This window comes from Anolis carolinensis, chromosome 1 (assembly GCF_035594765.1).
Source record: "Anolis carolinensis isolate JA03-04 chromosome 1, rAnoCar3.1.pri, whole genome shotgun sequence".
In the NCBI taxonomy this organism is placed as follows: Eukaryota; Metazoa; Chordata; class Lepidosauria; order Squamata; family Dactyloidae; genus Anolis; species Anolis carolinensis.
This window is the reverse complement of record NC_085841.1, coordinates 18,866,666-18,919,862: the sequence shown is the minus strand read 5'-3', so window position 1 is coordinate 18,919,862 and position 53,197 is coordinate 18,866,666. Positions and strand designations below refer to the sequence as shown.

At 39.7% G+C, this 53,197-nt stretch overlaps 1 protein-coding gene and 1 long non-coding RNA gene across 2 annotated transcripts; one reads left to right on the top strand and one right to left on the bottom strand.

Moving 5' to 3' along the window:
• Positions 1-9,188: 9,188 nt before the first annotated feature.
• hnrnpll (heterogeneous nuclear ribonucleoprotein L like) lies at positions 9,189-28,833 on the top strand. The gene is made up of 13 exons (XM_062970543.1): positions 9,189-9,496; positions 13,924-14,042; positions 15,375-15,612; positions 16,833-16,920; positions 17,566-17,660; positions 17,745-17,817; positions 21,436-21,507; positions 22,560-22,777; positions 22,915-23,036; positions 23,369-23,570; positions 25,100-25,157; positions 25,258-25,356; positions 28,094-28,833. Exons 1-13 carry the CDS (start codon positions 9,317-9,319, stop codon positions 28,147-28,149), a joined length of 1,620 nt encoding a protein of 539 aa, XP_062826613.1. The 5' UTR covers positions 9,189-9,316; the 3' UTR covers positions 28,150-28,833.
• On the bottom strand, positions 28,831-37,529 carry LOC134296233 (uncharacterized). Its single transcript, XR_010002850.1, has 3 exons — positions 37,404-37,529; positions 34,790-34,854; positions 28,831-29,014 (listed from the first exon to the last, which is right to left on the bottom strand). It is a non-coding gene; the product is annotated as an uncharacterized LOC134296233 (long non-coding RNA).
• Between the last annotated feature and the right edge of the window lie 15,668 nt (positions 37,530-53,197).

The following is a 53,197-nucleotide window of genomic DNA, read 5'->3' as shown; positions in this document are numbered from 1 at the left end:
CTGCTTCATCATCCACTACGACGGCAACTTCCTCATTCCAACGGCAGCTAGATGATTTTTATGGTGTTGTAAATTAGCCTCCCCACATATAAGTGGTACCTAAATTTCCTACTTGATAGATGCAACTATCTTTTGGGTTGCTTAGGTCAGCAACGAGCAGGGGCTATATTTTATTTTTAATTGTCAGGTGCTCATCCCGACACAGGCTGGCCTCAAACTCATGAGCTCTTTGGTCAGAGTGATATATTGCCGCTGGCTGCTAACCAGCCTGTGCCACAGCCCGGCCTCATATATTCATGGCTCAATATAATGACATGATGGAGCCCTCGATAGTGCAGTGGGTTAAACCGCTGAGCTGCTGAACTTGCTGGCCGTAAGGTTGGCATCTCCAGCTTCTGCCAACGTAGCAGTTCGAAAACATGCAAAAGTGAGTAAATCAATAGGTACTGCTCCTGCAGGAAGGTAACGGCGCTCCATGCAGTCATGCCGGCCACATGATCTTGGAGGTGTCTACAGACAACGTCAGCTCTTTGGTTTAGAAATGGAGATTCTAAACCCCCCAGAGTTGGATATGACTAGACTTAACATCAGAGAAAACCTTTACTTTTATAATGACATGAAGACACACAACAACAAATAATGTTGTAATCACCATGATTCAAAGAGGCATAACAAGAAGTGTAATGTATTTAAGAAGACCCATCTCCTAGTGTGCAGTGAGGCTTTAGCAGATTGAAACAAATTATTTTGTCAGATATGAGATGTAAGAGTGAAAGGGCCTCATGGGCCATTGAGACCAACCTGGAGCTCAATGCAGTGACTCCAGATAAAGCATTCCCAGCAAGTAGCTTTCCAGACTCTTTTTGAAGACAATCAGATAAGAAGACCCCCATCAGCTCTCTAGTCATTTGGTTCCATTGACAAACTGCTTTTGTTGTCAAGAAGTTCCTTCTAACATTCAATCGAAATCTACTGTTCTCAACCTTACACCTGGTCCTGTCTTTTGGGGCAGCAGAGAGCAGGTCTCCCCCTCTTCTCTGTGACAGTCTTTGAGACATTTACAGAGTTTGGGCAAATTGTCAGTGACATTCCAGGAATTCAACATATTTGCTGATTGAAAGTGTAAGGCTAGCATTCAAGTACCTCTACATCCCTGAAGAATGAGTCTCCAACCACCAGCACCTTTATTTGCTTCTTGTTGTAGTTAGTGGTTACTTTGGCTCCTTCTTTGGCATGCGGTACCCCTTGTTGCTGGTTTCCTGTTTGAGCCTCTTCACTGCTGCTGTCCTCCTGAACCGTAGAGAGCAACTGCTTCGCTGGATCCCTTCTGCACAGTTTGCTCCTGACTGTAAGCCCCTCTGTACTGACCACCTAACTGCCAGCTTTGAATCCCACCCGGGGAGAGCGTGGATGAGCTCCCTCTATCAGCTCCAGCTCCATGTGGGGACATGAGAGAAGCCTCCCACAAGGATGGTAAAAACATCCGGGTGTCCCCTGGGCAACGTCCTTGCAGACAGCCAATTCTCACTCCAGAAGCAACTCAAGTTGCTCCTGACACACACACAAAAAAACTAACATTGATTGAAGCCAACTAAAAAAATGTGGTGCCCAAATGCTTCCTCTCAATGTGATGGTAGTCTCTCCAATTCATCCCTCAAGATCATTTTCCTCTAGTTGGTTTCCAGGTGGATAAATAAGCCCTGGGCCCAAAAAATATTAGAAAAGAAATGTAGAGGATAAGGTGCTAGCCATACACAACCTTTGTAATCTCACATCTCATTACTTCCACCCCCACCACATGTTTTACATGTGCTTGGATCAGCCTTATGAAAGGCATAGATATCTTGCCCATCATATATTGTTTCATCCTAAAATATCTATAACATAGGACTGCGTGGCAATACACTAATTTGCAAAGTGCATTAATACGTATTTATCTAATACAATGGTTTTCAACCTGTGAGTCCCCAGGTGTTTTGGCCTACAACTCTCAGAAATTCCTGCCAGTTTACCAGCTGTTAGGATTTATGGGAGTTGAAGGTCAAAACATCTGGGGACCCACAGGTTGAGAACCACTGACTTAATACATTTAAGTTAATGTGTTGAAATGGCTTGTTCAGCTCTCTGTTACAACTGTACAATTGCCACTTGAATCCATATTATTAGCCTGACTTTAAAAACTCACATCTAATGCTTCATGCAACTACCGTTGTTGTGATGTGCAGTAGACGTGTCACGAGGGGTGTGTATTCGAATTATCTTTCAAAATACAGTAACTGAATGGTTAAAACAGCATACTGTGTATGCTTCCTCATATCAAGTATCATTATTATAACCGATGTTAAAGTTGTTATAAATTTGAAACTTTATAATCCAAAGTAGTTTCTCTCTTCTAGTTTACATTTTAAAAATAATTTGAAACAGAAGTAGCATAGTACATGCCAAAATTCAATTAAAATTCAACGCCCCGGGTTCTTGTATGGCCAAAAAGACTGTTTCCCAAACCTTGTGGTCAGTTTCTCCATACCTCACAACCTCTGAGGATGCCTGCCATAGATGTGGGCAAAACGTCAGGAGAGAATACTTCTGGAACATGGCCATATAGCCCGGAAAACATACAACAACCTTGTGATACCGGCCATGAAAGCCAAGCCTTCAACAACTCAATTGAATCTATTGGATTTTACCTATATGTTGACATACCACTCAACCTTTGATTTAATGGGTCTGCTCTGGTTGGAACTTAAATTAATGGTCATCAAGTAATCTCTGATTTATAGTAATGCTATGAATGAGAGATTTTAAAGGCAATTTTATCATCCATAACCCAGCTCAATTCCTGAAAACTCAGGGCTGTGGCTTTCTTGATCTTTCAACCCATACTTTTTTTGTACTACCTTCTACTACCTGCCGAGTTTTTGCCATATCGCCAAAGCATGATAGGCCCAATTTAGTCATTTTAGCTCTCATGAAGAGCTTGAGCTTGATTTGCTCCAAGACCCATTTATTTGTCCTTTTGCTGGAACATGGTTTTCTTCTTATCAGCTTTTTCCACAGTGCAGCTTTCACAACCATACATCGAAGTAAAGAATACTATACATGAATTATTCATGACTGAGCCGAAGTAGAGGAAGTCTTTGACTATTTCAATGTCATGTAAACCATCTGTGAGCACTATTTTTACTTTCTTACTACTAAATTTTAATCACACTTCGGATCATTCTTCCTTTACTTTCCTCGATAATTATTCAAAGCAATTGCTATTTTCTGTTGATAGTAGGGTATTGCCTGCATATCTTAAACTGTAGATTTGAGGGATATGGCTTGCTAAGATCAAATATGGATGCGTACTGTTTTCTCCCTCTCCAGCCCACTAAAATTAACAATAATACCACATTCCGAAGCTTTCAAAGAGCAAAAAAAAATCAACTCGAACAAAATGAAAAATAAAATGGCATCTGAACCTCCTTTGAAAGAGATCTCTTACACGGGAACTTCTCACTCATATGAGAAAAGGAGCTAAAAAAAGATATTGCAGAGACCATTCAGCCTGTCAATTTATCCATACAGTAACTGTCAGAGAAACTAACAAGTGTGGAAACTGCAAGCAAGAAGCTATAGTCATAAGCTTAGAACTGTCAGTTTTCCTTCCTCCAGTTTTCATACCTTTTTCATCCAAGTCTAATTTCACTTTGCGTAGGATATAGTCTGCATATAAATTAAAGAGGCAGGGTGATAAAATACAGCCTTGTCTGACCTCCTTGCCAATGGGAACCCATTCTGGAGCATAAACTTGGATTCTAACTTTATTTCTGAGCTGTATCTGAAGTCCTACTTATATTATTTGGTCAGACTTTGCCTTATAACTGCTTTTGCTATCTCCTCCCTATTAATGCCACCCCATTTCTACTCAAGTATCTGACTCAAAATGCATTGAATATCCATATATAGATCTCCTCGTTACAATTTTTAAAAATTTAATAAGAGTAAATCCTAGGAAGCCCCACACAGAAAGGCCAAAGATATTTAAGGACAAAGTCTATCCAATATCAAATGTCTTTTTAAAAATGCAAATAACTTTCCCAGGTATAAAGAGACTCATTCAGCTATAAGGAACTATGCATGCAGCTCCCCACCATCTTCAATATTCTCTTGTGCAAAAGCCTGTAAAATGCTTTTGATTATTTTCTCCTATTCTGAGAAATGGGAAATGAAAACAGTGAGCTCAGTTGTACAGTCAACCCAGTCCTATTGAGGTTTGCTAAGAAGTAGACCTCACTTAATTTACCAGGATACACGCACAGAATTAAGCGGATATAAACTGTAGTTACAAACATCTTATTTGTAGATGCCTTCTTTATAATCATTTATTTATTTATTTACTTTTCTCGCCCTTGATGGGGGACTCAAAGCAGTTTACAAACATATTATGGCAAAATTAAATGCCTACACAACAATAATAAAATATAATTATTGATTGAATCATAAAAACATACATTGCAAATTGTGACGATTTGAAACCCACTGTAACTACCATGGCTCCATGCTATAGGATGCTTGGATTTGTAGTTTAGTGATATACTTAGAAGTCTCCTAGAAAGTTTCTAGATTACTCCCAAAAAGTAGTGAATTCAAGTACAGAATTCTTAGCACATCATAAAATTACTAATCTTAGGATTCTATAGTATGAAGCCATGGAAATTACAGTGGTGTTTTGTGGTTTCAGCTTCCGCAAGAACTGTGAGTTCGGAGCCCTGGCGTGTCTATCTTATCAGAAGGTTGAATGAGACACAGATGGGTTGAAGACAAAATTCTCACTGGCCAGAGAGATGTCAGTGGGGATAAAGAATCCAAAGAATTGACGTACCTCAATTGTGAATATTGTTTCAGAAAGTGTCCGGCTAGGATCCATTCCATGGTTGGTCATTGCTGTTTGGTCTCTGCCATGGTGGAAAACTTAAACTTTTATTGGATTATTTTTAAGTTTGTGTTTGGTTTTTGATCCGGCCCCAAGAGGGCTGTGATCAGGGAGGAATGTGATGGGGCAAACCATATTGGCCTAAATGGGTCTCAATATTGTCAGGTAGAAAAAGCTGTAATAGATAGGAATATACCTCCTGTGTAGAAAATACAGTTCTTATTAGACAGTGCAGTCTTTTAAAGGGTCAAGAGAGTAGAGATGTGATCCTAGAGGGACAGCTGAGTCATTTCCTGTCCTTAATATGATTCTGAGTCTCTTTGTATACTAAGAGAAGACCTGTAATTAGTTATAAGTAACCATCAAGAATAAACCTCCATAGGAGTTTGGATGAAAGTGAGAGCTCAAGAGTGTTTATTCATGCTGATGAGCTACTTTACAAGGCCAGAGGCTGCGATATAAGATCTCTGCTGTGACCAGGACTCTGCAGTGTTTTGGTGATTGGAATTAACTGCTTGCCTATGAGACACTCTGTCCCATTGTGCAGCTGGAGGAGGTTGTGATAGGATTGAATTCACGTGTCTACCTAGCAGGAGTGTAGTGTGTGTTTTACTCTTCTTATCTTCTACCCCTGCTAACAAATATTCCAGCTCATTAATACAATAGTGTCGGACCAAATAAACAAAAGATGCTTGGGAAGATGGCCATTTCAGTGGGAGCCCTGGAGAGAGTTTTGAGTTGGAAACACAGATAAGGAAGAGTTCCCAGGAATAAATTGCTCATATCACGTAAGAACAAGAAGAAGACCTTCAAGCTCTTGTGCAAGCCCACTGTGTGATTTCCGTGTCTTCCAGGGACATTGTGAGAGGATTATGGACATTGCAAGATCACATCCTGAAATTTAAGGTGCGGAGAGTCAACATCCTCAAGGAAATTAATGGAAAAATTACAATAAGTCAAATGGAGAGCATAGTGCAGCTAGAGATCTATGTAAGGGGAATCATAATTCATAATTGTGGGTCTGGGGCTTCGGTAACAGTAGTATTAAAATTCTACAACTACCTTTTAAGGCTTTGAATTTCAATAAAGGGCCATGTTTACTATACTTATTACACTTACTATATAAACAGTACAGTTGTTCCTTTACATACTTTTGCGGATTTGGCTGGTTATTCATAGATTTGATTAAAATGTTCTCTCTTAGGTCCTCCAGTGTGATTCTCTGGTCAGCTTCCAGCTCAGCCTGAACATAGAGTAACACTGGAAGATGTGTTGTCGAATGCTTTCAAGGCTGGGATCACAGGGTTGTTGTATGTTTTCCGGGCTGTGTTGTAAGACAATTACCTTCAAAGGGTCCTGGCTCAGGAGGGAAATCGGGCAGAAAAACTCAGCTCATAAGAGATGCAAAAAGCAAAGTTTATTTTCACCACTGCTTGAGAAGGCGACAGCCATACATACAGCCATACATACCCCAGAAGGATGTACTATGCAAATGGCATTTGCAAAAGCATGTTGCAGCAAACAAAGAATTCATACCTTTTGCTTGTCTAAAATTGACCAATGGCTGAGGGTCTTCCTCACCTTCCACATCCACTTGGCGTAAGTGATACCTATGTCCTCACTTGTTGATTTCAAGCTAACTTTTGGTCTTGGAACTTTTTGGAGAAAGGCACTAGCTCACAAGAAAGGGAGGGGCATATGCAGAGGCAAAGCTACATAGGCAAAAGTTTACTATTTTCTGGCTTATGGTCCCTTCAGTATGGCCATGTTCCAGAAGTATTCTCTCCTGACGTTTCGCCTGCATCTATGGCAGGCATCCTCAGAGGTTGTGAGGTATGGAGAAACTCAGCAAGGAAGGTTTATATATCTGTGGAAGTTCTGGGTGGGGGGGGAAGAACTCTTGCCTGTTGGAGGCCAGTGTGAACGTTGTAATTAATCACCTTTGTTAGCCTTAAATGGCCTCCCCAGCCTCTCATCCTAGCCTGGGGGAATCCTTTGTTCAGAGTCGCTAGCTGCCCCTGATTGATTCCTGTCTGGAATTCTTCTGTTTTCAGAGTGCTGCTCCTTATTTACAGTCCTGATTTTAGAGTTTTTAAATACTGGTAGCCAGATTTTGTTCATGTTCATGGTTTCCTCCTTTCTGTCGAAATTGTCCATATGATTGTGGATTTCAATGGCTTCTCTGTAGTCTGACATGGTGGTTGTTGGAGTGGTTGAGCATTTCTGTGTTCTCAAATAATATGCTGTGTCCAGGTTGGTTCATCAAGGGCTCTGCCAAATCAGCCATAGCAGAGCCATACAGCTCAGAAAACATACAACAACCCAACACTGGAAGATCTATAAACTCCTAGGTAAAGATATAGAAATTTGTTTACTCCGTTTTTTGCTTTCAAGGGAGTTCCATGCCCCTAATCCAGCAAATGAGGTGGGCTGAGGAGATTTTACACAGGATAACAACCAGGAAAAGCAGACTGTCTGTCTTCTTGGAGAGTTAATTAGCTGAGTTAAGAATGGAATAATGACGACGAAACTCTAATAACAACAAACACATGCATGTTAATTGCCATTAATTAATACACAATTACAATTACATCACAGTTAGTGATCTCCAGTAAATTAACATATGCTTTTGTAGGTTTGGTCATTGCGGTAGGTATTACTTAAGCAATTGTGTGGTAATGTGTGAGCACATCAGTTTCCTTTCCAACCGAAGGGCAATGAGGCAAAACCATATGCAAAATACCAAAACCACTGCTTAATGCAATCCAGAAAGAGATTCTTGTATAAAATGTCATTAGAAATTATATCACTTAAAATAACTAAATTGTCATTTTTATTAGATGATTCCAGTGTTGCTTAATAACTTTATTGAAGAGAGCTTTGGTTAAATTCCACCTAATTCTTAAGCTGTATTTTTCCCTAGGAAAATCCACGCTTGGCTGTAGACTCATATAATGCGTTTAATTTTATATTTTCTTAGATTTCAATTTCATATTTTATTTTATTATATATTATATTAATTTATATTTTACATTGGTTTGCTGTGAGTTTTCCAGGCTGTATGGCCATGTTCCAGAAGCATTCCCTCCTGACATTTCGCCCACACCTATGGCAGGCATCCTTAGAGGTTGTGAGGTCTGTTGGAAACTAGGCAAGTGGGGTTTATATATCCGTGGAATAATGTCCAGGGTGGGAGAATCAACTCTGCTCTGTTGGGAGGCAGGTGTGAATGTTGCAATTGGCCAGCTTGATTAGCATTGAATAGCTTTGCAGCTTCAAAGCCTGGCTGCTTCCAGCCTGGGGGAATCCTTTGTTGGGAGGTGTTGGCAGGAAGCAGCCAGGCTTTGGATCTGCAAGGCCATTCAGTGCTAATCAAGCAGGCCAATTGCAACATTTACACCTGCCTTAAACAGACAAGAGTTCTTTCTCCCACCCTGGATATTCCTGATATTCTATATCTACACACACACATATATATACATTTTTATTATACATTATTTGGAGCTCCCAGTGGCGCAGCGGATGAAACTGCTGAGCTGCTGAACTTGCTGACCAAAAGGTTGGCGGTTTGAATCCGGGAAGCGGAGTGAGCTCCCACTGTTAGCCCCAGCGTCTGCCAACCTAGCAGTTTGAAAACATGCAAATGTGAGTAGATCAATAGGTACCGCTTCCACAGGAAGGTAACGGTGCTCCATGCAGTCATGCCGGCCACATAACCTTGGAGGTGTCTACGGACAATACCGACTCTTTGGCTTCGAAATGAAGATGAGCACCAACCCCCTGAGTGGGACACGACTAGACTTAATTCCAGGAGAATTTTTTTACCTTATATATTATTTTATTATGTGTTTAATTTTATACTTTCTTACATTTCAATTATTTCCTGTTTTATGTGATTATATTATATTAATTTATATTTGACATTATTTCATGTCATTATTTTTGAGGGAATTTGTTTGCGCACGCTAGGCCTCCACGCTAGGCCTCAATCCAGTCAGAGGCGCGAGGGCAGTGCGTCGCCCCTAGCAACGGCGCGTCGCCCCTAGCAACGGCGCGCGCCTTCCCCACCCCTCCCTTTCTTTCCCAATTAAACCGTCCCTTTTAAAAAGAAAGGGGGGGAGGAGGAAACGGTCTGTTTGGCTCTGACAGGCGTCGCTTCCCTCTAATCGCGAGCGCCGCAAGCGTGTGAGAAACTCCTCTCCTAGCCAATAGAGGGAGTAGAGCCTCGGAAGCGGGCCAATCAGAGGGCGAAGTGTGCTCCGGCCCTCCCTCCCTCTCTCTGTGGGAAGGTGAGTGCGTGCACGCTGCGGTTTTGTCTGGTCTGAGGGAGAGAGAGGTAAGAAGCATCTTTTTCAGGCTCCGTGCTGAGCTCGCCTGCCTTCGCGCGCCATTATTGTCATGTCCTCACCGTCGTCGTCGGGGGAGCAGTACGAGGAGGGCGCCTACGAGAGCCAGGCCAAGCGGCTGAAGCCCAGCAGCGCTGCCGCCGAGGAGGGAGAGATCGAGTACGGCGGGGCCGAAGAGGGCGAAAGCCGCCGGGAGAAGGCCGCCCCTCGCGCCGGAGGTTCCAGTGGAGGGGTGAGCCGGGAAGGAGGAGGGCAGGGGCAACGGAGGGTCTCGCAGCCGGGTCTTGAGTACGTTGCAAGGGTGCATTTATTCTGTAGTCCAGGCATGGGCCCTCCAGGTGTTTTGGACTTCAACTCCCACCATTCCTAACAGCCTCAGGCCCTTTCCTTTTCCCCCTCAGCCGCTTAAGCGGCTGAGGGGGAAAAGGAAAGGGCCTGAGGCTGTTAGGAATGGTGGGAGTTGAAGTCCAAAACACCTGGAAGGCCCAAGTTTGCCCAGGCCTGGTGCAGATGCACCCTTTCAATAAATCTCATAGAGCAGTGATTCTCAACCAGCGGGTTCCCCAGGTGTTTTGGCCTAAAACTCCCAGAAATCCCAACCAGATTACCAGTTGTTAGGATTTCTGGGAGTTGGAAGCCAAAACTTCTGGGGACCCACAGGTTGAGAACCACTGTCATAGAGGCTCAACCAATTCAACCTAGTTTGTGGCAGCCACAAAAATGAAGTTTCTGGAATCGGAGTTGGAAGAGACCTACCTCGTGGGCCATCCAGTCCAACCCCCTGCCAAGAAGCAGGAAAATTGCATCCAAAGCACCCTCGACAGATAGCCATCCAGCCCCTGCTTAAAAGCCTCCACCACACTCCAGGGCAGAGAATTCCACTGCTGAACAGCTCCCATATTTAGGAAGGCCTTCCTCATGTTCAGGTGGAATCTCCTTTCCTGTAATTTGAAGCTATTGTTCCGTGTCCTAGTCTCGCGGGCAGCAGAAAACAAGCTTGCGCCCTCCTCCCTATGACTTTCCCTAGGTATACATGGCTATTATGTCCCCTCTCAGCTGTCTCTTCTGCAGGCTAAACATGCCCAACTTTTGAAGCCCCTCCTCATAGGGCTTATTCTCCAGAACCTTGATCATTTTAATCATCTTCCTCTGGACACGTTCCAGCTTGTCAACATTTCCTTTCAATCGTGGTGCCCAGAATTGGACACAGTATTCCAGGTGTGACTAAGGCAGAGAGAAGGGGTAGCATGACTTCCCTGGATCTAGACACTGTATTCCTATTTATAACCCAGAGCCCTTCCATACAGCCCTATATCCTAGAATATCAAGGCAGAAAATCCCACAATATTTGCTTTGAACTGGGTTATCTGAGTCCACACGGTCATATATTCCAATTCAAAGTAGACAATGTAGGATTTTATTGGTTTGAAGCTATTGTTCTGCGTTCTAGTCTCCAAGGCAGCACAAAACAAGCTTGCTCTCCTCCCTATGACTTCCCCTCACATACTTATACATGTCTCTTCTCAACCTTCTCTTCTGGAGGCTAAACATAATGGTAATAATAATACACTTTCATTATGTCCTGCCCCCTCTCCACAAGGACTCAGGGTGGCTCACAACAGAATCAAGTCATACTGAAGCAGAAACCAAAAAGACAAGACGTATATAACCAATAATCATAAACACAAAATTTAAAAGAAAACAATATCACAGTAAATAAATATATAGGTTAAAATTGTACTGGGTTTAAAAATATATCTCACCGTGGGGGTAAAACCAGTTAAAAACCAATAGGTATCAACACAGCTAAAAGACTACCACCATAATGAAAAGTAATCAACCATTTTCAAAAGCCAGTTTCCACATCAAGTTATTTTAGTTATTTCTTAAAAATTTAAGTTAAACATGCTCAGCTCTTTAAGCCACTCATAGAATAAATAATAATAGAGTAGGAAGAGACCTCGTGGGCCATCCAGTCCAACTCCCTGCCAAGAAGCAGAAAATTTGCATTCAAAACACCCCCAACAGATGGCCATCTAGCCTCTGCTTCAAAGCCTCCAAAAAAGGAGCCCCCACCACACTACGGGACAGAGAGTTCCACTGCTGAACAGCTCTCACAGTGAGGAATTTCTTCCTATTATTCTGATGGAATCTCCTTTCCTGTAGTTTGAAACCATTGTTCCGCATCCTAGTCTCTAGGGCAGCAGAAAACAAGCTTGCTCCCTTCAATGACTTCTCCTCACATATTTATACATGGCCATCATGCTGCCTCTCAGCCTTCTCTTCTGCAGGCTAAACATGCCCAACTCTTGATGAGGGCTTATTTCCCAAACCCTTGATTATTTTAATCACCCTTCTCTGGACACATTCCAGTTTATCAACATCTCCCTTCAATCGTGGTGCCCAGAATTGGACACAGTATTCCAGTTGTGGTCTGACCTAGGCAGAATAGAGGGGTAGCATGACTTTCCAGGATCTAGACACTATATTCCTATTTATGCAGGCCAAAATCCCACTGGCATTTTTTAGCTGCCACATCACATTTTTAGCTCCTGCTTAACTTGTCACGAAGACTCCAAGATCTTTTTCACACTTCTGTCAAGCCAGGCGTTCCCCCATTCTGTATCTTTCATTTTTTTAAAATAACAGTAGTATAAAAGGAGTATAACAACTACTATGGTAAGTACTGCACAATTAAACAGGAAATAACACTTTCAAACCAGGAACAGATTTTTTCAAATTTTGTTACATAGTGTACACCTAACTATTTTCTCTGTGTTGGGTGCCCTACAATATCGCATTATTTCAGGACCTTGCTGTCTTTTCTTTTTTTGTTTGTTTGTTTTTGAGTAGTTACTGCATTTTATTTATGGTCCCTCATCAATAGATGTATGGTGGTGGAGGAGCAATAGTATCAAGCAAGTTTGGTAGATATGTAAAAACTTGGCAAATGTGCATAAAGCTTTCCGTATACAGTACATTACCTCTATTTTGAAACACAATAGGTAAACTACTTGTGCACCTCTCTTCAGCACAGATTTATGAATTGACACTTAACCAAAGATCCTTGCCTTATTAAGCATGTATTTTATGTTTGAAATTACCTGGATTGGTACCCTGAGTCTTATATTTCCCAACCTGAACTCAACATTTTCCCATGCATGACTGATGCAGCAGAAATAAATTGGTAACTTTGAAATATATGTACTGCTTTAATTACTAAATACTACACCTAGATAAGGCCTCAATACCTAAGGGGCAGAAGATCCTGTCTATTTTTGGAAACTAAGCAAGATCAGCTTGGGTTAGTCCTTGGATCAGTGACTGCCAATGAATGAATACTAGGTGCTATAGGCTATACAGTATTTCAACGGAAGTAACTAAGAAAGCTGTATGAGTATTCTTTACATAAAACAATTCTATGAGATTAATATGCTCATGCTAAATTGACAGACACGTGCAGACTTCAATATGAGCAAAAATAGCAATGTATTATTTGTTTCATTGGTATTATTGCACAGTTAACAGATTTTTGTAATATGTTTGTAAGCACACAACAAGCTATTGAAAAAGAAATAGCCTTTTAATAATTTCATTTTAAAAAATCAGATTGGATCTTAAATATTTTCTTATAGATTATGTGTTCTGATTTATTTTCACACGTTGAGATCTGTAGTTCTGTATTGTCAAAGCCTTTTTACCATTATGACAAGTCATCAAAACTTTACTATCTTTTATAATGCAGCCAGGTTACAGAGCTGGATCTGGACTTAATAATATTCAGATCAATCCATTAAAATTATTGGAACAAATAGTCATGAGTAACATATGTTTTATTTCAGTATTTACGGAAAAATTTATAAACAAGAAAATAAATTCAAATAACCTGTGTTCAAATAATCTTTTCCAAGTCATTGTAAACTGTAATTGCTACTTTTAATAAACCAAATTTGTCAATTGCACTGAACACTTCTCTTTCTGGGTTTTGCAATGTGTAAGTGCCTCATCCATGAAAATATTGAATAAAACTGTTGTAAGGAGGGAAAGGAAACATTGTTTGATCTTTCACCAATAGGAAACCTAAGAGACAAAATATATTAACATTTCTGACCTGGAACACTTCTTAGAAAATGTTTCAGAAATAATTTCTATTTTTAGTAAAATGGTGTTCTAATATACTGCTTACTTGACTTCTGTACAGTAATCATGTAAGAATAATAATGTCAATTTTGCAAGCTGCATAGAAAGACACTGAAAGTTTTTGCTGATGTAATTTTGTCTGAAGAACTGTGTCTTTCTTCCTAGGTAGTCATTTGTTAAGCTTCAATTTCCTTTTTTAATTTTAGATTTGATCAGTTCTGTACCTGTTCTGCTTGTCCAATTTAACTTGCACTATGTTCTTGCTAATTCAACGTATGAAATGAGTAGCAATACAATGCTATTTAATTTGGTCCTCATTCATATTATCTGAAGGCGAACAATAAATATGTGTATTTCCCCTACACAAAAAAGACAGATTTTACAATATCTGAGTTGCCTGATAAGTTCAATCACATTTTTAATTTTAGATGTAGTGAGAATAAACATGAGTTTTATTCATTAATCATTTTTATTTGATATTTGAGAATTACAAGTAAATTGAATGATTTCTTTTTTCAGGATGGAGGTGGCAGTCATCACAAAGTGTCCGTTTCTCCTGTTGTCCATGTCAGAGGGCTCTGTGAATCAGTTGTTGAGGCAGACCTTGTGGAGGCTCTTGAAAAATTTGGAACTATATGGTATGTTTACTGTGCATTGACTTTTCAGTGAATGATAACAAACTTGTAAGACATCACATGCTTGGACTTATTTTTAAAATGAAATATAAGCCACAAACATTTGAAAAATATATTTTGGTGGCACATCACTATACGTTTCCCCTACATGGAAGCTGTGCCTCAGTATAAAGTAATTTTATTACTTCATTCTTAGAATTTTTTTAATGTACTGGTAAAAAACAAAGGTTGTATTTAGAGAATGATATTTTGGTTTAATAAAGGATGCGCATGAGGCTTCTGCAACTCTTCCCCCCATAAACTGGGAAATAATCCAGAGAGCTACAATTCATTTTATCAGTCAATTTGCAGTGTTCTTACCTTTGTTCATATGCATCTTGTGTTACATCTTGTATTGCATATTGTTCTGTATTTAATTAGTTCTATTATTTTATTAATCTGTTTGTAGTTGTGTACCTTTTACTGCTGAGCAAATCAGGTCTTTGAACTGTAATCAAATTTTGATTGACAATTAATTTTAGTTCTGAACTGCGGAACTGTAGTTAATAGCTTCTAAAAAAACAATGTGGTGAAAGTATGGTTTGAGGTTGACTTCCATCACGTAATCACTTCCTTATTTCTTCTTTATTTGGAATACAGTAGGTTAATAGTCCTACTTAAGATGTAATAGGATGCTTCTTTAGATATATTGTGCTTTAAATAAACAGATTTTTAAAATTAATGGGAAAACTATGGTGAGCCTCTTATTTAGAGCAACATGGTTGTGTACCGTTGTAAGAGGGTTGTTCCTATATTTGTTGCAGCCAGTGTGTAGTTGACACTTATCATTCCTTTGCACAAAAAACATACAGACATCAGAATGATGGAGATCAACTCCAGGTCAGACTACTGTTACTCGAGATATAGATATTCTGTATCTAATACTGGTTTCAGAAAAAGCTGTACATGTCCGTCTTTTCAATTTAACCTAATGAAAGAAGCTTTTGTTCTGTCATGAGTACATCATGCATCATTTATATGTAGAATTAAATTAATTTATAAATATATTAATTGTATCTAAAGTTGCTTGAGCAGCGTGCAGTTTATATTTGTTTAGTTTAGAAATGAAACAACATTTTTGAATTACAAGTAAGGAAAATAATTGACATTAAATTCATGTGTTAATCCCAGTTGAAGCCCATTAAATTAGTGGAAACTTGATAAGTTGCCACTTAAATTCCATAGATTCTGTGATATGCTGTATGCTATAACAGTGGGTTTTGCTTTTTATAAGATCAAATGTCTTTTCAACAATTGATGAGCTTACATTGTATTTTTTAAAACAAAATCCTGTAGTTACGTCATGATGATGCCATTCAAACGGCAGGCTTTGGTAGAATTTGAAGATATTGAAAGTTCCAAGAAATGTGTGACATTTGCAGCAGACGAGCCAGTATACATAGCTGGGCAACAGGCATTTTTCAATTACTCTACAAGCAAAAGAATTACTCGTCCAGGAAATACAGATGATCCCTCTGGAGGGAATAAAGTTCTGCTCTTGTCAATCCAGAATCCTCTATATCCAATTACAGTGGTATGTCTTATTTTAAGCGTTATTTCAAATGACCTTTCTGTATCGTATTTTCTTACACATCTACACACTCGGTGACAGTTGTGTTCTGTCTTGTTTCTTGTACAAGTAGACACTTAAACAATGGCACTTAACATTTCAAAAGGGGAAAAAATCACATATTCACTTTTCTTTGCTAAATAATTTGTTCCTCACAATAACAAAACAGTTCAGAAAGGAATTTTTTAATTTGTACACAACAACGATAGATCCATTTAGGTTAGATACTACAGTAGAGTCTCACTTATCCAACATAAACGGGCCGGCAGAATGTTGGATAAGCGAATATGTTGGATAATAAGGAGGCATTAAGGAAAAGCCTATTAAACATCAAATTAGGTTATGATTTTACAAATGAAGCATCAAAACATCATGTTACACAACAAATTTGGCAGAAAAAGTAGTTCAATACGCAGCTATGCTATGTAGTAATTACTGTATTTATGAATTTAGCACCAAAATATCACGATATATTGAAAACATTGACTACAAAAATGTGTTGGATAATCCAGAACGTTGGATAAGCGAGTGTTGGATAAGTGAGACTCTACTGTAATTTAATTCTATTCCAGAAATCTTGATGAATGGTTTTGCCAATTGTATAGATTTATCAAACCAGTCATCTAGCCGACAATTAATGAGAATTATACCTGCATTGATATTGCTTCCTTCTTTCAATACACATTTTCACTGGGGTTGTAAATGGTGAGGTTTCTCCACATAATTCAGATTTCACTTATTTCTGTGTATTGTCTCTAATTTTTAGTTTAGTCTTTAGTTATTGTGTGAATCTTTTACTATTCAGCAAATGATAATGGATTATTTTTCTCTTCTGAGGACTTGTTTTAGAGACTAACTTTCAAATGTGTTTGGGGGGGGGGTGATCTCTCAAAATTCACAAAATATTTATGAATAAAAACATGATATAATAAAGACAGATCAGTCCATGAAGGTAAACTGTGAAGCTGTGTTTTCTGTTTATATTATACTGTTTCAGAATTAATCTTCCACTACCATATTTTTTTAGGCTTATGTAACTACTTAGGGGAGCACGGAGAGCAGTTCTGTAATGGGAATAAATGGAAATAAACCCAGAAACCTCCTATTAAATTACTTAGTAAACCAGAGATAATAATTTAAAGAGCATTTGTAAATGTTTGAGTGATTTTCCTTTTGTTTTGCAGGATGTCTTATATACAGTATGCAATCCTGTTGGAAAAGTTCAACGTATTGTCATATTCAAGAGAAATGGAATACAAGCCATGGTTGAATATCCTTTTAATGGATTTTCTTGGTGATTATTTATGTTATGAGGGTTATCTTATGGCCATTAGGAATCCTTCAGGGCCTCAGAGAAACAGTTATCCTTGGTTTTCCCTCCCTCTATCCTATCATGCAAGCAGCTTAACTGAGATTGAGGTGTACATTTGAATACATTGCTCACATGAACTCATAAACAAGTCATCTTAAAATGTGGAACATTTTTAAAAAGGAAACTTGATTGGAAAATACATGAAATCATAAATATGATATTTCACACTGCTTTGTTTGTCTTGGTGTATCAAAAGAGCTTCTGTTGAAACTGGAAATTGCTGTTCCTTGAATAAACGTTGTAGAGATTTTCAGCACAGACATAAGAATCCAATTGATTACTTCATACTATAGTGAGAAGAAACTTCCTGCAGATCTTTGAGTATGCTAACCTTCCTTACACCGACCCACAGTATAACCCCCCCTTTAAGACCTCAGTGGAGACTTTACAGAGAGCAGTGAAGTTCTTCAGAGGGGTGCTTGTGAGGGTGCAAACAAGGAAAGCTCCTCCAAAATCTGACAGTAAGTTTCTTGTAGTTGCTTGGTTTATTGTTTTAGGAAGAAGACAATATTAGTTGAAATAAAAATCCTTAACATGGCTTACATTTGAATCTGTTCTTTGTGCCCAGAAGGCAAAAGCAGCACTGAATGGAGCAGATATATATGCAGGGTGCTGCACGTTAAAAATTGAATATGCAAGGGTAATGATAATACTTTCTTACTTTTTTGTATTCCTCTGAAAGAAATGCACCAAATAAGAATTGCTGTTTGTATCTTCTTAACAGCCAACTCGACTGAACGTCACTCAAAATGACAATGATAGTTGGGACTATACTAAACCATATCTGGGGAGGCGAGGTAAGTGTTTTGGTTACCATTCTAAATCTGTGTGTATTCATATATATATAAGCAGTTAGTTTGTCTGATGTGTTAGTAATTTCAAGCCAAGTATTGTTGATGAAGCTCTGTTGTAAAAGGCATCTTGTAATCCTGGAGAAGAATAATTCAACATTAGTGCCCCCTGCTGGTTATATTGAAATATTTAGTTCATCAAGGAGCCCACACATCCAAGCATGTTTGCAGTACAAGAACTTGCATTTCTCCAAGCAGCTCTCACTCTTTGGAGGAGAGGACACTGGTGCAGATTATTCCTTACAAACTACAAACTTGCACACTGCTTCTCCATGGAAAGGATTTCCCCCATTTGTTGGACAAGGCATTAAGAAGGATAGAGGACTCCAGCAGGCTGACTCTACACTTCATCATGCACTGCATCGGCATCATCAAAAAGCCCTCTGAAAAATCTCAGACTTGCAACTCACCTTGACTGCATACTACATGCACCACCACCACAAGTATATCAAGGAGGACACTTGCCATACTTCTCGTTTGCTTGGTATGAATACCATGGTAGACTGTACTCATTCTAATTTAGCTTGCATGTATTTGTTTCCAATCTTATGTCCCTATAAAAATAACAGCTGTAGAACAAAACTGCATAAAATGAATGATCCAAAATTTTTGTTTTTCTCCTGTTCATTGTGGTAATTTTGGGTTTTGTATGTAAGATAAAATTGGAAGTTAGGTTTTCCAGTGTAAATGTTAAAGGTTAATTGGAATTCAAGAGCACCCTGTCAGATAATTCTTATCAGGCATCTAGATTTAATGGAAGATATAATTTACCTAAGCATTTTAACTTCAATGCTTAGTTGAAACATAGCTTTCATCAGTAAAACAACTGCATGAAAAAAATTTAAGTGTATAGTCTGGCTTCTTTAAATTGTTCTTCTAATTGAATGACTTGTATATAATTTGCTGTAATGTACTTTTTGAAAATCTAGGCATTTATAACATGGACTTGGGAACTTACCTTATCAAGGTAGAGTATCTTCTAAATTTTGAACATGAAAATGAAGGTTTCAGTTCGTCTTTTAACTACTGCCTAAAGGTTATTTTAATTGGTTGTGCTTCAGCTTGTAAAAAATGTACATTTAAAACTTAGGCCATGGACATGCAGAATTAATTGTTTGTAAAAGGTTAATAAGGGGGCTGCACTATTGGTTTGCAGACTGTCGAACCTCAGTATTTGTTTTATAGAGTTATATTGTTCAATCTGTCTTGTAACTTAACTGCTTTTGACCTTTTTAATACATAGTCAAGAAACTTGGTAGAAATTCAGTTCAGTCAGTTTCTGCAATACTAAATGAAACCATGAGAAATGAGAGTCTTTTCCTTAAGGCATGGCAATTTTTTACTTTTATGTGAACAGCAGATCCCACAATGCTAATTGCAGGTTACTTTTGAAGGTATTTTCAGAAGGACTATAACCTAAAGAGATTTTTCCGGGCATTTACTGGAACTCCTATTTAAAAAACACACTGAAAGTTCCCTTGGATATTTGCAGCTGTTTGACTCTAGTTCTAGTTATGAGCTGAAGAAGGAAAGAGAATGAAATAAAACATTTTGAATTAATATTGTTTATAAGGTGTATAATGGTTTCCCCAAGAAAGAAGTAATAAATAGAAACACAAATATTACATTGTTCAAACAGGATTGTATACTTTTGGGCTCTGGAAGTTAAGAGTATGATGGAAGTGGCTTGCAGCTGCAATTTCAATGAAGCAATAGAAAGCATGCTTGAGACGCTTCCTTCTTATGATGTGTGCTGCATAATAATTGACAGGGGGTGAGCCATTTCTTCAACTTGGGAGGGTGCACTAAAGAAAACTTGTTAAGGTTCTTGGCATCCTAACAGGCTAACACAGTTGGCTTGCACAAAAGTATCCCTGTAATAGGCTGCTTTACATGTATTCTTCAAACCATCCCATCCTTAAGTTGGTATCTACTACTGTAGTCCTCCTAACCTACATTTCATTTATTTATTTACTATATTTATACTCCGCCCTTCTCATCCCGAAGGGGACTCAGAGCAGCCTTACAAGTAGGCAACAATTCGATGCTGCATAACATACATACAACAAAATAAACAGATACATTAAAACCAAAGAATTAAAAACATATCAACATTAAAACCAATTATTAAAACCATGCAGTACATGATTCTGGTCTCAACTTAAATGTTCTGTGTAAAAGATTTTGGACATGTTGAAATGTGATTCTTATTTTGCACTTGTTCACCGGCATATTCCATGATTAAATTGATAGGTTATGTTAGTCTCTTCAGTGCAATCATTTCCTACAATCATGGTTTTAGAATTTGTCTTGGTTTCCAGTATTTGAAGATTAGTTTTTGCTGCCATTCTTTTGTGAAACCGCAGTGTCTTGGTTCATAAGAACTTAATCGATCATTTAACATTTATTACCAAGATCGTATTTATTCCATTAGAAAATCTTTTATATTATATGTAAATCAGATATTGTTTTTGAAAAATAGGTTGAAGACCAGGTGCTAAAAAGTTCCCCTCTTCACATCTTTTCCTTCAATCAAATGGTTATAAGAAGACAAATCTATTTTTTTAGTTTGAACAGTTGCCTGAGCAAGTACTCAGATTTTTAAAGCAAAATGTAAAATGTTGTCATCAAAAAATGAACTCTCTTAAATGGCAGTGATTTTAGCAGACTGAACATTTCTCATTTCTCATTGTTTGGCAGTCAGCTGATGTATTGGTACTTCAGATGGTTTCATGAAAGCAACCAGTATTGGGTTAAGCTAAATACTGGTTATCAAGAGAAATGTACTAAGCATGAAGATGATGTAACTAAACTATCTTCACACAGTTTTCATCCAGTAGTGTTGACCCCTTGATTAACTTTACATTCATGTATAAAATGCAATTTGCTGAAAGATCTTTTCATTGTTAAAAGTACAGTCATGATTGCAACTATATATAGACTGTATTGTCTATCATTAGTTCATGTGATAATGTATGCACATAAATATGATGCTCCCTATTGACTTACTATGAAACATGTAATACAGGTTGTTGTTGGATTATGCTGGAACTTCTTGAAAGAAGCCCACTTTGAAAATGTGTTGCTGTTGAAGCTAATAGTTTGATTCAGGTACTGTCCTTCGAAAGTACTGCATTTACACCTTGTTTTTATGAGAGTTTGTAGAATTGTTTGACAGGATTGTCCATAGTGTTGTATGGTATTAAGAAACTATCTAGTTTTCTTAGTTTTAAAATGTTTCATTTTTTCAAGTGCAGTATTTTTGTGCCAGCAGGAATGATGGTATTCTACAATTATATGTTTCTGTTAAAGGAAGTTAATTTGAATGGCTATCTTAAAATGTCCAAAAATTAATATCTTAACATAGCTTTGAAATATTTTCTGGCCACTGTGAAAAACATGATACTAGTTAGGTGAAACCCTTGGTGTGTTCTTTCAGTGGGGCAGCTATCGTTGCCTTAATGTAAAATGTACTTTTTTTCTTACTGATCAGACTGCAGTACCTTTGAGAAGGGTTGCTTCTTTTTGTCTTGTTTTATGCTTAATACTGTTTCCACCCTTTAGACAGAGGGAAAGGCCGACAGAGACAAGCTATTTTGGGAGAGCATCCCTCATCGTTTCGGCATGATGGCTATGGTGAGTCCAGTGGCTTTTAGTTATGTAACTAAAGAAGGTCTAAATCTCTGTCGCAAACAAAATTGATGATCGTGAAAACTCCCAACACAGTGCAGCTATCCAGCATTGTTGCCTCACAAATGCATGTGGGAACTCCAAGGGTGCACAATATCACTCTTGTTCATGTTCCCTATAATAAGAGGTATGTCTTTAGCATTCTGGAGGTAATATAGCCATCATTTATAGGGGCTATTTGACAGTTTTGCTATCCAGGAGTCTTTCTCTGTAGCCCCCTTTCAGCACCTAGATATTTTTCCTGTTTAATCTGCAATATGCTGTACTATTCAGATATCAGTTCCCGCATTTGCAAGTACTTTCTTGAAGCAGCTTGCTTCTGGTTTGATTAAGGGCCTTTCAGTTGATACTGTGGTTAAATGGACATTGATTTTATTTGTTGTCCATCTAATAATTCTTTCTAAATGAGATTCAACCCTTAGAACCAAACTTAGACTACTGTCTCGTACGGCTTGTTAAAGCCCATTGAAACATTACTTGTTCTTAAGTCTGCTCATTTGTGGTGGCTTTTTTTTTTTAAAGTTTTCCTTTTGGAGAGCATGACATGGGAAGAAGAAGAATGCATAATTGATTTGTCCTGTCTGTATATACTTTGGTATTTTAGGTTACATTAAATTTACATAGCAAAACTAACATGATATGATTTTCCTGATTCAGCTTCTGGAGAGAAAAGATCAGGTTATCCAAGAGTTGATAAAATACAGATCATTTTTTTCAAATCTGTGCTGGGTGTTGCTGCCAACCACATCGTACTTAGAAATCACCTATATAATAAGTATTAACAAGTAGCACAAATTGTTGCTATTACCTATTTGACATTGTCATTAGTTGATACTAGCTAAGGTGTGAGTTTTTTAACATCTCTGGACATTTCATGTTGAACAAACTATGTTCCTCTGATTAGAAAACAGATCACTAATCTATCAAACCTTGATATTGTTAATCAGGTAAATCCAGCTGTTCAAATGAAGTTAACCAAGGAATACTTGTATCTTTAGGAACACATGGACCTTTGTTGCCATTGCCAAGCCGATATCGAATGGCATCTCGAGACACTCCGGAGCTTGTTGCTTACCCACTTCCACAAGCTTCCTCCTCATACATGCACGGAGGAAACCCCTCAGGTTCTGTAGTGATGGTTAGTGGATTGCATCCCCAAAAGATGAACTGCTCAAGAGTTTTCAATTTGTTCTGCTTGTATGGAAATATTGAAAAGGTAAAAACGAAAGAACAACAGCTAGGCAATGTAACATTAAAAGTTACTTAACAAAGAAGTATCCAATATTTTCCAACCAAAACTGCCTTTTCATATTCTTTAAGTTATATCGTCTCTCTCTTCTCAAAATATTGCAGGTGAAGTTTATGAAAACTATTCCCGGCACTGCATTAGTGGAAATGGGCGATGAATATGCTGTTGAAAGAGCAGTCACACATCTTAATAATGTCAAGTTATTTGGGAAAAGGCTTAATGTTTGGTATGTGTACGATCTATCTTTCATTTTAATACTGCTGCTGCAACATTTAATATGCAAACATTCCAACATATTACAACAGCTGCTGGATAAAGTTTTTGGGGAAGAGTGCTATCTGCATTCACAAAGGATTTACAGATTTGCTTAATGTAAATAGTTGAATATTTCATTGACCTCAGATAACTGAATTTATGAATTAACAATTTACTCAAGTAGTTTATAATTACATGTAAGATCTGAGTTCTTACTTTGTTGCTGTGTTGTTTTGAGAATGGTTTTAAAATATAGGTATTTTTACTGCAAAAGTTTTCTTCAACATGCACTTTTCATTATAGTGTGTCCAAACAGCATTCAGTTGTTCCTAGTCAAATATTTGAACTGGAGGATGGAACAAGCAGCTATAAAGACTTTGTAATGAGCAAAAACAATCGCTTTACTAGTGCTGGTCAAGCATCCAAGAATATAATCCAGCCACCATCTTGCGTATTGCATTACTATAATGTTCCATTGTGTGTGACTGAGGAGACCTTTGTAAAGGTAAGAATAAAAGCTGCACATTCACCGTTTTGAAATGAAATCTAAATATTAAGTATCAAGTCTGTATTGATATTCTTAAAAGTAGATTTCAGGCACTTGTATAGTTCCCAAGCGTGGATCTTTAGAAGATTTACTCTAAAGTAGTAAGTATATTTAAGGTTTCACTGTTAGCGGGTGTGCCTTTACAGAAGACTAATCAGTTTTTCTCTCGATAGAATTCTAAAATGTTTCATTGTCTTAAGTAGAATGTTTAAATGAACAATGTGAAAAGAGTTTAAATGGATACAGGCAGCCCCCAAGTTATAAACAAGATAGGTTCTGTAGGTTTGTTCTTAAGTTGAATTTGTATACAAATCGGAACAGGCTCATTTTGTAAATGTAACTCCAGCTATATGTATGTATATGTATATATGTACATATAAGCTTTGAATCTCAAATGGAAGGGTTAGCACCCTTTGCTGTTTGTTTTGCTGTCTGTGGCCCTGTTCAGGAGATTTCACTTCACTGTCCCTGTGATAATTCAATTTTGAAAGATTAGGCTTCTTGTGGAAACAAATTTTGGTGAGAAAGCTTCAGTTGAGACAGCTTTTCCCCATAATAACTCTTTCAGGAGTGAATTTCCCTTCCGAGGGGGAGATTCCTCTCACTTCCTGTTGTCTCACCCCCATTCTTAACTATGAGTTGTTTGTAACTCGGACTACTTCAAAATTCCATATTTCTTCATAATAATGTTTAAAGAGAAGTTTTAATTTTATAAATTATGTGCCTGTTTATGTCTTGAAAATGTTGTGACCAAAGGTCCTCCTATCACTGATCTTCCCAGACTCTGTAGTCCACTGATTTTTTTCTAAGCGTTCTTTCTGCATGGGTGGAAATATCTTGCTTTGATTACACATCATTACACACTGATACAAACATGAGTCATAACATCTATCTGATTGATGGTACAGTTTGCGTGAAATAAGGATTAATGTGTGATAACCAGAAATATGTGTGTGAGCGGTCCAGGCGCTGAGTATGAGCCTGCCCTTCCTTCAGTCTCACCACCATCCCAGACACAATTGGTGGGGAGTTCTTCCAAGGAAGACCAAAATGGCCTGTTTTTAAAGTGTGCGCTGCTTTGAGTACCATTTGAGGGGATACAAATAAATAGAAGAAGTTGTTTTCTACTGATTTGATGACTTTTCAATATATTAAGAGTAGCATGTGGGTGGTGATGGGTGTGTTTGTAAAGTGCACATTATTTTGTATTTTTATATTGAATGCTGTTATAAGTGTAAAAATTTTTTTAAAAAAAGACTAGCCTGAAACGGTAGAAACTGGGACAAATTGATGGTTTTGCTAACTTGTAGCAAGGAAGCTGCCTCCTGCTATGCTGTGTACCTACAGTACAGAAATGAACAAGCTGAGTACATGCTATCTTAATCTGGAGCCAGCCTGATTTTTACTGATGCACTTCGCATAAACTGCTGTGAAATCTTCAGTACTATTTATACAGTAATCTTTTCCCCCATTTTTCATTATTTCAGCTGTGTGATGATCATGAAGTACTATCTTTTATCAAATACAAAGTATTTGATCCAAAACGTAAGTAAATATTTTTCCCTTTTAACTCCTCAGCCCACATCCCAACAATTCCTAATCTGCTGTTGGAGATGACAAAACATTTTAACTTTTGTTCTGACAGCTTCGGCCAAAACACTTTCCGGTCTGTTGGAGTGGGAATGCAAGACAGATGCAGTGGAAGCTCTTACAGTACTCAATCACTACCAGATAAGAGTCCCCAGTAAGTCATCATGTTGCATATTTTCTTATCTATATGTTTTGTTTCTGTCATTTCTTGGAAACTAGATAATGCTTGGGCTCGGAAGTAAGACTTGTAGTACACAAAAATGTAGAGAGACCTACTTATCAATCTGAACTTTGTGCTGAAGATAGTTGCATCTCTTACAGCACACAGCTTTTCCACTACTGTCATGGATCTTTTCCAGGTGCTTATGCAAAACATATGTTTGAAAAAATAGGATGGTTTCAACAGCAAGGCTGACTCTACCTGCACAGTGTTCCTACAGTTTGTCTCATTTTAGAAGATGTCTCTTAGACCAGTGAGAATAATATGTAAAACAATTACTTTAGCTAGAATAGAAGTACCATATATGTATAAGTTGAACTCATGTATAATTCTGATTTTGAGACTAAAGTTGTAGATTGTTATATGACCTATGGATAAGTTGAGGGCCATTCTGTGGAGAGGGGAAAGCTGCAATGCTGCCTCAGGAGGCAGTCTCCCTCTGGCTGCCTCCTCCATTTCCCCACCCAGGCATTAAAAAAGCAACGCCATGCAGAGAGAGTAAAGGGGATTGGTGCTTCTTTAACCTTCTCATGGAATGGACAAAACTCTTTTCTTTTGTCACTCTACTCAGATATGGGAATAGTTCCTTTTTTGATAAAAATCAAGATCCTGTACTCTCATTATCCTGTAGAGAAGCTGACCCGGGATTTTAAAATTGATTTTTGACCAAAATTTCCAACTTAATGGGCATGTTGTGGTTGTACTTTAGTTGTATATACAGGGGTAATAAGTGAAAGTAATTGTAAGAACAGCATACAAGGTATAGTCAAACCTGCTATCATAAATAGGGCTTATTCTTTTTCTACCTATGAAATTATTAGATAATCTAGAGTCTGAACCTAATAGAGTAAAAAAAACCACTGAAAATTAAATGACAAAGTGATTTGGCAGGCAGACAGTAGACTACTTCTGAAAGGAGAGGGATTCTCAGCAAGTCATAATCAGTTCTCCACTTAGGCACTGCTTTTTAAACTGTGGGTCCCAACTCCAAATGGGGGCCCCTGAGCTCATTGTTAAGGTCAAAAAAATTGGCATCAGTAAAAGGTTTTGACCGCCACCCATTTACACTAATTTGTTCAAAATAACTTGCAGTGTTTACAGTGGACTCTGCAAAAAATGCTTCAGCTTTACTCCACATGCCTTTCAAATGCTGATTTATTATCAGTAAATGCTTGGTTTTCACACACATTTTATATACCCCTGTATTTGGGATCATGTAAACATTTCGTGGGTAGAAAGGGGTCATGAGTGGAAAAAGCCCTGCTCTAGAGTGAGACAAATATATATTATCACAACAGATATTGGAAAACAGACTTTGACATCTACACATTATGTTGTCTTTTGCAAAAAGTTTTGACTGTGTTATCAAAGAATAAAATAAATGACATCTTAACATGTCTTCGTTTCTAGACATATGAGCACAGTTGTCAATAGTCATGACGGAGTTCTACTACCAACACATCCTGCTCCCTCCCTCCCCCCCCTCCCATACACACATATATGATGGTTTATTTATTTTATTTATTTATTTACTACATTTATATCCCGCTCTTCTCACCCCGGAGGGGACTCAGAGCGGCTTACAAATCAAATGTACATAAAATATATTATTACCATAGCACAATATAAGCAATTAAATTGCTATATTGTACTATATCATTATATGGTAATATTATTAGTAATATGGTTACTTTGTTCTAATAAACAGTGACCATACACCATCTCAATCTTTTTAAAAAAACTCATGATGGGGAATCCTACAGCCCTCATAGACTGTGGACTGCAAATCCAAGCCAGCATAGAAAATGGTAATGAATCTTAGAGGTAGTCCAAGGGCATCTGGAGGACCTCATAGTTCCCATCCCTGCTTTAAATAAAATAAATATTTGCAGATGGGCTCATGCATCAAAGAAATTATGCCCTTGACCAAATCTAAAGCACACTTTGATCATATAAGAAGTGGAATGGGATTAAACTATATTTGATTAGTATGCATATTTACTTTTATGTGAAGGTCAATGAAACGAATAGCCAGAAATCCTTTATTTCCTGTTTATTTTTAAATGCTGTGACTGTTGCTGATATTTAAAAATTCATGGGGAGAGTTGACAGAACATTTCTAAAAGAGGAAATTGTCTTGCTCCTATGTATGCCAACTTTTTCTAAAGGTCACCTAATACAAAGGTATAAATGGACATTTATGCAGTTTATCACTGTTGATTGTTGGAAATACTGCCAAGTTACAATTTGAATAGTTTACATAACCACATGCCATGCATAGATCACAAGAGCAATGGGTGAATTCTACATGGAAGGAACAGCTTTTTTCTCCAAGCAAAAAAAAAAAAATCAGTTTCAGTGTTGGAGTAATATATTTTTCTAACAGAAGTTCAGCCTTGAGGGAAGCCTTCAGTGTGTACACTGTGTTCCCTGGAAAGTCAAAGAAACAGAAATCTATTGTGTGTCTGTAGAATTGTTTCAGTAGAATGGCTCTGCTTCCAAAAAGGGTTTCTATTGGACTGAGAGCCTAGTATAGCAACTTGTATAACAGCAGTTATGTAATTGGTTAAAAAACCCTCAAGGTATCAGACTGGTATAAGGAACAAAACTATGATATCCCATTATGTTTTTTTTTTTTCCTAACTGCTGCATTCCCTTTTATATCTTACAGATGGCTCTAACCCATATACCTTGAAACTTTGTTTCTCTACTTCTTCCCATTTGTAGAGCAGAAGGATACCATGTTAAGAGCTTCTTCTGTCTTGGTTCCCAAACTCGATACATTATTCACAGGATCTAAACTACTTGCTCCGTTTCCTTTTCTCAATCTAACCTGTCTGGTTTGTTTTATAATAAATGAATGTGTTTCAATACAATCTTTTTTCTTTTGCCTCCAAAAAGTAGGTGTCTCGAGTCGGTTATGTAGAACTTGTTTACTTGTGTAACTGTTATCTACAGGTGTGTGAATTGCCTTGTGGGTAGCATGTGCAAATGAAAATGTATACAGTTCCAGACCTTAAACCACAGCTTCCATAAAATGGTAAAATGTACACTTCCATTTACAATGGGAATTTTCCACTTAGACTTCAGAGGCAAACAGGATTGTTATACTGGAATATAAAGTATAAAATTCCTAGTTTCTACTCTATTAAATTGTATTTGTTGCAACAATTTTAAAAAGGGGTTGTATTTAGAAAATTTTGTCAAATTACAAGACTTATGAAATGATATATGACTTAAAATAAATTAAAAGTTAAAGAAGAAAAGTTAATTCCTTTTTCAAGGATGGATTAAAACTTATTTTAAATAGTGTCTACAGATAAATTTTTTCACTTACATTAGCATGTCTTTATTGCTAAGTCTAGTCTGGAAACTTCTGGTAAACATAATAAACTCTCAAGACTCCTGTGACTCAATTCTCATTTATTTCTTTAGTATTAAGTGAAACAATGTATTGACAAAGGTAGCTTTAAGATGGCATATGTGAAGCCTCCAAAACTCAGTAACAGGTGGATTGGTGCAGTAGGAGGGAGCACATTCAAAACTTCGGAAAGACTGAAAGTCTAGTCCAATGGCAGGTGTAGTTTTGGTTCTGTTGAGAAAAGTACATCCTTACGTTACAATATTAAAATACTGTTAGACACATGAGAAGTTTTAAAGTAATGCAGGTTGAGGAATGGTGCAAACACTATTTTCAAATACCTTTCTCTTACGTTCTTGGCCATAATCTGGGATACTGTGAGTTTTCTGGACTGTATAGCCATGTTCCAAAAGCATTCTCTCCTGATGTTTCACCCACATCTGTAGCAGGCATCCTCAGAGGGTGTGAGGTCATAGATGCCCTGGTTATGCTTCACCTGGAATAGTGTGTCCAGTTTGGGGCATTACAGTTGAATAAGGTTATTGGTAAGACTGAATGTATCCAGGGAAAGGCATCCATGATTATCAGAGATCTAGGAAAAGCCCTACGGGGACAACTTCAAAAGCTATGTTCATCTTTGAAAAGAGAAGACATAGCAATATCATAGAGTTAGAAGAGACCTGCCATGCAGGTACACACAATGAAATCTCCCCTGACAGATGGTCATCCACCCTCCTCCAGAGAAGACTACCACACTCTAAGGCAGCATATTCCAGTGCTGAACAGCTCTTACTGTTGGGAAGTTCTTCCTAATGTTTAGATGGACTCGTTCCTGCAATTTGAATTCATGGCTCCCTTATGTCCAAGTCTTCTGAGCAGTGGAAAACAAGCTTGCCCTCTCCTCAAAGTAACATGGCTGCTATGTTCCCTCTCAGCCTTTTCTCCAAGCTTCTTCAGGGATCCTCTGAGGGATTGTCTTCCAAATATTTGATCATTTTGGTCGCCCCTCTCTGGACAAGTTCCTTCCTGAATTGTGGTGTCCAGGACTAGACAGTATTTCAAATGAGGTTTGACCAAAGCAAAAACTAAAAGGAATTCCTTGAGCCTTTGTTCCAGAAACCCACAAGGAAGAAAATGAGTTTTTAGGTTTAAGCCAAAAGCAATACCTCAGCCAATGAAGTGGAAACTACTCCATGTGCCTGTGCAGTTACCTACTCCTGCTGTAAGGAAAGGCAATAGATTGGTGTATGCTTTTTGTTTGTTTTTGTTTGGGGTCTTTTGGCCAGAAGATGACCAGGGGAGTGGAGGCACAAGAACCTCAGAAATAACTTCTGTATGAGGTCCCAAGGTTATACTTTGCTTTAGTTAATTCTAGATTAGTCCTATCCAGCTTGTTCAATGGTCTGGAATTCCAGGAGCTGAAGTCCTAAACACCTGGATGGATGCAATTTGTGCAGCACTTTTCTAAAATCTTCCAAGTAGGTTTGTTTTGTTGAATTTAAAAATGTTTCCAGTATGTGCCCTTCAAAGCTACCACAAGAGGGCAGCCTCTAGTCACAATTTATTTCAATTAACTCATTTTCTTATTTAAGTGCATTCAAAATAGTGCAGTGTTCCCTCACTACTTCGTGGTTCGCTTTTCGCAGATTCGCTGTTTTGCGGTTTTTCAATAAACACTAAAAATATAATAAACCATATGAGGGATCACTGTATATACATATCTCAATATGTAGACAAAGCTGTAAGGTTCAGATTTTTTTCTCTTGAATGATATACTGTACAAGCAAATAGGCATGACAAAATATGAAAACAGCATGTTTTATTATTGGGAGGAGAATGGTGCATGTTAGGAAACATTGTTGGAAGTGTGCATTTGGAAACATGTATGCCAAGATGGGCAGAAATTATGGGTAGGTCTCAGTCCAATGACAGAACTGTTCAAGAAAGCGATGGGCATCTAAGGACTCTGATAGAAGTAAATCATTATTTCACGCACTTAAGTTGAGCCATGCTAGGATGGATGCATCCTAGCAGCAATGCATTTCGGTCCCAGTTTCTCTTTTCCCACTTTTCCTCTATGTCCTTAGTTTATTGCAGTTGCTGCAATAAACTTAGGAGTTCAAAGTACACAAGTGGTAACCCAATGGGGGTGAGAAGAAAATCAGGCAAAATCTTGCCCTCCCCAATAGGCTCAGGCAAAAGCAGATCACCACAGCTTCTACTTGCGTGTTTTTCCTCATTAATAACATTTGCCATCATTACCACATTCTGTTGTTCCTTAGAATCATAGAATCCTAGAGTTGGAAGAGACCTCATGGGCCATCCAGTCTAACCCCCTGCCAAGAAGCAGGAAATCGCATTCAAAGCACCCCCGACTGATGGCCATCCAGCCTCTGCTTAAAAGCCTCCAAAGAAGGAGCCTCCACCACACTTCACAGCAGAGTTCCTCTGCCGAACAGCTCTCACAGTGAGGAAGTTCTTCCTGATGTTTAGGTGGAATCTCCTTTCCAGTAGTTTGAAGCCATCCTTCCACATCCTAGTCTCCAGGGCAGCAGAAAACAAGCTTGCTCCCTCCTCCCTATGACTTCCCTTCACATATTTGTACATGGCTATCATGTCTCCTCTCAGCCTTCTCTTCTGCAGGCTAAACATGCCCAGCTCTTTCAGCTGCTCCTCATAGGGCTTGTTCTCCAGACCCTTGATCATTTTAGTCGCCCTCCTCTGGACGCTTTCCAGCTTGTCAACATCTCCTTCAATTGTGGTGCCCAGAATTGGAAACAGTATTCCAGGTGTGGTCTGACCAAGGCAGAATAGAGAGGCAACATGACTTCCCTGGATCTAGGCGCTATTGCCCTATTGATGCAGGCCAAAATCCCATTGGCTTTTTTTGCCGCCGCATCACATTGTAGGCTCATGTTTAACTTCTTGTCCATGAGGACTCCGAGGTCTTTTTCATACGTACTGCTGTCGAGCCAGGCGTCCCTCATTCTGTATCTTTGCATTTCATTTTTTCTGCCTATGTGGAGTATCTTGCATTTGTCCCTCTTGAACTTCATTTTGTTATTCTCCTTGGCCACTTGTGTCCAGTGTTCATCTGTGAGGTCGGTCCACAAGACATTCTAAATTTGTAAAGCCTTCCTTTGCCGACTGTCTATTTTGATGATGATCCAAGGAGTCTACAGCAATTCCCTCTTTGACATTGAAGGTGGCAACCTAAAAACCTAGTTTGGGGGGGGGGGGGGTTGTGAGCATTAAGCAGCTTTAATGTGTGTCAGAAGGGGAATTGTGAATTTTTAACAACTTCCTTGAGGGAATCACTGTGCTTCTGAAGTGATGGCCTAGGACTGCAAGATTCAGTGTTCTGGAGAATGATTGATTATGGAAAATATAGATTTCTAGGCAAATTCGGGTTAGCTTAGGGAACAAAACAGGTTAAATGCTCCATGACAGAAGCAGACCATTGCAGGAACACACATAAAATAGGCTAAATAGGAGAGGGATAGACACACATTACTAATGGTGAATGGTACTGAAGAACTGGAATCCACAGGGTGACTATAATTCCATTAGATCCAACTAAAATTCCACAATTAAAGTTCTCCCAGAACTCTTCTTCAGACAAAGGATGCGTAGAATTAACACTGTATAATTAATGCAGCTTGACACCACATTGATTGCTGCAGTTCAATATAATGAAATTCTGGCATTTGTAATTTGGTGAGGCACCAGTACTTTTAGGCAGAGAAGGCTAAAGACCTTTTAAAACTACAACTCCCGTGATTCCATAGCATTGAGCCATAGCAGTTAAGGTGACAGGTCCCAACACTGTTTCTTGCATACCAAGAAGCACTTCATCATAACCATTCCTACAAACTGATCACTGCTTTGTGTAGGTGGTGGTGGTATTATTATTATTATTATTATTATACAGACAATATGTGCATGCTTAGGTATGTGTATCCCCATGTATCTGGATAAGCATGGTCAGAACTTTCATCTGAACATATGACATAATGTCATAAGTACAGATTAAATTTAGGGAGGGAATGAACACAGAAAAATGAGTTTTTCTTTCCATACTACTTCCAAAGATGTGTCCAGGCTGCTTCCACTTTATACCTCCCTGAGATACGTTTACATCACTCCTTAACCTTTCTCTGAACTCTCAGCTCTCTTCTCCTGCTGAGGTGGCAAAAATCCTTTTTCAAATTCAAAAAATCCTCTCCTTCTCAACATTCCATTTGACTGAAATTATTGAATTTCACTCAGAAAAAGATTGTCATTCCTATCTGGTCACAATTTAATTTTGCAGAGGGAATTGCAATGGCAGGAAGAGATTGATCATTTCACCCAACCTAATTTTCTGTACAACAAGATCCTGGGTTGGGATATTACATGCATGCAATACGGAGTTTGGACATGTGAGTTTGGACATCGGGAATTACAGGTGTAGTTAGCTCATCTTCTTGCCAATGCCTATAGACACATAAGGCTATTTTAATGCTATTTTTTCTATAAGCAATTGTTTGATGCCTTAATAGTTGATAGGCATATGCTATGTTGCTATGTGTTATAGATGTATGACAGATGACTAACTATTCCAGGTCTGTAGTTGGACACATACCCCACAAGACTTGCAAGACTTGCATCTAATGACAAAAGTTATTAATGGGAAAGAATAGGAGCTAGGAGAGGCTGGTGTAACTTGATTTTGCCTACAGGGAAGAGCAAGGTTTGGACATCTCTCCACAGTTTGCAGGGTCTGTGTGCCAAGTTTGGTCCATATCCGTCAAACCATGGAGGAGTCTTTGTAGTACAAACAAACAAACAAACATTTTGACATAGATAGATAGATAGATAGATAGATAGATAGATAGATAGATAGATAGATAGATAGGCAGATAGATAGTTCGACAGACAGACAGACAGGGATAAAGTGGTTAAATTACTTGCTTGACAGAACTAAAAGAGATATGTGAGCTGGGTTGCTTATTTGGAAGGTACAAAATTTAAATATGAAAAGCATTTACAGAGCTAAAAATGGTTTTTGCATGATTATGCAAATAGCTTGGACAGAATTTCCAGTCTTTTATCTGGCTTGCTTGGTTTACCTGACTATCTACCTGGGTAGAGAATGCTGTATTTAGGATCTTTGTTTGTGTGATACCTAAAGCTTTGCTCGTAGGAGCATTTACATAGGCTTAGCAGTGCTAATGTTTAAACAGTTTTGTGCTCCTCCCCACATATTGCTCAGGTCCCAATCTAATGGCTGTGTATTTTCCTCTGGTGGTTTGCCTGCCTGCTTCCTATAGTAGTTCCTACAAATTTAATCATGTAAACAAGACAATTAAAAAATAACAAATTGCATGCAAGAGAGAAGAAGAAACGTACAGCTGTAATTATCTTTGGAAAAAGAGGGAATGCATTTGGAAGAGTCTGTGTTATGAAATGTCTTGTGTAATGCAAGCCCTATGGCCCTGTTCGGTTGCTTGAAGCAACTTACGAGCACGGCTGCTATTTGAAATACATTGTGATGCAATCAATTTATTTCCCTTTTGTCTAGTTTTGTGCCTTGGGAAGAAGCTTTGCATGGAAAGTTAAATCTTGTCCTTTACTGGTTACAGTGTTATGAATAACTTTTCAATAAATTTAAAGCATAGGTTCTTTTTATTGCAATTTTCCAGTTTGACAAAGGGTATCAGAACTTTTACACTTACGCAAAGAATGACATTAGACATACAGACAGACAGATTTGATGTAATTACAGTAGAGTCTCACTTATCCAACACTCGCTTATCCAACATTCTGGATTACATGAACAATTCGATTTCAGATGACTGTATTCAACAGGACAAAGGACTTTATCACACAGAAGCGGTGAACCTGTATGTCGTCATGCAATATCCATTGAAGTTTCACCGCCTCCCCATGTTTGAAAGGCATCCCCAGTGATTGATGGGCAAAACCCCTCACTAACCTCTAATGTGCCATGGTTCCAGGACTTACCTGGTGCAATAAGATGGCATGCTGTTGATATCAGAGAAGAGGCTGTCCTTTTCTCCTACTTTTTCCTGTTGGAAAAAAATATTGTATATTTTATTTTCACCCTAAAATTGTGAAGTACAGTATATTGAAAATAATCTTAAAAGGGTAGAGGTGCTGTGGAAGGGCAGATTTACAGCATCCTCTCAGAAGTGTGGTCTCACGCTGCTGAAGGCACTGCAGTTGTGCAATATCAGCCATGAAGAGAGGGCTAATACTGGTAAATTGCTGCTTTCCCTGGTTGCCAGAATGCCACGGACTAGCAGTTTCATGAAGTAAAGTCCTTAAAGGTTCTATTTCAGTGGTTCTAAACCTGTGGGTCCCCAGGTATTTTGGCCTACAACTTCCAGAAATTTATTTATTTATTTATTTATTTGCAGTATTTATATTCCACCCTTCTCACCCCGAAGGGGAGGAACGCTACTGGGGCCATCGGGGTATTCCGCTGGGCACTGCGATCTCCCTCCGCCTCAATCCACGGTAGGGAGCGGGATCTGGCTATCCCTTTAGCGCAACATCAGGTTGGTTTACCAGGAGCCCTGGTAAGCCATGTCCGCCACCTTCGGTCGCTGTGTGCAAACAGGGTTGCTCAAATATCGAGGAGAATTAGGTTCTATATCAGAACAAATGATGGGCAGAACCTATCCCCTTGTCATGATACCTGAATGTGGTGCCAGCAGGATTTCTAGACTGAAAACTGGGGAGGCTCCTGTACCTTTAGTGGTGATATAGAAAATGGAATTTCAGCAGGTGTTGCAACCAGGTAACAAACAGAACGAAATTCCAGTTGCTACATAACCATTAAAGATATAGGCGGCTTTTCCCTCTGGCAACCTGCAAAGCCTGTCTTTCCTCTGATGAAAAGCTTGCAAGTTCAAAGCACCATAACCCCTAGCTAGACATCATTTTCTGCTTTATCCTATCTGCAGCTGAGGCACAGAGTCCAAATGCCTCTCTTTCATCAGGTTGTAATATTCAACTGAACTTAAGCCTGCAAGAACTGCCACGCTGGCACAGAGCAATGGTCTGACTAGTTTTGCCAGTCCAGCTTTCTACTTGTTAGCAGATGGGGTTTACAAATGTCTCTCAGTTGATCCCAACAGGAGATACCTCTTCCTATTTACACCCTGACATATTGGCAGAGCTACTGGTGGCGCAGTGTGTTAAAGCGCTGAGCTGCTGAACTTGCAGACTGAAAGGTCCCAGGTTCAAATCTGGGGAGCGGAGTGAGTGCCCGCTGTTAGCTCCAGCTTCTGCCGACCTAGCAGTTCGAAAACATGTAAATGTGAGTAGATCAATAAGTACCGCTCTAATAGGAAGGTAACGGCGCTCCATGCAGTCATGCCGGCCACATGACCTTGGAGGTGTCTACGGACAACACCGGCTCTTCGGCTTAGAAATGGAGATGAGCACCAACCCCCAGAGTCGGTCACGACTGGACTTAACGTCAGGGGAAAACCTTTACCTACCTACTGTTTTTAATAGTGTTGTGGTTGTGGTTATTTGGAGGCAAGCCATGTTGATGTCGCCCCTTTTGAGGATGTTTCTTGTGGTCAGCACCCACCCACCCACAAACACACACACACTTCCCTAGTGAGGCCAATGTCTTGCATTCATACGAACTTGCATCTTCTGCTCTGGAATATTTTGTCTTGCATTTAGGCAAGGGGGGAAGGACTGATTGACTGCGCACAGGCCTGTGAGTCTTGATTTCTGTCTTAGGGAAAAGTAATGTTTAACAGGTCCTAGGACTATTATATTTCTCTCTGCCTCACACAAACATACAGACATGCTCAAGCCTGTTAGAAGGACTGGAATTTGTAGCTGCCGTTGTGCGATCCCTATTGCTGACAGCTCTTCTGGAAAAACACTGCCCTTAAGACCCCTGAACTTCTTCCTTCCCTTCCCTCTGGCTTTCACTAGGCTCTGTGTCACAACGTCTTGGAGTCAGCATGAATTCCACAAGCGTGATGCTGACTCTCTTTTTGAGATAATTCATGATGCCATCAGATATGTTCAGATCCTACATAATCTCCATGTAAGATCCTCCTTCCCTGGCTTGTGTTCAGGTCACCTACTAGGACACACTTAAAGACAGAGTCTATTACACCGTGCTGGCTTTCCCATAAACCTGGGCCCCATCTACACTTCCATATAAAACAATTTGAAACTGCATTATATGGCAGTGTAGATGGGGCCCTGGCTGGAGCCTACCCTCCAACTTTTCGCAAAGGAAAACCAGGACACCGTTGTGGATAAGCTACATCAAAATATGGTGAAAGTTATTAACGAAGAAGAAAATAACACTTCGAGACATTGCAGAAGTTTGCTTTTGCCTGAGTCTATTGGGAAGAGCAATATACATCAAAGAATCATAGAATAATAGAGTAGGAAGAGACCTCATGGGCCATCCAGTCCAACCCCCTGCCATCATCATCATCATCATCATCATCATTATTATCATGGAGCTCCTAGCAGTGAAATGGGTTAAACCCTTGTGCCAGCAGGACTGATGACAGGTCAGCAGTTCGAATCCGGAGAGATCAGGGTGAGCTCCCCTCTGTCAGCTCCAGCTTACCATGCAGAGACATGAAAGAAGCCTCCCACAATATGGTAAAACATCAAACATCCGGGCGACCCTGGGCAGCGTCCTTGCAGATGGCCAATTCTTTCACACCAGAAGCGACTTGCAGTTTCTCAAGTTGCTCCTGACACAAAAAAAATCATCATCATCATCATCATCATCTACCCTTTCCTCTCCTCTCCTCTCCCCTTCTGCAAATTCTTTTACCCGTACATACTTGAGTATAAGCCAACCTGAATATAAGCCGAGACACCTAATTTTCAACCTAAAAAGGACTGAAAAACTAGGCTTATACTCGAGTATACAGTAGTCTCACATATCCAAGCTAAACGGGCCGGCAAAAGCTTGGATAAGCGAATATCTTGGATAATAAGGAGGGATTAAGGAAAAGCCTATTAAACATCAAATTATGTTATGATTTTACAAATTAAGCACCAAAACATCATGTTTTACAACAAATTTGACAGAAAAAGCAGTTCAATGTTATGTTGTAATTACTGTATTTACGAATTTAGCACCAAAATATTATGATATATTGAAAACATTGACTACAAAAATGGCTTGGATAATCCAGAAACTTGGATAAGAAAGGCTTGGATAAGTGAGACTCTACTGTATACAATAATTTGCAACAATTCAATTAAGATGGGGATGAAGGGGTGGATGAGGAGAAAGAGAGAGAAACTGGCCTATGTTCAAGATGTAATGTTATCCTTGACAAATTGGAAGGTATGGAAGAGATTGCTCTGGTTTCAGAAGCCTGACAGTGTGGTCAGAGCTCAGCATGATATGTTTTAATATTATTGTGATATCAGGAACAATTTGGCATTGACATGGATGATATTCCTCCCTGTTTTCCCTAATGGAAAGACATCTCTGTTTTCATACAGGACTGTACTCAAATTACAGGAGTTGGGGAGAACTAAAGGTTTCTCTCACTTGAAAGCTCCTTTTTAAAAAACTCTAGTGGCTGGCAATGTTTACCATAAAATTGAACGTGGGTTTGTTTTCCCTGTCCTTGGCCAAGGCACATCTGAGCAGAGAAGCTCCTTGCCAGGTTCAGTGGAGGGGCAACCCTGGGACGTCCCACACAAACAGCTGTGCCACCAAGAGGTGATATCCCTTTTTAAAGCTTCACAGCCTGTCCTGAACTCTCTCAGACACTATTTGAGGAGGAGCACTAACTCTATAAACAGGGCTGGAATTTGTTTAGCCTGGTGCATATGAGGCCAAGCATACTGACAATGCAAAGTGTTTGCTGTTCAATGCCAATAGAGTTGATTGATGTCAGGAACTAGTTTTGCCTCCAGTAATTTTCCCCTGCACATCTGTACTTTGTAACATCACAATACATATAAAATGCATGGTTTCAGACTGGGCCTTTCCACACAGCCATATAACCCAGAATATCAAGGCAGATAATCCACAAAAATATTTATTTATTTACCATACTTGTATCCTGCCTTTCTCAACCCCGAAGGAGACTCAAGGTGGCCTTACAAAGGCAACAATTAAATGGCACATGTATACATACATGAATGAATAAACAAAAACATTAAAACCAAGCAATTAAAACAAGAATTAAAATCACATATTCCAGGGTCAGTCCGGGTCATCATTAAATAACTTTATAGTCTACTAGCTGTGCCAGGGCATGCGTTGCTGTGGTGTAGTCCTAAGTGGGGTTTTCTTCATGGCATTCAAGGTAGAAAGGATTCCCTTAGGTATGAAGCAGCCCGGCTTTGAAGCTGCAAGGCTATTCAATGGTAATCAAGTTGGCCAACAATAGAGTCACCTAGGTATGAAGCAGCCAAGCTTTGTAGCTGCAAGGTCACTTCTTGGATGAGTTTTGTGGCCAAATTTGGTGTGATTTGGCCCAGTGGTTTTGTTGTTAACTCGGTCCTAATTATGCACATTACATTTTTTAATATATAGATTACTGCATTGCTCCCATTATTGACCAAAAGCCTGATCCCAAAACCATGTTTTTAGTTTTTTTTCTGAAGGCCAGGAGGGAAGGGGCCAATTCAATATCTGTTTTGAACAAAATATCTGTTTTGACCTGGTGGCCCTTCCACACAGCTGTATAAAATCCCACATTATCTGTTTTGAACTGGGTTATATGGCAGTGTAGACTCAGGTAACCCATTTCAAAGCAGATATTGTGGATTATCTGCCTTGATAATCTGGGTTATATGGCTGTGTGGAAGGGCCCTGGATTGTCTGAGTCCAGACTGCCATCTAAGCAACTTCAAAGCAGATAATACCGGTATGGGATTTTATACAGCAGTGTGGTAGGGGCCTGAGTGACCAAACGGAAGTGCCCATAGTGAAACTGCTCTCTCCTAAAAAGTAGTTAGATTACCAAGAGTTCTTATAACAAAGAACTCATTTTGTTTTGTTTCTCTTAGGGCTTGGTTGCACTTGAAAGAAATCCTTATTTGCACCATCGTTTCCTGATCCACACTAATACCTATCGGTTGCTGTTAGGAATTTTGGGAGTTGAAGTCCAAAACACATGGGGGGGGGCAAAGTTTGCCCATGCCTGCTCTAAACAGCCTATTTCTTCTTTCTTCCTATGTGATGGTTGCACCCTCCTTCCATCCAGACTGATCCCAGGAGAGTCCTGCCACTGTAACACACCAACAAGATTCTAGACAACATGTTCTATATCTGTGGCATATCATGCATGCTTTTTGGCCCTGTCCTTCAGATGCAGAGATGGGGTTGATCCCACTCCCAAAATCAACTAGTTCATGAAGACAAAAGCAGTGAGGCTTGGCAGAGCTCTCCATCCGCAAACACTGTTCCTTATAGTCAAGGGTAACACACCATCTCCTTTTAGAATAATCCATCTTGACATTCAGACTTGTCTGCCAAGACCTTTTATTCTTTTATCATGCATTTCATCCAAATGGCCATGTTTGCATTAAACGTAGGCCGGGCTTAGCACAGCAGGCAGAAAAATCCTGCCAATCAAAAGATTGTCAGTTCGAGCCCGGGTCGGGGTGAGCACCCGCCATTAGCCCCAGCTCACCTGCCCGCCTAGCAGCTTGAAAGCAGAAATCCAAGTAGATCAATAGGTACTGCTTTTAGCGGGGAGGTAATAAAGGTGCCCTAAAGAACATCCATCAGAGGAAAGCTGCTCAGCATGGAAGATGGCACAACAGCACCATCCCCCCACCCCATGGCCGGAGTCAAGTACAGTCTTCAAGATGCCAGAAATAAGATGAGAAAAACTGCCTGTACCTCTGTTTGTGTTGTCTGTCCTTGTTAACTGCCTGTTCTTGTTAATTGTATAATCGGCATTGAATGTTTGCCATATGTATGTAAGTCGCTTCGGGGTGAGAAGGGCGGGGTATAAATACTGTAAATAAATAGGCCAAATGCACTAAAGGTACCAAATCCTGTCTGATCTTGGAAGCTAAGCAGAGTTATCTCTGCTTAGTACTTGGATGGGAGTTCCTGGTGTGGAAGGCTATATTTCAAAGGAAGGAACTGGCAAACCATGTCTGAGTATTCCTGGCCTAAGAAAACCCTGTGAAATTAATGAAACCATAAATTGACAGGTGACTTGAAAGCACACATCTCAGCAACATCCAGTATAGCTCTGCAACTACGTAGTTATCAATGTGATTATTCTGAAAACTGGGTTATTGTTTTTACTTCCATAACTCAAAAGCATTATGATGAGCTGTATGTAACCTCACTGCTTACTTTTCAGGCTTTAAAAAAAACTTTTTGATCCATTTAATAATTATGGATACATTTTAATGCCAATGTGCTTTGCTCACAGGCTGCTTGTTTACAGCACATGGAAACTAGCATGTTAGAAGAGAAGTCCTCTTTCATATCCTGTAGCAATGGTTACTTGTCACTATGTATCTTGTATCAGAAACCATATACTGTAAATCAATTGATGGGAACAGAGAGCGAAGATACAGTTGTATTCATGTCTTGATGGTGGTTTTCCTACTGGCAATTGGTTGAAACATATCCTTTCTTTTGCTCTGAGCCATCATGAATCTTCTTCTGTTTTATGCGCAGTGCATTTCCCTTGCTGTGTTTTCAAACATGAAATTCCCCACGGCCTAGAAATGTTTTTATGTTCTAATTCTACTGAGTGCATAAACTGGTCCTAACACAGGAGAAGACCATTGGCCCTATCAAAATTCTTTGATGTCTTGACACTAGAAGTCTTATTTTTAGTACAGACACAGATCGATGGAAAAATCAATAGTTACAAGGCTCTGGATTTGTGACGGCTGGTTTTAATCTGCCAGGCAGTTCATTGGACTGTTTGTGCTACTGGCGAATTGTCTTTGGAAAGATTAGATGACATCTGAAAATGGCTCCCCTGACTTTCTTCCTTCACTGAGAGCATTGTGTGTCTCTGTACTAAAAGAAAAAGGAAAAGAGAGAAATCCTTGCAGAAGAGAACACTTTTGCAGCATAATGCACGTTCCTCTTCAGAATGGCTGGACTGTGTGATGTGCACATACGAGGAAATGAAGCATGTATTGTGAATAATTCATTCTACTTTTGCTAGTAGCCGGAGAGAGTCATTTTGAGATTTCAGAAGCATGTTCATGTCTTAACAGAAAATGTCATAGTGAGATTAACCGGTAAGCAGAAATTCCAAGAGACCACCTCCACTTCTTGTACTCAATGCAGCTATGGATCTCGGAGCATCCTAACACTATCTTGAGATATGAATATATTATTCTGAGTTTTGAGTTGGTTTAGTTGATCTTTCAGGGTATCTGTATCGCTCTGTGTTTTTGATTGCAAGGAGATTCAGGATTTATTCCATAGTTATAGCACTCTTATGACTAGATTAGCCACTAAGGCTGCAAGCTACAGAATTCTATTGATATTTTATTTATTTACAGTATTTATATTCCGCCCTTCTCACCCTGAAGGGGACTCAGAGTGAATCACATTGTACACATATAAGGCAAGCATTCAATGCCATATAACATAGAGCAGAGCTAGAGACAGATGCAGAGGCAATTTAAACTTCCTCCAGCTTCCAGCTTCCTGAGGGTATGCTTGATTCTGGTCACAGGGGGAGCAGCTGCTTCATCATCCACTGTGACGGCAACTTCCTCATTCCAACAGCGGCTGGATGATTTTTATGGTGTCGTAAATTAGCCTCCCCACATATACGTGGTACCTAAATTTCCTACTTGATAGATGCAATTATCTTTCGGGTTGCTTAGGTCACCAACGAGCAGGGGCTCGCTGCAACAAATCAACAAATCACTCTGACCAAGAGGTCATGAGTTCGAGGCCAGCCTGCGTCTTGTCTCTGTTCTATGTCATGGCATTGAATGTTTGCCTTTATGTGTGCAATGTGATCCACCCTGAGTCCCCTTCGGGGTGAGAAGGGCAGAATATAAATGCTGTAAATAAATAAATAAATAAATAAATAAATAAATAAATTTTATTTTTAATTGTTGGGTGCTCACCCCGACATGGGCTGACCTCAAACTCACGACCTCTTGGTCAGAGTGATTTATTGCAGCTGGCTGCCAACCAGCCTGTGCCACAGCCTGGCCCCCAGCCTGGCTGCCATCTCCAACCCATCCTCTGTTCAGATATCAGCCAGCAAGCTAATGCCTAAAATCAAAAAATATCTTTCTAAGATCTACAGAGATACTTGCAGGAATACCTCAGCAAGCAAGAGTCCAAAAGTGGCAGGCTAAAACCCGGAACCTTTGTCAGTGGCTGAGACCAGATGAGAAACTCCTTCCAGGGCACACAGAAGACTGGGAGACTTGGAAGATGCTGAACAGACTGTGCTCTGGCGCCATGAGGTCCAGAGCTAACCTTAAGAAATGGGGCTAAAAAGTGGAGTCCACAACATGCGAGTGTGGAGAAGAGTAAACCACAGACCACCTACTACAATGTGGTTTGAGCCCTACCACATGCACAACGGAGGACCTTCTTAAAGCAACACCAGAGGCACTGCAAGAGGCCAGCTTCTGATCAAAGGACATTTAGTATAATGCCAAGCTTTTAACTTTGTGGTTTTTTATACAACTGTATTCTCAATTCATTTCTGACAAAATAAATATGGTTTGTAGTTGAGTAAACTATTATAACTCCCTGGAACAGAATTCGAAACCCCTCACAAAACTACAGATACCAGGATTTGGGGGGAATGGAGACATGGCAATTAAATGCAACCAAAGTGCTATAACTGTGAAGTGTAAAAGAGATGTTCTGGGAGAGTTAAGTTTTAGGTGTGTAAGTTTCTTCCTGGAGCGAGTATGTTTCTGCCCGTCAATGGGTGAACAAGTAGGGAGTGAGTCAGTTTTTTTGCTGGGAGGGAGTGGATTCCCTCCAGCTATTTTGTAGTCATTTGTTGAGGTCACTGGATTCAATTTCCTTCTCGGTACAATGGGGAATGCTAATGGAATAGAAATAATGTGACCTCAAAGGAGTGCTTTCGTGCAGATTTGCAGATTATTATCATTATTATTACATGCAAAGGGATAGGTGGGAGATGCTTTTTGCGTCTGTCGCTCTACCTATGCATCCATTTGACTCATAAGCCCTTTTTACTACTCAACAGCCACACATCAGGATAATTGGCACAGTTCTTTTCCATCTATCTATCTATCTATCTATCTATCTATCTATCTATCTATCTATCTATCTATCTCAGGCACGGGCCAACTTGGGCCGTCCAGGTGTTTTGGATTTCAACTCCCACAATTCCTAACAGCCTCAGGCCCTTTCCTTTTTCCACTCAGCAACTTAAGCGGCTGAGGGGGAAAAGGAAAGGGCCTGAGGCTGTTAGGAATTGTGGGAGTTGAAGTCCAAAACACCTGGACGGCCCGTTTGCCCATGCCTGATCTATATAGTATCACACACACACACAAAACACAACTAATAAAAACTTTTCCTTCTGAGTAGACAGCCAAACAATGATTTCGGGAATGCTTTCTGGTTAACATGCAAAGGTCTGGATTTTAAAGTTTCTTGGACTTTGTTGCTGTTTTCCAAAGACTCCGCATTGTCACTGTCCTTGTCACCGTCTTTTCTTTATGACATATTTTGAGACACGGTTAATGGATTTTTGTTTTTGTTGCTATCAACATTCCCAGTGTTACTTGATTCAAAATACATTAGACCAGGCTTTTTGTACAAGATGGAAGATCATAATATTTCTGCTGCTGCCTACTGTATTTACATATTATTAAACTGGTGCAGAGCCGGTCCAACAATGAGGCGAATTAAGCGGTCGCTTCGGGCACAAAACATACGGGCGCGCAGTCGAGACTGCTTTTTCTGTTAATTTGTGGTAAAACATGACGTTTTGGTGCTTAATTTGTAAAATCTTAATTTAATTTGATGTTTAATAGGCTTTTCCTTAATCCCTCCTTATTATCCAACATTTTCGCTTATCCAACGCTTTTATTTTTCAGTGATTGATTTTTTGGGTGGGGAGGGGGGCACCAAAATTCTGTTTGCCTACACTTGAAAAATACCTAGGGCCGGCTCTGAACTGGTGTATATATCTGGTGATGCTCAGGTGTAATTGGAACCATCTACTTTCTTCCTTCTCCAGCTCTCATTTGCCTCCTACAACCAAATGTCCTGGGTCAGCCTCAAGCTATAATAATAATAATAATAATAATAATAATAATAATCCAGTCTCTAACTAACACCGTCCGAATTTTTAGCACTGATATCAGTATATACTCTTACAAGTAAAACAAGCAGTCAAAGAAGAACATGCCCTGGCAGAATATGTAAAGCAAAGTGAAGAAGCTGCTTTGATTGAAGTCAAAAATCAGAAACTCCTCAAAGCACAGCAGACAAAGAATAAGTACAAGAAGACTGCACTACAAACTAGAGCTGACAGCTGGCACAACAAAGCATTGCATGGAAAGTTCCTTGACAAAATTGAAGGAAAAGCTGATAAGGAGAAGACTGGACTCTGGCTCACGAATGGGACCCTGAAGAAGGAGACAGAAGGCCTGATCCTTGCAGCCCAGGAGCAAGCCATCAGGACAAATGCAATTAAGGCCAAGATCGAAAAATCAGCTGATGACCCAAAATGCAGACTGTGCAAGGAAACTGATGAAACTATTGATCATATCCTCAGCTGCTGTAAGAAAATTGCACAGACAGACTACAAACAGAGGCACAACTATGTGGCCCAAATAATTCATTGGAACTTATGCCTCAAGTACCACCTCCCTGCAGTAAAGAACTGGTGGGATCACAAACCTGCAAAAATATTGGAAAATGAACACACAAAGATACTGTGGGACTTCCGAATCCAGACTGACAAAGTTCTGGAACACAACACACCAGACATCACAGTTGTGGAAAAGAAAAAGGTTTGGATCATTGATGTTGCCATCCCAGGTGACAGTCGCATTGACGAAAAACAACAGGAAAAACTCAGCCGCTGTCAGGACCTCAAGATTGAACTTCAAAGACTCTGGCAGAAACCAGTGCAGGTGGTCCCAGTGGTGATGGGCACATTGGGTGCCATGCCAAAAGATCTCAGCCAGCATTTGGAAACATTAGACATTGACAAAATTACGATCTGTCAACTGCAAAAGGCCACCCTACTGGGATCTGCGCGCATCATCTGAAAATACATCACACAGTCCTAAACGCTTGGGAAGTGTTCCACTTGTGATTTTGTGATACGAAATCCAGCATGTCTATTTTGTTTGCTGTATCATACAATATAATAATAATAACAACAATAATAAACTTTATTTATATCCCACTACCATCTCCCCGGAGGGACTCGGGGCGGTTTACAAAGGCACTCCAGGGTGCAGCATATACCATAAAATGGTACATAAGTATAAAATAATATCACATAAAATTATAACAACAACCACTATTAATACATATAAAATAAAACAGCTCAATTTTTAAAATACAGAACATCTGTAGATAAAACTAGCTGCCATCAATTCACAACTAAAGTGCCAGAGTGTCACCTCGTATGGGCCCATTGCATCCTATTCGAGGTCAAAGGCCTGTTTAAAAGTCAATGTTTTTAGGCTGGATTGGAAGGATTGAAAGGTGGGGGCTAACCTGATCTCCTTTAGGAGGGCATGCCAGACCCGAGGGCCACCACCGAGAAGATCCGGGGGGGGGGGGGACCAATCACATTTGAGACGGAAGTGGGACCGAGAGAAGGGCCTCCCCGGCAGATCTCAAAACCCATGCCGGTTCATAGAAAGAGATATGGTCCCGAAGATAGGTTGGACATGAAGCATATAGGGCTTTATAGGTAATAACCTGCACCTTGAATTGAGCCTGGAAACTTGTCGAAAGCCAGTGGAGCTGTTTTAGTAGGGAATGGTATGCTCTCTAAGCCTAGCCCCAGTTAGTAATCTGGCTGCTAACCTTTGCACTAGCTGCAGTTTCCGAACCATCTTCAAAGGCAGCCCCACGTAGAGTGCATTACAGTAGTCCATTATGGATATAACTAAGGCATGGTCCACCAACAGAAGTAGCAGCTTCTGTTATATTTTTTCAGTATGGTACTTTTCGGTCTTGAAGTAGTTAAACACAGGAGCTTTGTGATGTAACTCCAAAATTCATTTCCCAAAGTATCCCCAACACTTGTATCCATTAATTATATTGTGGTTCCTTCCTCTCTCAGGCATCGTTTGGGTCTTGGGTTCAACTCCTGTTTCATGAAGCAACCACACTTCCTTGGAAGTTTTCACCCCCGCTCTACTATATTTGCCTTATTCCCATTGATTACAAGGGATGTCTAAAAACGGCAGCGTCAGGTGACTGAGGGCAACTCTCTCAAGGTCTAAAAGATTACTTGCGAGGGAAGAATATCATGTAACCGAAGTCAAGATCCTAAATCTAGCTTCTCTGTTATATAATCTGGGAGAGATAATCTCTTAGTTAGTTGGTGTTTTCAAGTATTTCAGAGTCTAGGGGACAGTTGCTTTGGGGATGGGGAGATGTCTTAAATATGCCCAAACATGTGTGCTATCTATTCCAGCCTTGTAAACAGATCAATGTATTGTGTATAAATTGTGTGACACAGATCTTTAGGAAATAATGATGATTCCAAAAACACAGAATTGTGGAATTGACCATAGACACGGTCAGGAACAGTGTGAAGAAATAAACTGAGATATATGTATGTGTGTGTGTGTTTCAGGAATCAGAGCATAACTCCCAAATTTGTTGGACCATTGCTCACAGTTTGACCTACCAGGCCGGGCTGTGGCGCAGGCTGGAAAGCAAGCCAGCTGCAACAAATCACTCTGACCAAGAGGTCATGAGTTCGAGGCCAGCCCGTGCCTGCGTCTTGTCTCTGTCTCTGTTCTATGTTATGGCATTGAATGTTTGCCTTATATGTGTGCAATGTGATCCGCCCTGAGTCCCCTTCGGGGTGAGAAGGGCGGAATATAAATGCTGTAAATAAATACCTGGAGAAAAGAAGGCTGAGAAGGGACATAAAAGCCATGTTGAAATATTTGAAAGGATGTCATATTGAGGAGGAAAGCTTATTTTTTGCAGCGCTGGAGACTGGGACACAATGGAGTAATACATTCAAATTGTAGGAAAAAGGATTCCACCTAAATATTAGGAAGAACTTTTGGATGGCAAGAGTTGTTTAGCAATGGAATATGATCTCTTTGTGGAGTCTCTTTCTCTGTAGGTTTTTAAGCAGAGGCTGTATGGTCATCTGTTGGGGATGCTTTGATTGTGTATTTGTGCAGAATAGGACGGGACTGGATGGCCCTCAAGTTCTCTTCAAACTCTACAATTATTTGATTGAAATGTGGCAGGCGATGGGAAAGACCTCTGATGGAAACTGTGGAGATCATCTGCCAGTCTGGGTAGACAATCCCAAAATAGTCAGATAAATAGTGTGACAAGGTATACCATTAAATCCTATGTTATCCACAGCTTCACATGCGGGGACATGAGAGAAGCCTCACATAGGATGGTAACACATCCAGGCACCCCCTGGTCAACGTCTTTGTAGATGGCCGATTCTCTCACACCAGAAGCGACTTGCAGTATACTGTATTCTCAATTCACTTCTGACACGATAAAAAAGCTACCTCAATTGCCTCTCTGCACCAGAAAACATTCAGACTGGCAACCGCTCCTGTGAACTCAAGTAAACTTGCAACCGGATAGGATCTGCAAAGCTTCTGGCTTGAGTATGTGAGCAACCAAGATGCGGCTGTTCTGCAACTCCAAGACGATGCTTTGGGTTTATTTTCACGCTGCTTTTATTTCAGTGCACACACTGTATCAGCTTATTTCAAAAGCATTTTAAGCGGAATCATTACCTGTTAGTCAGCTGTTAGTCAGCTGTAGAAATGGCAAGAGACAGTTCGGTAACCTGTTGCATAAATGCATTTATTTCTTTACAAATGAGCCGCAGAGTTGGTTGGAAGGCTGAGAGGAGCCCCATTGGCACAAGTGACCCATGCTTTCGCAAAAAGTGGTGCTACTTGTATTCCCTTCCCACCCTGTCCACTTCCACAGTTCAGATGCCCTCCCGCTAGACTTCCCATGCTGTTCCTATCAATCAAGTGCAAGTAAATAAATGAAAATCCACACATATAAGTGGAAACACCAAAAGGCAAAAAATGTGTTAACCTTCAGTTTCGGCAGGAATGCTCATTTTGTTCCATAAAGATCTTAATATCAAGTCTTTTATCTTTTGATATATTCCTGCCAGTGATCTTAATTCACTAGGGTTCGCGTCACTCATGGTGCATCTGCATTGTGGAATTAATGCTGCTTGATACCACTTTCACTTTCATAGCGAAATGCTATGGATTCCTGGGATCTGTAATTTGATGAGGCATCAGCACATTTTGGTAGAGAAGGCTTGTGAAATTACAACTTCTGAGATCCAACAGCACAGAGATCCCTTGGCAGTCGAAGTGGGGTCAAACTGCATTAACTCTACAATGCAGATGCACCCTGAATGTGATAACTCATGGTGTCACCCCTATGGACCTACTCCACAATATTGTAGCCAAACACCAGAATTTCCCCCTTGTACATGTATGTGCACGCATACACATGCATAGCATTTGGTTTCTTGCTTCTGATGCTGTCAAGCAGGAATGCAGCCAAACCCCAAGAGAGCAAGAAAAGATCCAGAAATTAAAAATGTATGATTAGCTCATTCAGCAGCAGGAAATGTTTCTCTCAGCAAGAAGAATAGCAAATAAAGCCCATATTTACTTTCAAAACTCAAAGTATGTGCTTTGGCATACATTGGAGAAAACACAAGTGGCTTTTGCTTGAGTCAAATGTTGCTTTAGTTGCTGGGAGAGTAGTCGGGGATCTTTGATGGGGAAGGGGTGAAAATATATTTGCATGTATGCATGTGGGTGGTTGTTTATGTTTGTGGGTAATTTCCTATTGGCTCCCACTTCCAGAGAGCCCTGTGACCCCCACCGGTTTTGTATCAAACATGGGCCCGGGACTCCTGCCAACAATTGATCTCAACCAAACTTGGCACACATACCGAACATGACCAACTTTAAATGCCATCTGGCATTGACGGCTGTCTAAACTAGTGTGTATGTATGTATGTGTATTATTTATTTATTTATTTATTTTATTTACAGTATTTATATTCCACCTTCTCACCCCGAAGGGGACTCAGGGCGGACCACAATGTACATATATATGGCAAACATTCAATATCATTAGACAAGCAACACGCAGACAGACAGAGGCGGTTCAACCACTAGGCCAACTAGGCAGTTGCCTGTGGCGCCATCTTGTTGGGGGCACCATTGAGGCAACTCCTGTCTCCTGCAGCCTGCCTCTGCAAGGTATTGAACTGCTTTTTCTGTTGATTTGTTGTAAAACATGATGTTTTAGTGCTTAATTTATAAAATCTTAATGTAATTTGATGTTTAATAGGCTTTTCCTTAAACCCTCCTTATTATCAAACATTTTCGCTTATCCAACGCTTTTATTTTTCAGTGATTGGTTTGGGGGGGGGGGGGCAAAATTCTGTTCGCCTACACTTGAAAAATACCTAGGGCCGGCTCTGCAGACAGACAGACACAGAGGCTATTTAACTTCCCAGCTTCTGGCTTTGTGAGGGTATGCTCGATTCCGGCCACAAAAGGAGCTGCTGCTTCATCATCCACTGTGACGAGTCCTTTTTGATGGAGTACTTCCTCATCCAGTGTTGTAAATCAATTAAATTACCCTCCCTGCATAAGTGGTCCCTAAATTTTCCTACTTGACAGATGCAACTGTCTTTTGGGTTGCTTAGGTCAACAACGAGCAGGGCTATTTTCTATTTTAATTGTCGGGTGCTCACTCCGACACGGGCTGGACCCGAACTCATGACCTCTTGGTCATAGTGATTTATTGCAGCTGGCTACTAACCAGCCTGCGTCACAGCCCGTGTGTGTGTGTGTGTGTGTGTGTGTGTGTATATATATATGTCAAAGGACATGTAAATGTGTGGAAAAGAGGGCTAGGGACTGGAGTCAAGATAGGGAATTGAGTTGCTGTAAATAAATCCAGCTGAATGGGGAAACACAGAGCTCTCTGAGAGCCTTCAATGAGCCAGAGAAATCAAGAAGGTTCAGCCTGACTTGGCTGCTTTCCTTTCTCCCTTCCTTGCCCATCTCTCTCCCAGCCCCAAGGATTGGTGTCACCCTCTATCTTTTGAGCCATCTGGTGCAACCCACATGCCTTGCACTTTCCTGTTTCAAATTCTAATATTTACAGTATCTAACCATCTTGGCTGGCCCTTATATTGCAAAGTCTCCGTGTTCCCCTGCCTTGCGGTGCTCCGACTCCCCTTAAAGTCCACTTTATCTATCATAATATTAAAACCACATATACACCATAAAGAGTATTATGTTTTATTTGTCAGAAATCTTTGTGGACTCCAGAATTAGATGCCTGATGATGTAGCTTATGCACAAAAGCCTCATTTTAAAAAGCCCTTGTTAATCTTTAAGAAACCACATGACTCTTTGTTTTTGGCAGATTTGCCTCATACACCATTTTAATGCTGCTGCTCAGATTCCCAGACTTCATTATTAGCTAACATTGCTCTCTAAATAAACCAGGAATACAGTTGGGGGTCTTAAAAACTGGCATAACAATTTATATCCCATCCTTTCTCTAAGGGTGCATCTATGCAATAGAATTAATGCAGTTGACTTGAACTGCCTTGACAATGCTATGGAATTGTAAGAGTTGTCGTTTTACAAGGTCTTGAGTGTTGGAGATAGCAACCTTCTCAAGCCTCCTCTATTTAATATTTTGTCTGTTTTATAATATGTCAGTTTATTTGCTGAAGTGTATGTCTTATTTGGTATGCAGTATCTTAACTCTATGTACTTAAAGCAATGGGAGGGGCTGCAGACCATGTTACTGGTTCAGAGACTCAATATTCAGTTTTTAAAAAGTTAGAAATGACAGTTGAGGCATGTGTCTAAGTACAAACGCCAATGTTAGAAGCTGGAAGTCAGTTGAGGCTTGAGTCTGTTTGAGTACAGATACCAGTGTGGGAAGTTGGAAAACTGTTGAGGCTTGTGTTTCTTTGGAAGTTGACTGTTATAAAAGAGAGCTGTACGTAACAATATAATTTTGAAGAGACTGATAAAGACTATAAGTTTAAAGATATGAACTGAAACGTTTTGACATTTAACCTGACAAGAAATGTACCTGTATATTTAAGTACATGAGTAAACAAACATGTTACATTAAAAAAAGTCTGCTTTAATTTTGTCTGCTGAGAACATGAAATAGAAACAAAATATTTGCAAGCCCAGTGATCTTCCATTACCCAATAAACTAAACTGAAACTCTGCTACCCAATAGCTTATGATCCTAACAGATCATAATCCAATAACCCAGTAGGTAATGATCATAACAGGTCAAAATCCATTAGTCCAATATTGAGCCTTTGCTGAAAAACATTGGTGCTTCACCAAGCTACAACTGATTAGGCTATATTCTAATCTTTAAAATGAGAGGAATGATGTTACATCCTTTAAAAACAAGGCGTGAAACAACTTGACAGTGTTTGGAAACCTTTGGCCCTTTGGATGTTACTGAATTACAAATTCCATCATACCTGACAATTGACAATAACATCTGAAGGGCCAAGGGTTTTGTTACTCTCATTATACGAGATAAATGGCAAAATAAATGAATAATTTTTCCCATTTAAAATACAGTTAGCCCTCGTGAGAGTTAGGATCCCCACAAAAATGGTTATAAAAAGCAGATATAGGGCCATTTTTGGTTTACCTGAGAGAATACTATGGGCAGAAAGGGACATACAATTGCACCGGAGGATGTAAAAATGCCCAGAGAGAACATTTTTGGGTCATGTATAGGACAACAGCAGAGATGACACCAAATAGGGAAATCTGAGAATAAACAATTCCATGAATGCTTACTCTGCAAACCTGGAGGGGTAATTGTATTACATAACGAATATCAGCCTTTGTCCAGCATGTTACAAAATGCAGCTATATCTGTACATCTCTTTGTCAGGCTACATTTGGAGTCACGGAGAATATGTTGTGCCATTATGTTCCTGATGAGCCTGACAAATTGCAGAGCCGTTAATAAATGCCATGCTAGTCTGTGATGACAAGTGCAGCTAAACATAGGCCGTGATGGAATGGGGTGTCCTTTATTGCAATCTGAAGGATGCCTCCCTGCATACATTTGAGCCGGTGTGGAAAGGAGACATGCATCCCAGACATGCGCTTCATTCAACCGCCCTCCGATAGCATGAAAGGCAGATTGTCACC

Coding starts and splice junctions, on each gene's coding strand:
- hnrnpll (XM_062970543.1), top strand. CDS start 9,317: ATGTCCTCACCGTCGTCGTCGGGGGAGCAGTACGAGGAGGGCGCCTAC. Junction 9,497..13,923: donor CCGGAGGTTCCAGTGGAGGG/GTGAGCCGGGAA, acceptor TTCTTTTTTCAG/GATGGAGGTGGCAGTCATCA. Junction 17,818..21,435: donor ACCATATCTGGGGAGGCGAG/GTAAGTGTTTTG, acceptor TCCACCCTTTAG/ACAGAGGGAAAGGCCGACAG.